We start from the raw sequence: 71,877 nt of genomic DNA, 5'->3' as shown, positions 1-71,877 counted from the left end.
TTTATCAAAGAATCAAAAAAAAAAAAAAATTTATGAAGCAACAAAACTGTTTTCAACATTGATAATAATCAGAAATGTTTAGAATGATTTCTGAAGGATCATGAGACACTGAAGACTGGAGGAATGATGCTGAAAAATTTAGCTTTACATCACAGGAATTTATATTAAAATGTAATTCTGTTTATATCCAATAAAAAAAAGTTATTTAAAATGGTAATATTTCACAAAATAAGAGTTTTTACTGTATTTAAGATCAAATAAATGCAGCCTTGGAGAGCGGAAGAAACCTCTTTTGAATGGTAGTGCAAGTTACCTAATTTTTGTTTTCTACTTAAGTGAATCTAGTTTGAAATAAGTTTATTCAAACATTTAAAATGCTGCCATTATTTACTCATACACAAGAGAATGACATTAAGCTAAGAAAACAATGACGAAATGTTTATGCATCCCTTGAAATTTTCATTTCAGTAATTAGACTTGTACTAAAGAACAAATAATTTGCCATACGAACAGCATTTCAATAACTCAAGATTTCTCACAATACATGGTATAAAATAGTTTAATACACAATGAGATGAGTTACACATAATCCGTCATAACGATACATTTGATCCAGTTCTTGTTGCTGGATATCTTTCTCAGTTGAGTGACGTACTAGCTGTTCAACGATTGATTTAAGGCCCAAAGGCATGTCTTTTTCTAGCTTACAAAGCTGCCTTTATCAACACACTTTAACATAGGCACACATTTCCATGCTTTTACTCAACACTTCTATTATTGCCAGTGACAGCACCATTCAAGCAATGCAAAACCGCTGGTGAAGGACATTTGTCCATGTGATAGATACTTCAGATGCCAATAGTAAACCATGGATTATTAATATTGTTCTGCTTTAATGCGCTGCAGAAACACTTGAGGCATAAAGCTTTGTTTCATGATTCCAGGTTTTAAAGACTTAAATTCAGAAACAGTGACATGCTGTCAATTGCCACAGAAAATGAATTTGACTTGCTACTCAGTGTGTGATAATGTACAATAGAGGTAAATGTGGCGCTGCTATTGGAGAAATGTTAAAATACACTGTTTCATAAAGTAGTACACAACCGTTCAAAAGTTTGGGGTCAGCCAGATTTTTTTTTTTTTAAAGGAAATTAATACTTTTATCCAATAAGGATGCATTCAATTAATCAAAAGTGTAAAGATTTATATTTCAAATGTTATTTTGAACTTTCTATTCATCAAAGAATTCTGAAAAATATCACAAAAAGTATAAAGCAACACAGCTGTTTTCAACACTGATAATCAGAAATATTTCTTGAGCAGTAAATCAGCATATTAGTATGATTTCTGAAGATCATGTGACACTGAAGACTGGAGTAATGATGCTGAAAATTCAGCTTTGATCACAGCAATAAATTACATTTTAAAATAGAAAATTTTAAACGGTAATACAATTTTTTACTGATTTTTTTGATCACATAAATGCAGCCTTGGTGATCTTTGCATGATATAGTAACCTCTTCCCACAAAACACAATTCACTACTGCAAAAAAATAACATTTTTAAACATAAGAATAAATATGAGCTTTTTAGAAGGCACATTTCTGATTTGAATGTTTTGCCCCATACACCTCCATATCAATATATTACTGTAAATACAATGTCTGACTGTTGTTACAAAATGAGGGACAAGTTAAAATTATTTTCTGTGATAACTGACAGCATGTCATGAAGGATGTCAACAGAAATCTAATTCTGAATACTTCATATTCCTTTAAATTCTCATTATTTCTGTGTGCCAAAAAAAAAAAAAACAGGCTTTTGTGCAATTTCAAAAGTTTTAAACATAATTCAACATATAATGCCACCATCCTTTTCAGACAATCTCTGCCCTGGGCGTAGCAACTAAAAATTAAAATCCCTATTTTCTTCTTCAGGCACATAATTCAATTTGAATTAAAACAGATATGTATCTTATCTACTGAAGGCATCTTCTCTTTAAACGTCATCAGAATAATGTCTGAAATCTATTTGTCTGCTTCATCTACTTACAGTAACTTGTCGTTTGCAATAGTCTAACTATATAACAAAATAGGCACATAAAACTCCCTCACAGTATCTTTGGGTGAAGGTGAGGGCCACATTCTATCAGTAACTCTAAACGGCCCCGTCCCCCATGTTCCCTTTGTGAGCTCTTGTCTCATCTGCTTGCAGACGTAGTGCTGTGGAAGTGGCCATGAAAGGGAGTGTAAATGTGGCAGGTTAGCGGTTAGTGGAGCGTTGTGTTCGTTACATGTGCTGTAATGCCTCCTGGGCCTGTTCTGTGTCCACGTCCTCTTTCCCCGCCCACGAGCCGAAGCCATCACCCATCTGCGGCATCCTCCTCTGAGAGCCTCGGGTTTTGTCGCGGGAAAAGAAGCTAAACCTGTGAACATAACACAGGGCGTCAGCACAACTGGTTTGCATTGATGCATGAATGTGTCTGTAAATTATGTTTAATAAAACTAGAATATTTCAGAAATGTTTTTTGGAGTTGTTGTGTTGTGTTTATGTTGCTTTTAAGCACTCAAGAACTTGATGTAATTTTCTATTGATAAAAAAAGCACAGCCGGTTTATGGCTACACTGCATGAATAAATCATATTTCACACCAAAATCAAAGTAACAAAAACAAGAATTCTATAAAAAAAAAAAATTTGCATTATTTTCATATTTTCATGTAATGCAAAAAAAAAGGTCTGGAATTTTTTTTCTTCATATAAAATATTTTTTTTCTATTATAAAATCAGATTGGATTAAAAAGAAATCAATAACAAAAAAAGTATTGTTATGATTTTTTGCATTATGTCCATGACAAACAGTTTTCTACTCATATTTACACTACATCTGGACATTTTTTTCTTTGTATATAATCAAAATTAAAAATGGCATAAATAAAATAAGTTCAACACTGTACAAAAATGTACAGTATTTATATAAATTTATAAATATTAGTGCTGTCAAATGATTAATCGCATCCAAAATAAGTTTTTATGTAATATATGCATGTACTATATATATATGTATGTACAGTATTTATATAAATATTAGTGCTGTCAAATGATTAAATACACAAACATTATGTGCATATAAATACAAAAACATTTACATGCATATATATATTTTATATGTATAATGAAAAAATAATAATACAAAATAAAACAAAAGGTTATATAGAAACTGAATTCTTAAATACATGCATGTGTCTGTGTGTGTGTGTATATATATATATATATATATATATATATATATATATATATATATAATATATATATATATATATATATGTACACACGCATATATTACATCAAAAAAAAATTTATATAAATATATATATAAATAATAAATATATATATATAAATTTCTTTAAATTTTGGCATGAAATATGAGCTACGCATTTCAACCTACTGTACCATAACATCATCCCTACAGTCTCACTACGATCTTTCCAGATATAAATTTACAAAAAGCATCTCACAAATGTTTGCTGTGTATTTGTGCTCTTTCTTGAAATATTTCAGCTCATACAAGCAGTGATAATCAAGCGTTTAATCTCCCTACGCCTCTATAAAGCACTCTTTTAGTTGCCAATATACAGAGACAATGTTATATAGTAGTTACAGCACAGCACTAGTGTTAGAGGAGTGAGCGGGACTTTGATTCTGACTGGCTGATTCTAACGATCCTCCTGCTGATTGGTCGCACAGATAGCCCCACAATCAGCCAATCAGAATGTGCTCTCTATGATCAGTGGCTCTAATGAGGGGGGGGTGTGAGATGAGGGGGCCATGCAGCTCCATCACATGCAGGGAGGATAAAGTGTTAAAACAGCAAAGAACACAGAGGTGAACCACCAAAAGGTCGTACAAGGGAAATAAGTCGTCTGATTGGCTGTAAAGTGGGGTCATCTGGAATCAACCCAGCCGCCACCATCGGCATAATGGCTGTGAAGATCCTGTTACAAAGAGGCACAGATATGGAGAGTTGAGCAAAGAGAAGATACACTCAGAACCACCTGAAGTGTCATTCTGCTTCATCTGCTCAAATCCTAGTCTTCAGCATTTCAGATCCATATGGCAGCATTAATGATGGTCATGCCTTAAGATTTTAGTAAAACAAGGGTATATGGATGCCAACATGTGTCATAACATGTCATAAAACTCTAAATGTGTCTGTCAAGCTGCAGTTTAGTGAATGTGTAACCGTTTTTTAATGGTCTTGTGATTCTTCAGCTCAAACAGCATGTCATGGGTTCAGTTCCCAGGGAAATGCATGAGCTGATAAAATGCATACTTTGACTGCAATGCAAGTCGCTTTGAATAAATGCAACAATTTGTAAACATTTCTAAATCAGAAATCAATGTTAACATTCTTGGGCATCGTATTTGTGCTCCTAACGCAAAGGCTGTTCCAAACACGAGGGAACAAAATGATGCTGGTTTATAAGACTGGTGTTTGTAATATAAGTGTGTGCAGGTGTGTGTACACGTTTGGCTCTTGTGGCAGTACGCACAGTCGTTTTATCCCCGACTCGGGCTGAAAGTTGGAGCGTGAGCTTGGCCGAAATGTAGGAGACGGGTCTGGCAGTGGTGGGCCGGTTTCCTCCTCCTGTTCGTCACTGTAAATGTGATTAAAAAATAAGTTAGCAATACACATACACACAATCACAATGCTGACTTTATTTCACGGAATTCTGAGTTTAAATTCTTGCAAACCATGGAATTAAAAAAAAAATAAAAAATTGAAATAAAAAAAGTAATTAAGCCTTTTTTTTTCAATTCTGACTTTTTTTTCTTTCTCATAATTCAGACTTATCTCCTAAAAATTTTGATCACATTTCTTATGTTTTCCCTTCAGAATTCCAAGGGGAAAAAAAGCCGGAACTGAGAGAAAAAGTTTTTTTTTTTTTTATTCCATGGCTTAAAGTTTAAGATCAAGACAGCTGACCTTTTGTAATACGCAATTTCTTCTTGTAGCATGAAGACCTTAGCTTTCAGCTCATTGCGCTCATGCAGGACGTCACGCAGCTCTTGCAGGGTAAATCGTGGGCGGTTGGGGTCTTTCAGATCATTAGAGGACATGTCATCATCACACAGCACCTCCTGGAGGATCAGAGAACACTTCCAGTCACGTACAGAACACTAGCTTCTACACAGAGCAGCTAGCTGCTGAGGAGGTTTAAACTAGAGACACACAAACAGCTTCATTATCAGAGCATCCTCAAAACGACACAAATATCACCTGATTTCACTGCTGTTAATGTAGAACAAAAATCACACCAGAAAACACAATTCAGTTTTTTCCATAGATTTACAGTTGTTCTCTTTCAGGAACTGATTTGAACAAAATAGCTGCTGGTTCCTGTTTCAATGGGAAATATGTGCACTGACATTATCACTGGCCTTAGAGTTGGCTCTGATTTTACAACGTAAATGAATAACAGTATATGATTGGAGCTGTATTTTACAGTAGATATCATATGATCATCAAGTTAACATTTGACATGGTTTGCATTCAGTACAAACACTTGAACACATGCAGGCTTTCACAATGAGTGTAAAGGACTAAAGCTGTTCGTGCACTACTCTTACGGTCTGTTGTACGCTGGTACAGAACCAGTCGCACACTCTGTGGGGTTGCTGTTGCCCTAGTGTGACGCAGATACGGGTCAGGTGTTAGTTTACACTCCATGCTATCCTTAGAAGCTGCCGCTGCAGGGTTACCCATAAAAATGCAGCATCTTCGTCATCCTTCTCTTCCTCACCATCATCTGTCAGAGCGTCTGGGGCCCCGGTGCGGGGAATGAAATGGAGGGGACCTTCCTCTATCTCCAGGCCCCCAGCGAGGAGCTCAGAAGCTAAATCCTGACCCCAGGAAGGGGCCGTTTTAGACAACTGTGGTCACAAACATGTGGATTGCAAATTGCAACCAACATTAAACGGGAGTGTTTATTTGAGTAAATAAAACAACTGAATAAAATGGCACAAAATCAAAGTTATAAAAACACAATCAGCATAATTTTCGGCAAGGAGTTTCTTCTTTAAAAAAACAATGCAATGTTTTTCATGCTACATGAAATTATGGCAAAAAAATTACTACTATCATTATTCATGATTTTTTTTTTTTTTTTTTTTGCTGTTAAGTGATTCATCTTAAATTTTGAATTTGATTCAATTATCCTCTTAATGTATACACTACCGTTCAAAAGTTTGGGGATGGTAAGATTTTTTTGTTTGTTTTTGAAAAACATCTCACCAAGGCTGCATTTATTTGATCAAAAGTACAGGAAAAACAGTTATATTGTGAAATATTATTAACATTTAAAATAAATGTTTTCTTTATGAATATATTGTAAAATGTAATTTATTTCTGTGATCAAAGCTGTATTTTCAGCATCATTACTCCAGTCTTCAGTGTCACATGATCTTCAGAAATCATTATAATATGCTGATTTGCTGCTCAAGAAACTTTCTTATAACTATCAGTGTTAAAAAAACCATTGTGCCGCTTAATTTGCATCCTTGCTGAATAAAAGTATTAAGTTATTTAAAAAAAAAAACTTTTGAAAGGTAGTGTAAATAAATATAGTGCACTCAAACTGCAAAGCCACTAGGCCAACGCTCACATTTGATATTTCATATTAAGGTGATAAGTTTTGATATAATTAAGTTAAATCAAACAAAGACTAATACAAATAGTTTTGAACAAATGTACCATGCCATTGGTCTTTACTGACAAATAAGCCATTTAAATATCAGACGAAGTAAATGTGTGCACTGCACTGAACTTAACAACATTAAACATATTCAATTAGTCCCAAAAGTTCACAAATTAACTGGAAGCCTCAATTCGTACACGTTTGCAACGTGCATACAAAACCATATACACTGTGCACTGATTTTTATTCTCATCCTAGTTTCCTTTGTGAGACTGTGACTCATTGATGTTTCATTCTGACTCATTATGGACACCATGTGAAGATCCTGACACTTACTTCCTTTAAATAGAAATAGAAATGACCGAATGCTGCAGTTGAACACTGAGGTGTCTCAATGCATTGGAATCAAGTAAAGATGCAATGGAAATTTTCAGTTCATAACCCATTTAGCAGAGAGTTCATGAGCTGCTAAACGTGTGCAAAACCGACTCAATCACTGCAGCACCCATCGACACTGATGTACCTGTGCAGGGGAAGGTGGTCCTACAGGCTCCTCCGTCTCAGTGCTGGACTTGCCCTGCTCTTTAAGGCGCTCCTTAAGACGGGCCACTTCCTGTCGCAGGTTACCCAGCTCCTGCTGCCGCGCCTGACCAGACGCCTCCAGCTCCACCTTCTGCTGGATCAGCGCTTTACCCTGGGACTCCACCACAGTGATCTTATGCCTCAGGTCATGGTTGATCTTCATCAGCCGGTTCAACTGCTGCTGGAGCTAGTGACACATTAAACATCCACAATATGATGAATTTCAGAGTGAAACGATACATTATGCACTTGTTGTTATCAGTTTCCTTGAATTAACAGCAGTGCACTGACTGCTGCTAACAGTCGAATTCACTCAGCAAGAACATGGCTCTTTACCGCTTCAACGTCCTCGTTTTTGAGCGTCAGCTCACGGTCTTTGGCACGGATCTCATCTCGCTGTTTATCTACAACTTCCTTCAGCTTCTTCATCACCTGCCGTTCCCTCTCGGTCATGCCTGGCATCACAAATAACATCAAAAATCAGCACAAGCAACCTCATTTATCACATAAAGAACCAACATTCAAGGAAATATCAAAACTATAACGCATGTTTAATTAATAACATTGGCATTTTTGATCACTAGTTCACTAGTTGCAGGGAGTTTCACGGTGGTGTTTTGTTTTGCATGGATCAGGTCACTGGAAATAAGGACAGACGCAAGACGTCTGCCAGACGCTGTAAGCAAATCATTTCCTGACTGAGCGCCCCTGTTGCTGCTCCTAAAATAGATGTGTGTCCGTGCAGAGAATCTGACACACTTCACGTTTGTCATGACCTAGAAATATAATGGGTCGCATACCTTAAAGGAATATTTAGAGTCAAATACAATTTTTTTTTTTAATTCCTCCCTCACACTTGCACTGCATATATACTAATATGCAAATATATATATATATATATATATATATAATATTAATATGTTTAGCAGTTGACATAAAATATTAAAATAATTAATGTATTGAACATTTTATATATATATGTGTGTGTGTGTGTGTGTGTGTGTGTGGTGTGTGTGTGTGAGTGTGAGTATAGTATATATATATATATATATATATATATATATATATATATATATATATATATATATATATATATATATATATATATATATATATATATATATATATATATATATATATATATAGACACACACACACACTCAGTGTCAGTTCCTAAATGGCTGAAAGAATGTGTAAGAATTCCTATGGGCATGATCACAAATTTTTGATTTGTATCTGGAACAGGCATGCTGGGAAAGCTTACTACTACCTAGTGCATACTGTGCAGTACATAAAAATGGTAAGCGAAACAAACAGTAGCTATTCATAGTATGCTACGTTGTTGTCACATGACCTCAGTATGGTGCATGTGAGTGACGTCCAATTATCACCGTATTTCTGCTGGTTTTATGAAAGTCATTTGAAGTCTTTTTAAGACCAATTAAATAAAATTCTCCATGACTTTTTAATACATTTTAACAAAAAGTAGCTTAAGTAGTATATTGAAATAACTTTTACTTACCTTCTGATGAAATTACAAAAAGTTGGAGTTGTTTTGTTTTCCAGTACAAAAGTTGAAAGATTCTTAAATCAAGATTCATTTACATGAGAAGCAAAATGACATCAGATAGGAAGTCTTGTTTACTGTGAAACTGATCAAAATCAAACTGATCAAAGAGAGTTTATGGGCTCGGAGAAATCTACTTCATTCAAAGGGAAGAACAAGTCATACTTCACTGACAGACCTTTGTTCTTATTTGAAACATAAACTAACTTAATTTTGACTTTATATCTTCATTTTGCATCTTAAGCGAATGTATCTTGATTTAAGGATGTTTAGATACTTGTACTGGAAAACAAGACAAAAATACTGAGGAAGACATGAGTTTTTGGCAATGCATGCAACATTAAATTCCATAACATTATGATTTAAGACCTTTTAAAGCCTTCATTTGTGAAAGAGTGAATTAAGACTTTTTAAGACCTGCCGAAACCCTGTATTGTCTCTGAAATTATATTGTTATTTTGTGTTTTTAAAACAATTTTGTGTAGATATATTATTTTGGCTGTCAAATAAAGTTGTATTCCATCACGTTGGAAATGGAAGGTCAAGTGAAGCGCAGTGCATTGTGGGATATAGCATTCCAGAGAGTGTAAGCTCTGGTTTTCCAAACACTACCTTCCTGTTTCTGTATATCCTCTTCCGTCATTGGACACTCTTTGACAGACAGGTTGCTGAGCAGTGTTTTGTTCTCCTCCTGCAGCTGTGCGATCTGGGACAGCAGATCCTGGGCTTCTCCTCTCCACACATCCTCCACCAGCTCCAGCTCCTGTTCACAACCACACACACTCTTCAGAAGCGGCTCATAAAATATACATGAGTGTATATCTAACCCCTGACCTTCACTGGAGTTACGTAACGTCTGAAACAATCAGCAAAAACACACAAAGCAGGACCATATTAAAATCTTCAGAGTAGGACACAGACAAAAGCTGTATTCACAGCTCTGTTTATGTGAGACTCTTATGTGCTACAATACCATGGGCATGTACTACAGTGATACAGTATTATTTTATTCGTAAATCAAATATAGTATATGTAAATATAGTAAACATCAAGGTACCAAAGTATTAGCACTGTAACATCTGACCCCACATTGTATTATAGTACTGTACTACTACCAAAAATATATTTGACATCAGCCTCATGAGATTTAGATTTGTTGCATATCTGCTCACTGTCCCAATGGACATGATGTTACGTGATGATGGACTGTGGTTATGATTACATCATTTCCTGTCCCAAACAGGAACTTAGAAATCCCCTTGCATGCACTGCTTTGTTCTGAAACACCACTGGCAAACAGCTTCAGCCGCATAAAATAATGAACATATGTTCATGCACAGTAAACGTAGAAACAAAAAGCAGAATACATTCAGACTTATATTGTTAGAAAAGATTTCTATTTTGAATAAATGCTGTTCTTGTAATGACTTTATTCATCAAACAATCCTGAAAAAAGTATCACAGGCTCTAAAAAAAAAAAAAAAAATTTAAGCAGCAAAAAGTTTACAACATTTAAAATAAATCAACATATTAGAATGACTTCTGAAGGATCATGTGACACTGAAGTCTGGAGTAATGGCTGATGAAAAATAAGCATAAATCAGAAAAATAAGCATAAATCACAGGAATAAATTACATTTTAAACTAAATTAATATAGAAAACAGTTATTTTGTTTAATATTATTGTTTTTACTGTATTTTTTTTTTGATGAAATAAATGCAGCCTTGATAAGCATAAGAGATTTCTTTCACAAACATCCCAAACTTTTGAACAGCAGTGTATATATACTGTATATAATAGCAGTCAAGCTATTATTTTTAATCTAATTAATTACATAAATAATTAAAATGTAATATATATAAACTTTAATTTTATATATATATATATATATATATATATATATATATATATATATATATATATATATACATATATATACACATACATATATATACATATATACATATACATACATATATACAGACATTTTATTTATACACTTTAATATATTTATTACTGAACACATTTATAGTTTTATATATAACAATAACATCTACATTATATATATATATATATATATATATATATATATATATATATATTATTATATATATCTTAAAATAGTTTAATTGAACACGAATTAATGTATACTTTTATACGTAAAATACTTGTGCACAAATGTTGTGACGTCACAGACAAGTGGCGCACACTTTACAGTCACCTGTCTGTTTAATTCTGACTACCAGTGTCAATAAAACAGAGTTACATGAACGAGCTGGTTATTTAGATCAGCTAAATAGATATTCTAGTCTATAAAAGCACCTTTTTGTGTTTCCTGTCCTTCTCCAGCCGGTCCATCCGCTCCAGTCGGAGCCGGTCCAGCTCCAGGCGCAGCTCCTCGGTCTCTGGACTGATGCTGTTGCGGCTCACCAGCACCTCCAGGATCTCCAGAACCCGGACCACTTTGGGCATGAGGCGGGACAGAGCCTCGCATCCGTACTGATCGATAATGCGCTCGAACTCCTGACCCACCACCGCGGCGATGTCGTACACGTCCATCACGGTCAGATCCGCCACGTTCTTCTCCAGCGCCGAACCGAAATCCTCCATGACCGTCTCTGCGCGTCCCTGAAGTTCGTCTCCTTCCAAACTTTCTCAGTCCCTTTCAATAGCCAAACAGATCCCCAACACCCTCTAAAAGCCTTCTGATGAAACACCGTCAAGGATAAAAGCCATTTCGGGATATTTTTAGGCCGTATTGGACCGAAATAAGAGTTGTCCCATTGCGGTTCGGGTTCCCTGCCCTTATTTATTCCACAGAGCGGCGCTTCATGTACAGCGCATGCGCACAGCGGCGGCCGAGGAGGGCGCTGTGGAATCACTGTCCGTCATAACATATCCACCTGAGAACCAGAAAAAAGTTTTGTGAATTGTGTTGGTTTTATGTCATTACATTGGTTGGAGGATAAGAAACAAATGGAGAAAAAAATTATTTTATTAATATTTTATTCTATGCTCATGGTAGAGGACGCCAGGACTGAGTTGTTCAAAAACTAAAAATAAAAAATTAACATGAAAGGGCATGTATAGGCAAAAACAATGTTTTTTTTTTTTTTTCCATTCACCAATCAGTTTTTAGAGCTATTCTTAACCAAACTTTGTGCAAAGATGGTTCTCAAATATGTTATGAAAATTATAACAAGAATGATTTTATATAGTACTGTACTTTATGGAATATATGAAATATCCATAAATTGGTATTCCCACTCTATACAATGGATCTATACGTTGCATCTAATTTGCATATTAATGTGTTCTTGGTGCAACCATAATGAAAAAAAAAATGAAAAAAAGAAGTATTATAATGTGAGTAATAACTTTGCAACATTTTCATGAGAGTCTCTCAAATTTTTAATAATTCAGTTCAATTCAAGTTTATTTGTATAGCGCTTTTTACGATACAAATCATTACAAAGCAACTTTACAGGAAATTAAGTTTCTACAATATTTAGTAGTAGCTTATCAGTGATGACTGTCAGTTCATGTGCATATAGCAGAAATGTTCAGAAAAATCAATAAAAGACGTAAAACAAACAGACGATTCACACACTATTAACAGCAATTATGCAATCAAACTTATAGCAAAATGTGGTAGTTCTGTATGTTGTCTCTGGGTTAGCATCATCTGAGGTCCTCTGAGGGGTTGGCATCATCTCTTCTCAGGTGTTCTGGATCCAGACTGGAGCTTGTGTAAATCCTAGTTACCACGGGATGTAAATCCAGAAGAAACAGAGAAACAAATAGAAACATAATTAGCGTAGCTGCTGTTCCAGCCAAGTAAAATTAATTAGTTTAACCCAAGCTAAAGAATAATAATGCACATTTGATCAGATATAACTGCAGACCAAAATTATGAGATGCATTATTTGAATGCTTGGCCAAAGAGGTGTGTTTTTAATCTAGATTTAAACAGAGGAAGTGTGTTTGAACCCCGAACATTATCAGGAAGGCTATTCCAGAGTTTGGGAGCCAAATGCGAAAAAGCTCTGCCTCCTTTAGTGGACTTTGCTATCCTAGGTACTATCAAAAGTCCAGCATTTTGTGACCTTAGGGAGCGTGATGGGTTGTAGCGTGGTAGAAGGCTGGTTAGGTACGCAGGAGCTAAGCCATTAAGGGCCTTATAAGTAAGTAATAATATTTTGTAACTGATACGGAACTTAATAGGTAGCCAGTGCAAAGACTGTAAAATTGGGGTAATATGATCATATTTTCTTGACCTGGTAAGGACTCTAGCCGCTGCATTTTTGGACTACCTGTAGCTTGTTTATTGAGGATGCAGGACAACCGCCTTAGCAGTGCATTACAATAGTCCAGTCTAGAGTTCATGAATGCATGAACTAGCTTTTCTGCATCAGAAACAGGTAACATGTTTCGTAGCTTGGGAATGTTTCTAAGATGGAAGAATGCTGTTTTTTGTAACATGGGAAATATGATTTTCAAAAGACAAGTTACTGTCTAATATAACACCCAGATTTTTTACAGTAGAGGAAGTAACAGTACATCCGTCTAATTGCAAATTGTAATCTACGAGATTCTGTGTAATGTTTTCTGGTCCAATAAGTAATATCTCTGTCTTATCTGAATTTAATAGGAGAAAATTATTTGGTCATCCAATCTTTTACATTTTTAACACACTCTGTTATCTTAGATAATTTAGAAGTTTCACCTGGTCTCGTTGAGATATATAGTTGAGTATCATCAGCATAACAGTGGAAACTAATCCCGTATTTTCTAATGATATTACCAAGGGGGAACATGTATATTGAAAATAGCAGAGGACCTAGGACAAATCCTTGTGGCACTCCATATTTTACTGGAATATTGAATATTAATAGGAATATTGATCTATAATTTCTTTCCCTGTTGACTTGTTGTGTCTCCCCAAAATGCCTGATTAACATGATGTTTGTCCCGGTGTCCTCTACAAAAGACATGTATGAAAATTATGCCCGGTTTCGTAGCAAAAAGATGTTTATTTATGACAAACAATTTGAAAATTAGCCCGATTTAAATGATAATTACAAAACATTATCATATTTCCCTTTGAGTGCTAAATTTGATCATTCTGTCAATATCAGTCATATTTAAAGACCAAGGACCCTCTGTTTATGATCAAACCTCCACACATACTGAAATTGACATCTCTTTAAAAGCCCTGAATATGCTCTGAACAGGACATGCAGACTTAGGGTCAGAGAAATTCACTAAAATATAAGGTCTTCTACAGAGGACAAAAGTCTATGCCTTTATATCAATGTTTACCACAGTTATTGGGTGGTTAACTGTGGTTATAAGATAGTAAACACAAGTAAAACCATGGATATATTTTCATTACCATTATTAAATCAAAGAATAAAGCGGTTGTTGACAGAACATGTCTAACAGTGACAGTTCGACACATTATACTTCATGTAAAACTATTAAGAGCATTATATAGTAGTTTATAATTAATTATTTTTTAGTTAAGTTCAGTTAGTTTTACCATTTTCTTATAAACAAGATTTCATGGAGTATTTTGAATGGATTTCCAACATGTTTTTAAATTGTTGTTGTATCTGTAAAAATACAGATGTTTAAAAAAAAACAACACACACATACATAACTTTCACAACATAATTAATCTTTTTTTTTTTTAATTTACTTCAGTCTGCATTCACAACTTCAAGTACATTTACTTAAAATTGTAAAAGGTGTTAAAAGATCCCAAATAAACTACCAGCCATCAATTGATGGTGCTAATTTACAAAAAAAGGAAATTGATTCAGCCTGGTTCTTAAAAATGAAAAGAAGAAAAAAAAGCAATTGCATGATTAAATATTTCATTGTAGTAGTTCACTAAATGATAATATAAATTAAAAGACAATTTCAAATAATTCACACTATACTGTATTGTCAAAGCATGCAGGTGGATACAGAGACTCATGATAAAAGTATGAAAACATGCTGTGCTTCTGAATAATGTTCATTATTATCTGATGGTTTCTTCTTCATACATCCAGGGCTCAGACTCCTTTCACCTAAACTGTGGGAGATAAAAGAAAAGAAGAACATACTTAGTATCTAAATTTCATTATAAAGGCAATATTGTCACTGGAGATACAGTTACAGAGGCCCAAAACGAATAGTGTCTCTGAATACTTACTGCGTTCTTGAGGATGCTGCCTGATTTATCAAAGATTGAGGTTCGTTTAGAGCTGGTTTTGGCGGGTTCAGGTGCAGGGGGCTCCAGTCTGGGCGGGTCCAGTCGAAGTGGTTCGAATCTGGGCGGGTCTAATGTGAACATGTCCAGACTGGGCAGTTCCATTGAGGGCGGGTCAGGAAAAACAGTAGGCAGTGAACTGTCAAAACTATTGACTGCGCTCTCCGGAGGCGAGTCCGTGGAGATTCCTTCTATTTCGTAGTGCTTTTTCCGGAGTCCTCCCAATCGTATACGCTCATTCGCCAGCTGCTTCTCCAACTCTAACACTTTCACCTGTCAGCCAACATGAGGACTTGATTTAATCCTTTGAGAGTTGATTAGATTGTGTGTGAAAGTGTTTTTACACCTAAAACTCTACCATTTTTCACTTACCTGGGAATCCATCTCTTCTGTTTTGAGCTTTATAAGAGACATGCTGGAAAAGTCCATAGAGTCTGCAGAGAAAAAAAAAAAAGGGGGACACACTTAAATGAATAGTTGACCCAAAAATAAAAATCTGATAAAAATGTACTCAGCCGCAGGCCATCCAAAATGTAGACGAGTTTGTTTCTTCATCAGAACAGATTCTGAAAAATTTTGCATTACATCACTTGAGGTGTTTTATCTATAAACCGTCACTTCTGGCCGAAAGATTACTCCATAATACATAAAAATGATTCTTCCAGTGAAAAGTCTATCCCTTGTTGTCCTCTCACATCAGAATCCACTGACGTATGTTTTGGCTTGTAAACAGTGCTTTATCTGTGCATATTTCTCTCCTGATTCAGACGAGAAGTCTTTTTCACTGGAGGAAGCAACAGTTTAAAATTTAAAAATGTGTTTATTATGAAAAATCTTTGCACTTCACAAAACATTAATTGATGTACTGGAGCAGTGTGGATTACTTGTGGATTATTGTGATGCTTTTATCAGCTGTTTGGACTCTCATTCTGACGGCACCCATTCACTGCAGAGGATCCACTGGTGAGCAAGTGATGGAATGATACATTTCTCCAAATATGATGAAGAAATAAACTCATCTACATATGGTCTGAGGTTGAGTGCATTTTCAGCTAGTTTGAATTTTTGGGTGAACTATTCCTTTAATGTGCATTGTGGTGTTGTTGCGGTGATAGCAATCTTCAGTGTATTTCATGCTTTTAGCATTTGTGTCCATGACACTCACTCTTGTTCTCAATCTGCATTTGTCCTGATTTAGTAGATGACACCACAACAGCGGCCATGTCATTCACGTGTCGGGATGCTTGCTGTAAAGTTTGGAGTTTCCTGTTGCCTCGATCTGCCTTTACCTGTTAAATGAAGGATTGATGTGTTAGAATCAACAGATCTGATTTTACTAAACACACTTTTATTGGTCTTGAGTATTTTACCTTTGAAGCAGCAACAAGTTGTGCTGTACTGGCTGCGATCTCATGAGAGCAGACGATCAGCTCTTCATATTTGCCTCTGTCAGTCACGACTTTGTCAGCAGATTCACTTTGTGAGATAATAAATCACAGTTACACGGATTGACCCCAATAAATCCAGGTTAATGCTTGAAATATTCTGCACACTCACAGCATCTGCGTTGCACCCCATCCTACAGCCTTTGACGCTGAGATGAGACCCTCTGTCCAACATGAATTTTTAGCATAGAAGTCCTTGACAGAACCGGCGCCCTGACAGAATTGAGCAATAAACACACAAAACCCTGCATTTGAGATTGAAAGATTTATGAAAACTATCTAAAATTTCCATTGTTACCAAATCATACCCGGCCACTTTCCACAATGTCTCTCTGCAGATCAGTAGCGGATGTCACCAGCATGTGTATAGCCTATGGACAAGATGACAAAAGTGATGAAAAATGTCTTTTATCTTGATATACGCTACTTTATACACTATTTAAAAGTTTGGGGTCTGTAAGATTGTTTAATGTTTTTGAATGTCCTGCTCACCAAGGCTGTTTTTGTAAAAAAATTTGTTTAAGTTGCTTTGATGAATAGAAACGTTAAAAAAACAGCCTTTATTTGAAATCTTTTGTAACATTATAAATGTCTTCACTGTCACTTTTTCAAAACTGTATGCATTTTAAATGGTAGTGTATTTAAAACATATTCATATCTGTGAATCTAAACATACCTTCATTAAATCTGAACACGAGCCAATGATGCTGTAATAGAACAAAATTAGATATTTAAATACATAACGCATAAACTACAAATTGTGTGCATTATTTAAAAAACTATATCCCAAACTAACCTTTGGTTAACTTCCAGCTTCACTCCAGATGAATCTCTTCTTGCCTGGCTCAATATTTCCTGTATTACATAAGAAAAAAACCATTAAGTCATAGCAAATGAGTCTTGAGTTCAATCAAGAATCATTAACACAGTGTAACTTACATCCATTCTCAGCACAGCATCTTCAATGGCAGTGGAAGTCGCAGTCATTTCCTTATCCACCATATCAGCCAGCTCTTCCTTCTGCACGTCTGCTCCCCTGGGCCTCAGGTCCTGCGAGAGACCAGGAGAAGTTCACTTATTACGTCACACAAACACAGATCAAGTCTGAAGATGCCATCTCTGGTCCACCGCACCTGTCCTTGGTTGAGGATACGCTGGACCACAAAGCGGACAGCAGTAGGGTCAGCTCTCGGGAGCGTGGCCTTCAACTTCAACTCTTTCAGATACTGGAGGCAGTGAGTGGCACAATCCCGACAGTTATCTGTCAAACCTATGCAGAAATCAACCTAAAATCATCAGATTGCTGGAAGAAAAGGGCTTGTAGTAGTTTAAGGTGTTCAAGATGGTTTTAGGAACATGGTAGATGATTTTCTGCTGGTTTGAGATGGTAAACCAGCTCTAACTAGCTTGATCAAAGTGCTCTACCAGGTTGCAACCAGGTCTACAGTTGACAGCCCAGTTCATCAGCCATCTAAGGACTATAGATGAGAAGTCTGGACCTGCTAAAAACCATGCAAAACCAGCTGGATTTTCTAATGCAAATCATCAGCACAAAGTACAAAATTTGAATAACTTTAAAGACTGTGTTAATTTTCTAATGCAATCATCTGTATATATTTTGTAATGCAAAACTTGAATGACTTCAAAGACTGTGGTAATTTGCAACTTTTATTTTTTTTAAAGAAATTATAAATTATATCTAGACCACCTTGGACCATCTAAGGAACATAAATGAGCAGCTTGAACAACCTAAAAAACCATGCAAAACCATCTGGTGTTAGCTGAATCTCTAATGCAAATCGTTGGTACAAAATGTATTAATCAAAACCTTGAATAACATTTAATACTGTGTTAATTTGCAAAGAAATTATTAATTAGAAATTAATTTTTTAAAGAAATTATAAATTATACTTTTCTTGGACCATCTAAAGGTAAAAAAAGCACCTTGGACCATCTTAAAAACCATGCATGCAAAGCCATCTGATATTAGGTGAATTTTCCTAATGCATATTATCGGTATAGATTTTTTTAATACAAAACCTTTAAAGACTGTGGTAATGCAGCTTATTTTTAAGAATTTATATCTAGACCAGCCACTAAACCAGATTGGACTATCTAAAGGCCAAAAAATATCAATCTGGACCATCTAAAAACCATACTAATCTAATAATGTGTCTTATTAGCTGGACTTCTAAAGCAAAACATTTGTGCAGATTTTGTAATACAAAATCTTGAATCACTTTAAAGACTTTTAATGCATAAAAATATCAATATAGTATAGTAATGTGTCTTAGTTTGATTTTGATTGTTAGTGTTTTTATATGCTTAAGAAATGTGCATGTGTGCTTTTTTAATAATAAAGAATTTCTCTCACGGTCTGCTTGGTCCGTAGGTGCCGAGTGTGCAGTTCCTGCTCCGTTAACAATAGTGTCAGAGATGAGATGGGAGAACTGGGTTACCGACCTCAACAGACCACTGGCATCTAGACGAGGAGGAAGAGATTACATCACACTAACACCTGAACCTGTGCCTTACTGATTAGAACGAATGAAACCTTACCATCCATATTCCTCAAATAGACCACATGACTCTGCTGCATCTTATCAATGGACGCCAACGTCAGCTCAGCCCGATTAATCAAATAATCTGCAAACAGAGATTAGAGATATGTAGACTAAAAGAAGTGATGAGGATATTAAGAGGAGTGAGGAGAAGGAGGAGGAGTAAGGACAGACCTGGGGTGCTGATGCAGCGCACGTGTAGCGGATCGTCTACTTTGGCCACGGCGTCCAGCACCATGCCTTCAGCCTCCACCACAGCGCACTGCAACAGACTGAACTGCTCGTCCTGCAGCTTCTGCAGCAACACTCCTGAGTCCTGGCTTAACTGTACAGAGAAAACACACAACAAAAGCACCAGCTAAGACCCTCAAAATACTACTACAGTCGATACACCTGGCCTACATCCCAATGTGCATTCTGTTCATCCAATTCAGGATTAAAGCGTCTCCCAAATCATAGTACTTTGAAAATGTATCATATATCATATTTCAGATTTATATCAGCATCACAAATCATAGTACTTGCCCACAATCCCTAGTTTTTCTGACCTTGGCCTGCATTTGGCTCTGCAGCACTGTCATCTCTCTCTGACTCCTGTCTCTCTCCTGCAGCAGCGTGGCCTGGTGGAGCTGGGCGGCCTGACGCAGGTTAGTGATCTCGGCCTCCTGTTCCTTCACTGAACGGAGAAGAACCTCCTTCTGCGCCTGCAGACCCACTAACACACTGCTCAGCTGGTCTCCTGTCTAAAACACACATACAAACACAAATAATGTTTAGTTTTGAAGGTGTAGTGCTGGTCCAGACACACTAGATCATAAACAGGTCTTGACAAAGAGATTACATCCTTTGTTCTTAGTATACATTTGCTAGGCTGTGTTGTGTGTTATGTATTTGCGGAAAATAAAAATAAAAAAGATTACAGACTGGAATGATTTCTGAAGGATCATGTGACACTGTAGACTGGAGTAATGATGCTGAAAATACAGCTTTCCATCACAGGAATTAATTACATTTTATGATATATTACAAAGGAAACCAGTTCTTTTAAATTGTAATAATATTTTGTAATTTTAATGTTTTTACTGTATTTCTGGTCAAATAAATGTATTTTGACAAGTACTGTATATTATATTATATTATTATATTTCAGTACTATATAAGCTGTCAGATCACTCTCTAAATATTGTATCAGCATCTGATTTTGTAAAAAATTATATTAGTCACCCACTAATATGTTCAACTAGTGTCTGCATTCTTGTGTACAGTATATTGGTAGTTAACATGAAATTCTTTGGGAAATAGTCGTGGCCTATTGGTTAGAGATTTGGACTTGTAACCCAAAGGTCACAGGTTCGAGTCAGGTACAGGCAGGGGAGTGTTATGGGGGGTGTTTAGCTTAGTGTCACGGGAGCGTTAATGGCTGTTGACTTGTGTGTGTTTTTTGTGTTAGGTACTCACTCTTGTGTGTTTGCACTTGTATGGGTTAAATGCAGGACAGAAATTCCGAGTATGGGACACAATTATGCATTGGGTCACATTATGCATCAATTGGACAAATGTAAACTGCTTGCATTTGTTTGTAACAAGGTCTAAAATAAATACTCACAGTTTCTTTACTGTTTAGAGCACTCTGAGCACGCAGTAGCTCCGCTCGCTTCTCCTCCAGCTCACGTCTTAGTTTCTGCGTCTCCAGCTGCAGCTCCTGTTCCCGACACCACTGACAACAAACACACTCATTCAGACCTCATGCTGTTTTGTTTCAAATTCTGAGAGCAAAAAACTGCATATAGGTTAACATTAATGGGACTGGGAAGTTGCACTGACTTTTTCCTGCAGCTGGTTGTGCAGCGCTGTCATCTCTCTCTGATGTCGCTCTCTCTCCTGCTGTAGCATGGTCTGGTGGAGCTGGGCGGCCTGACGCAGGCTAGCAATCTCAGCTTCCTGATCTTTCACTGTACGAAGTAGTGTCTCTTTTTCTGCCTGAAGACCCACCAACACACTGCTCAACTCATCTCCGGCCTAAACACACACACACAGATCAGAGACACATTACAGTCTCTATTAGGATGTTTTAATGCATTCAGTTGTTGATCTAGAAATCTGGAGCCATTTATGCACATGGACAGAGGTCTTACCTTCTCCTTGCTCTGCAAAGCATTATGGACTTGGGATATTTCAGCCCTCTCAGTCGCTAGCTCTTGCTTTAAACGTTCAATTTCTGCTCTCTGTGCCTCCAGCTGAAAATTACAGTTCAGTTCAGGTAATGACTGAGGTGGATATTTCACCAAGGCCAAATAAATCAGCAGATATTTTTGAGATTATGATGGATAAGTATGATGGACAGTCTTCTACCTGATTATCAATGGATAATGTACAATTTCTGTTGTTTTTAAATAATTATGAGGAAATGCACCACTGTTCAAAAGTTTGGAGTCAGTAAGATTTTTTTTCTTTTATTCAGAAAGGATTAATTAATTTGGTCAAAAGTGACATTAAAGACATTTATAATGCTACAAAAGCTGTTCTTTTGAACCTTCTATTTATCTAAGAATCATAAAAAATATGTATCACTGTTTCAACAAAAATATGAAGCAGCACAACTGCTTTCAGTTATCTGATAAAAATGTGAAATGTTTCTTGAGCAGAATGATTTCTGAAGGATCATGTGACACTGAATTAATGGCGGCTGAAAATTCAGCTTTGCATCGCAGAAATAAATATTTTAAAATACATTCAAACTGAAAACAGTTGTTTTCAGTTGTAATCATATTTTACAATATTACTGTATTTTTAATCAAATAAATTGCCACTGGTGAGCTTAAGAGACTTCTTTCAAAAACATTAAAAAAAATCTTACTGACCCCTAAGTTTTGAATGGTAGTGTATGTGTAAAATAAAAACGAATTATTTTTAGCAATTATATGCACAACTCATTTAGTCTACATTTAGCTATCAAAACACACACACACACACACACATACACACATACATACATATATATATATTTTTTTTTTTTTTTTTTTATATAATACAATTTAAATATAATAGCATAGTGGTGGTGTCAGACTCAAAATCTCAAGAATTACTGGAATCATAAACATAAATGTGTGTAGTGTGACCTTGGAGCTTTGGTCCTGTTTCAGTTGCTCCACCTCTACTGCCATCTGCTGTTTGTTTGTGAGCAGCTCCTCCTGCGCCTGCTGAGTGCTGCTGAGCTGCTTCACCATCTCTGCATTCTGACACACAGAAAATCATGATCATTAACAATAAAAATTCCCATATAAAAAGACATTTCACCATCTTAAATTTATCTAGGACGAATGCATATACTTTTTACTCCAGAACTCCTTCTGGCAGCATATTTGTGGACTATTCTTCACATTAGGCCATAACACAAATATGAGGAAGAAAATCATAATGTGTCAAAGTCTAGTTTTACTGGAGGATCACATATCTTATAACTGATGCTGTGAGTGACAACGTTCCAGCCACTGTTTGTTAATAAAATGTGAGATAACAGCAAAATAGTCTTTACCTTCCGCATGAGATCAGCATGTTTGCTAACCAGCTCGGCGTGCTTCTCTTTGAGTCGAGAGAAATGTATCTGAGCAGTCTGAGCTCTGCCTAGAAAACACGAGAGCAAGAGGTTTTCATACACACTACCGTTCAAAAGTTTGGGGTCGATGTTCACCAAGTTTGATCAAAATATTATTACATTTTAAAATATAGATTTTCTATTTAAATGTATTTTAGAATGTGTTTTATTCCTGTGATCAAAGCTGAATTTCCAGCATCATTTCTCCAGTCTTCAGTGTCACATGATCCTTCAGAAATCATTCTAATATGCTGCTCAAAAAACATTCCTGATTATTAATACTGTTGAAAACAGTTGTGCTGCTTAATATTTTTGTGGAAACAGTGATACATTTTTGTTCAGGATCCTTGTATGAAAGTTCAAAAGCATAACATTTATTTAAAATAAAAAATATTTTTGTATCATTAATGTTTTTACTGGCACATTTAATCAATTTCATGCATCCTTGCTGGATAAAAATATATTTATTCCAACCAAACAAAGTAGTGTATGTGTTGTGTATGTGTGTCTGGGGTCAGAGGTCACTCACTCCCCGCGTCCTCGACCGTGGCCTGTATGCTGGCAGCGACTGCCGTCTGTGCTCTGAGGTTCTCCACCTCCATGCGCAGACACTCGTTCTCCACCAGAGCCATCTGCTTGTGTGTCCGCTGGTCCTCAAGCTCAGATTCCAGTGTATTGACCTGAGATTGGAGCTGGACCACGACGCGCTGAGCCTGCAGACACACGGATGATAAGAATCAGTCACAGGAGAAGAAAACACTTCTTCAAGACAGATGTAAATAGAGACAAATGTCTAACCTCCACTTTTATGAGCTCCAGCTCTGGTTTCACCACTTCAAGTTCCTTCCTCAGAGTATCAGCCTCAGTCTCTCTGTGTGAGAGTTAGTATTATAGAGATAGTTTTATATTATAGTATATATTATATACTATATTATAGTATTATAGAGTTAGGCTGCATTTACACTGCAGGTCTTGATGCCCAAATCTGATTTTCTGACTATATCCGATTTTTTTGACGAGCTGCTTACATCATCTTTTAAAAGTGACCCGTATCCGATTTTTGCATTTACACTATACACTGCTGAAGGACTACCAAACGTAGACGTTCTGACTCGGAAAAGGAAGTAAAACAGCACGAAATACAATGGATGCAGATGCAAATAAAATTATACAGTGTTTTGCTTTCCATAAATTGAAAGTCACACAAAAAAAAAATCAGCAAAACATTGGTCTCGTACGGCGGAGAAAAAAGTGCTTAAACCGTGCCCTCCCCATATCTCGTGAAATGTCCTTCAAACATGGATTTACTAACAACCCTGCATTTTTTGCCTGCACTGTCTCTTCGCCCCACTTAAAAGACATGAAACCTCCGCATTGCTCCACTGTGTCTATCCTTCGTCCTCTATCACGCCTATAATAAGTCATGTGATCTCAGTTGGTGGCGTCCACCTGAGTTGACGTCACTTTTTTAATGACTACGACTTGCATTTACTGGGAATTCCGATTTGTCTGCTTACATGGCACAGTGCAGCAAATGCACGTATCCGATTCATATCCGATTTATTCTACCACATTTTTGAATGAGGCCTGAATCCGATCTGAGAAAATCGGAAATCCATGCGTTTTTTTCCTGCTTACACGTTCACCGGTCATATCCGATCTGTGCCACGTGAGAGGAAAAAATCGGAATTGGGTCACTTGAACCATGCAGTGTAAATGGGGCCTTAGTTAGTATAGATAACATGAAAAGAAATATCAAACATTTGAACATGCTGCCTACTATTATCCACAAATTTAGTATAAATGTCATCTAAACTATGAAATGACGCATCTTTGTTTACAGTACACAACTAATTTAAGCATCAGATTAAAAGGTTTTAACGATCATAACATATATAATTCCAGTCAAGTGCATCCAAATGTTTGATTGACTTCTATCTTTGTCTAAGATTTTTCTCCTAAAACTCCCTTTGACATAAATGATGTTTAAATCATGATTATTATCATAAACTTAAACTAAAGCCAAAACGTATTTTAGAAGAAAATCTAAATAAATACAAATTGATAAAAAATGAATTATGAAAACAACAAAAATGATAGAAAAAAAACTAAAACTAAGGTGAAAAAGAAGAAATAAAAACAAAATCTAATTCAAAATACTTTAAAAAAAAAAAAAATTTAGTGACACTAAAATAATACTGGTTGACATTCAGATCACTTGATTTTGGAAGAAGCTGAGAAATTATTGAGTTCATATTGAGATCTCTTCTGAGACATCTGTGAAATACTACAGTCTTATCTCAGGAGAAGCATCGGAGAAGAAAGCATTTACACTAAAGTCTGCATTTACTCTCCATTTAGTCTCATTGTTGTCAAGGAAAAACTGATGTGTTAAATAGATCTAATTTGTCAACTTTCTTTCATAAAGCAGTGTGTGTGTTACCTTTGCTCTGGAATGTCATTTGGAGGGTCAAACTGGTTGTATCCGTAATACTGTTGAACCAAATAATCAAATTGTCACAAATGTGGAAAAGCACTTAGTAAGACTTTCTCTGAGCCAGTCTACAAAGTTTGACCAATCCAGGATGTGTTTACCATCTGATAGTTTCCTTCACCGAAATCGAGCTGCGTGTCCGTTTCATCAAAGTCAGGGAATGTCTCATTCTGAACGACCACGGGCTTCACATAATCAGCGAATGAAGCCGCACGCAGGAAATTTGGAGGCTCCTATATGTATAATGTGCATTTGTTCAACATTTTATCCAATATGTGAATTATTGTTTCTTTTATAACATTTTGTAAAAGAGTTTAACATGATCCAAAATTCAATGAAATATGGATGTGACGATCTTACATCGGGAAGATCAGGGATCTGAATGATCGATTTGAAAAACTCCATCCCTCTCGCTCGCTCGAAAAACTGCGTCAAACTGTGGAGGACAAAGACAGATCAAAAACAACTCAACGCAGCAGAAATTTCATGATTTTGCTAATTGAAATGAATAAAAGCATCTGCCAAATAATGTAAATGCACTGTAAATAAATGCCACCTTTCTGAACTTCCTATTCCTCAAAGAATCCTAAAATAAATGTATCACAGTTTCCATGAAAATATTAAGCAGCTAGGCTGTTTTAACAATGATAATAATAAGAAATGTTTCTTGAGAATTAAATCAGCATATTAGAATGATTTCTGAAGGATCATGTGACCCTGAAGACTGGATTAATGACACTAAAAAATTCAGCTTTGCATCACAGGAATAAATTAGATTTTAAAGTGCATAGTTCAAAGTTCAAATAGAAAACATTGCTTTTAAATTGTAACAATATGTCAATCAATATTTCTATTTTTACTGTATTTTTAATCAAATAAATGCAAACTTGGTGAGCATAAGACACTTCTTTCAAAACCCCAAATGATTCTGAACTATAGTGTACTTTACATCTGTAGTTTATAATAATATTATTATTTATTTATTTATTTATTTTATTTGTTTTATAAATCAACGTCGTTATGATTAGGCTGATACTGGAAGCTGATAATATCAGGGTCTTTTTCACAGGAATCATTTTAGGCCTGGTTTCACGGACAGGGTTTATATTAAGCCAGGATTAGGTCATAGTTCAATTAGGACATTTAAGACATTTTAATAAACATGCCTTAGAAAATAAACATTACTGTTGTGCATCTTGACACAAAAAAGGGCACTGCGGATTTTAAGATCAATCAGTGCAAGATGAAACAGCTCAGACTTACATCTTAGTCTGGGACTAAAGGCTTAAGCCTTGTCTGTGAAATCGGGGGTTAAAATACTCAACATTTGACCAACATTTCATCTGTACATTATAATGTTTTGATGCCTGAATTTACTTGTAAATTTCTAGATTGGAGTTTTGGCATGAAGGATGTTTATTTCAATAAATACATGAATAAATATATTTTGGTCAGTGGCAATAACAAAAACAAGTGTCTGCTTTTGCTATTGGACAAAATTTCCATATCGGTGCATTTTTACACAATACTGCAGACCACTGTTACCTGTTGAACTGCTCACGGAATCGTTCCCTGTGTCCTAACAGAGCATCCAACGGTATTCCTGTGACACAGATGCACAGCGCTGATGAGCTCAATGAAAAAGATGCATAAAAATTAAAGAAACAGCATACAAACAGCAAGACTCACGGCTGTGTAGCTTGAACAAGAGCTTGACCAGGAAATGGTAGAGTGGACCGCAGTCTTGGACGACGAGAACCAGCGGTGCCAGACGGCACTTACCCACTGGAGTTGTAGAGCTGGTGGAGCTGGACTCCATCTGCCGGAAAACTGCATATAAAAAGTAAAAAATATATATATTTTACACACATTACCATCTCTTATGCTCACCAGGACTGCATTTATTTGATCAAAAATACAGTAAAAACTGAAATATTATTATTATTTTAAATAACTGTTTTCTATTGTAATATATTTCATTCCTGCTGCTCAAGAAACATTTCTGTTTATTATAAATGTTGAAAACAGTTGTGCTGCTTCATATTTTTAATGCAATCCATAAAGCATTTTTTCAGGATTGTTTGACGTGTGGAAAGTTAAAAGAAAAACAGCATTTGAAATGGAATCTTTTGTAACATTATAAATGTCTTTATTGTCACTTTTGATCAATTTAATGTGTAACCGATAAATCAAGCATTAAAAGCATTTATTCAGCTTAGATTAAAAACAAATACATTGTTTACCTGTTTCTTGCAGCTTTAGAGCTGCTTCCATGTACTCCAGAACCTCACTAGTCATGTCAAACCTGTATAATCAACAAGTATTAATTAATTTTCATTAACAGATTATTCAAGCTCTCTAAAATCATTTGCAATGTACTTACACTTTGTTGATATCAATAGCGATGGCTTTGTCAAGAACTTGTTCAGGAGTTTCAAGGTTTGGTGGGATTTCCAGATGCTGTGGTGGAAACAAGATAATTACAAACACACACACACACACACACACACACAAACACACACACACACACACATATATATATATACTCAAATGTAATCGAAGGAACTATTAAACTTACCTTTAAATGGAAATCAATTTTAATACACAGCAGCTTGGCATACAGTGCAACAATATGTCCATATCTATCATGCAGATTCCCCTAAAACACAGCAAACACATACAAAGTTTAAATTGAAAGATTCACATGAAAGATTAATGTGATGATGTAAATGACTTGCTCAACAGAAAAACACTGGATCATTTCGACACTCACCCATAACGTTCCCATCTGTCTAATGCTTGCGGTGTGACCTCTGCTGTCTCGTAAGGTCTACAAGAAAGACATTGAACTATATTTGTAGGGTCATTTTAGACAAATAAAGTCAAATGAAAATCATTTTCATCAGATGATGTTGTGGTAGATGAGACCTACGTTAGGATGGCCGTCTCGAAGCAGTTTGTGCACCACGTGGCAGAACTTCCAGCTGAGGATGGCGTTACTGGACAGCGGCAGACTCACGGCGTGAGACCAGAACGTGACGGCACCGCCTTCCTTATGTGTGCCTAAAATTATATCTGTGCAAAAGTTAAGGACAATGTACTACTCCAGGTGATATATAGCAAAGATGATACACAGCATTAGCTGTATAGCAAATTTCAAATACCTGATTTTTTTTATTGTGTCTCAAAATGCAATTATGATATCACCAAGCTCTTTATATAATGTTGGAAACATATAACTAACTTTATCCATATACATACAGTACACTCACATAAAGCTATATACAATATAGCAAATCTCAATTGCTTGAGTGTTTCTATTGCTAAACTATATTACCTCCCAGCTAAATGTGACTATAAGGCATGAATATATTATAAACATTAACATTTTTTTTTGTAAAGTTGCTTTGAAACAGTGTGCATTGTGAAAAACACTACACAACTAAAACACAACCTGTTACTGTAAAACATGAGCATCTGTGTGTAAGCTCACTACAACACACAGATAAATATGAACATGATTATGCACATAAGAAATGCTGTATTAAACCAATAGTGAAGGATACTGCGTCCATATTTCTCTTTGACAGGGGCCTCTGCGCTGGTGATGGATTTGGTGATGCTTTGAAGCTGTAAAGCAGATGAAATGGAGATTTGATATAACATCATTGATTTAACACAATAAATGATACACACATATAATGTAAATGAATAAGACACAGCTGTATGGCACATGTCCAAAAAAAAAAAAAAAAGTTATGGTATTAAAATGAATGTTATAGCAGGCCCACAAAAAACAAAACAAAGCAAACAAACATGTTTTATATACATTATATTACCGTGGCACACGTCAAAAAACAAGCCATTACAATGGCACATGTCGAAAAAAACAAGGTATGCAAATCAAACTGTGTATTAAAACATAATGGCTATTATTTTTAGGCGACACGTGACGTATAATAATTTAAATCACGCGAGGGTTCGAAGTGATCGAATATGAGGATTTAAAAGCGTCAGGTGTTCTGTCATATATTACCTTATTTTATCATTGAAAGAAAAAGGACAACACCAAACAAAGATTGTTGGTTAAAGTATCCCTAATATCACGTACTTTCCAATAAAATAAAATAAAAAGGCGGCCACTAAGAATCAAATACTTGTTCAATGAAGTAAATATGTAAATCTCACCTGAAGTTTGACGAATTGCTCCTTTTCCGCAGCTAAAGCCTTCTCAGATTTATCAGTTTTCTCGTTTTTCTTCGATTCGGTTTTCTTTGAGGCCATGTTTAACTCCTTCCTCAGACAAAACCAGATGTACAAATGATCGATCGAGTGAGTCCCGTCACACACACACACACACACACACACACACACACACACACACACACACACACACACACACACACACGAGATCTACCTGTCACGTCATCGAGTCACACACAGGTGAGTTTCCTCACGCGCGCACCATCAACAGCGTTTACTCAATCTCAAACTCTCTTTCAGTCAAAATAAAATAAACTTAACATTTTTACAAAATCTGCAAAAAAAAATAAATAAATTCCAACTACTACTTATTTTTATTATTTATTTATTTTTATAAAAAAAATATATATACATAAATTAACACTAAAATGAGGACGTCAATCAAAACCACCAATTAAAAGAAAATCGCTAATGACAGCATGTAAAGACCTTTATTGTTCTTTTAAATGTCCTGAGATTAGGCAAATATACTAGGATTCAGTGGCTCTTGATAAGGCTGATGGCTGCATTTCGGATGTAAAACATGATGATCCAGACAAGAGTCACATCACAGTTCATTAACTTTGAAACCAAACAGGTTAGATGACAGTGAAACTGGAATGACAAAAAACAAGCAGCACCATTGTGTCCTCTTGTGGGACAGGTTTAACACCTGAAGAAAGAAGCTTATACATAACACCAGTCTTTACATCGGTCAGAGGTAGTGCTGTAGTGCTTCTGTAGGATTAATTACTAATGCTTATTTTTGTACACATATCATAAAAATAGGTTTTGATAAAAATAAAAACAGAATTACAGAATCTAAAAAAATAAATAAAATAAATTACTTGTTATCTACACAAAACTCCTCTTTGGTTGCAAAAAAGTAATTTATTTTTTCAAAGCAGTGAGAGAAGATGGCAGTAAACAGGGATTCGCTGCTTCTCATCACTTTATGGACCATGTTACTTGCTTCCTTGTTGCAAGCGTGGGCTGCTTTCGATCTGGGAGTCACTTTGCTTTAGGACAATAAGAAGAAAATGCCATTTAGTTGCAGTTTCACCTTGAAGCATCATTTGTGCTATGCATTAAACTATTATGCAAATGAGTTTTGTGATGTAATAAGTACCCCGCGTGTTTGGCTATGGGTGGAGGTTTGGGAGGGGCTGCCGTTGCCATGGTTACTTTGGAGGTGACGACCACTATCACAGTCCGCTGGGCTCTGAGGTTTCGTTGGGCTGACAGATTTCTTGGTAGAACTTTCCAAACCTGCCACCATTTCCTGAGACTCAGCCAGCAGACGCTGTAACCGTGTTGTGGATGAGCTGTACCCCTCCTGTGTGAGATGCAAACATACATGCAATAAAGTTAGAGGTTGATAACACGCAGGGGTTAAATTGGGCAAGGGCCCTGAAAATGGCACGTGTGCACCCACCTCCCACCCCACATAACAGCTCCCAATTTACCCCCCTCCCCCCCCCCATAACACCTTCATTCAAATATGCATAAAACAGGCATGTGATCAGCTTTGGACAAAAAAGAATGTTTTTCACCCCTTTCAATAGAACTATATATATATATATAAAAAAATAATAATAATAATAACTAAAAACTTTTATTTTGTTATTATTTAAATTATACTAATTAAATAAATAACTACATATTACTATTTCAACAATACTATTGAGATAATACAGTAAAAATTGTATTTAATAATAATAATAATAAAACACTACTTGCTATTTTATTATTATTGAAGTTATAAAAAATTAAATAAAAAAGAAATATTACTATTGCAATGATACTATTGTATTGTACAAAATAAGTCTTTAAAAATAATAATAATATTATTATTATTATTAAAACACTGTTTATTTGATTATTTCATTATAAAAAGGAAATTAATAAAGATACATTACTAATGAAATTTTACTGTACAAATTGAGTATTTAATTATAATAAGAATTAAAGTGCTATTTTTATTATTATTTAAATTATAAAAAATAAATCAACAGACAAATATTTCAATATTGCAATATTACAATTGTACTGTACAAATGAGTATTTAATATAATCATCATCCTCATCATTAGTTTGCAGAAAATAAAAATGCTATTAATTTTATTTTTATGCAATTTGTTTTTGGAAATGCTGCAATTTACACAATTCACAAGGGGCATACTTTTCAGGTAGGAAAATACAGAAAACTGTATAAATAGAAAAAAAATCACATCCCAGATACAAATACATGTAAGTGTTGAGCTACCTCAATGCCGTGGTGAGCTACATCATTGGCACAGAGTTCAATGCTTAGCGTAGAATCAGGTAAACAGACAGAGCTCCGCCTACTTCTGTGAGAGGGGGCGGGGCAATCCAGATGAAGAAGGCTCAGATCTGCTGCACTAGTTAATGAAGAGAAAAAGCCATGGTTATCATCAGGCCAACAAAATTAGCATTGTTTTTTGAATGCGCAATCTTAACATATGCCTACATAAAAAATGCAATATTAAGTGCAATGGGTTTTATCATGGTAGAACATATAGTAAACTGACCTCTCCTTTTTTTTTAATTTATTTAAAATTGATAAATACTTAAAAAAATATAATTGAATGCAATGTACTGTAAGTCACTTTGGATAAAAGCATATGCCACATGCATAAATACAAAAGCTTCTTATCTAAATAAGGGGGGAAAACTGCTTTCTGATTCGTTGAGGTTTTTATACAAACCTATAATTAAAACCTAACTCACACAATGTTTTAATAAAGCTAGAGAATCCTACCAAGAGAATCTTGGACTGATATCCACATCGACTACACAGACAGGAGTTCCTGTCTCTGAATCATAGTCAAAGACAGCCATTAAATCCACGTCAGCTCTAATGTCAGAATACACTGCCTGACTCTGTGGATCTTCTGATGGGCTGTCACCATTATCACAGCAGAGAGACTGGGATGACGGCTCAACACAGTTGTTCGCTCTTTCCTTCATTTCCATCTTGGGCGACTCTTGTTCATTGATGTCACACTGGCTAGTTGCATAGCCGTTCGTAATGTTGTCGCCTGAGCAACTTTCCTCTACGGCTGACTGTTCTGCGACTTCATGGTTTGTTGCACTCAAAGCTGCGCCAAAGTCATGCTCAGAGTCAGTCTGCGTTTCCACTTCAACACAAAGATGCTGTGTTAAACCCGATGGGGCATTTCTGCTTGTGCTGTGGCACAGGGTGGATATTAGCCCTGTTTCTAGTTCTGTCCCTTCTTGATGATCACTGTATTGTAGCAAATGACTGTCTCCTAAACCAGAATCAGCCCTACGAACACAACAACACTCATAACTCAAGACGTCACCTAAAACCGATTCTTAAATACAGTTTAAATAAATAGAGTTATGTAATTTAGATTAAATAACTGAAATAAGTTAAGTACTAAAAATACTAACTGGCAATGAATACTAACTAAAACTGAAATAAAAATAAATTAAATCGACATAATAATATAAAAATAACTGAAAATATTAAAAATAAAAGCTAATTTAAAATAAACATTTCTACCTGGAAATGAATAAAAACTAAAGCTAAAGCTGAAATAACAATATATTAAACCCAAATAGTAATATTTAAAAAAAAAATAGACATAACTACTTTAACAAAATGTTTACAATATTACTAAAAACACTAAATAAATTACAAAAAATAAACTAAAATGAAAATGAAAACTGAATAAAAACAAATTCAAAATACTAACTGGAAATGAACAAAAACTAAAACTGAAATAAAAATGTGTTAAACTTAAATAGTAATTTTTTAAAAAGATGATGTCAGAAGTACTATAACAAAATTTCTATATATAATAATATTACTAAAAATTTAATTATTAAAATAAAAGCTAATTATTTATATTGATGATAAATTATATATATTGATAAATAATTGTAATAGTAAAATATAATTGTTATGGTAAGATGTAAATGGTCTGGACAGAAGTAAATCCGGTGGCTGAAATAAGCAATTTGTTTTTTGTAGATGTCCACCTCTCTCGTGACCACCCTCATGATGTCGGAGTGACTCTCTGGCGCTCTCCAAGTTCAACTTCAGCAGCTGGAGCTCATTCTGTTGGTTTTTTCACACACCTGTAAAAATATTATTATTTTATCATAACTATCATTAATTTTTTATTTTGTGATTTGTTGTTGTGAAGATAATAATAAATAATAAGATATTTTATGATGTAAGTACAGTAATGTGGACCATAGAGAAATCATAAGTGCTTAAAATAAGAAAATGATTCATATATTAATATTTTAAAAAAGCAAAAAGGTTAAAGCAGGGTAATCATCGTTAACTAAAACCATAAAATAAATGTTTTTTACTTGAAATAAAATAAACCCAAGGCAATTTCTCATTTTCTTAAAATACTAAAATAACTCAAATAAAAATAAAACTACATAGACACATTAAAAAAAAATCCAAAAATAAATAAATATACACAACAAAATTATTTTAAAAATGAAATTAAAATCAGCTTTAATTAAAATGAAACTGAAAACTGTAAATATAAAAAACTACAATGGCATCTCAATAATACTAAAGTAACACTGGGTTATAGCCTGTGGAGATGTTTTAGAAGAGATTACGAACATGTCATGGAAGTCATGGAAAAGGAATGCAGGAAGTCTTACAAACATGCTGAAAAACCGGAAAAACTGCTCCGGAAGAACAAATGGAAAGGAAAGAGATTTCTAAAAATGAACACTGGCTGGCGTTGGATGATGTAAAGAGAGGGAGTTCTGTAAGACAGTACCTGCCGCAGACAGAGCAGCTCAGATCCAGCTCGAGCTTGTTTTGATCGGGAAAGTTCAAGTAATTCATCCCTCCAGCTGTTATCTTCATCTGGGAAACAGACATGACAACCTCCATTAATTTAAAAAAGCATAAACACTCACAAAAAGACGATAAAATATGTTTCCTGCACCTAACAGTGTTTAAGCATCACTTCTGTTTATTATCTCTGTTTTACTGGCAGTTCTTAACAGATGCAGTCTATGCTTAGTTCTGCAGTGTTTCTGTGTCTAAAGCATGTCTGTGATGCTGTTTAGGTAGGTCACTAGTGTTTGAAACACAGCCGATATTACACTATGAAACATGCAGTAGTGGCATACTCATCATCTGAAGTTCAACAGCAGTGATGTCTCTCTTCAACAGCTGGTTTTCCTGCTTTAAGCGGATGAGCTCTTCTCTCTGGCTGTTGTTCTCAATGGTTTTCTCCTGAAGCTCGGCTGCAAAAAAAATAAACATGCATCCTGATGAATCCAGCATTCATACTACAAACATTAATACTATTAAGAAAATACTTTGTTTAAGAGTCGCAAAAAAAGAAAGTTTCAAGCCAAATAAAGTACATACTATACAGTATTTGATTTCGGACGCAACGAGAGATTGTAAAATAATACTGTCTACCTTTCAGTTGTGTGTTTTCGTGTCTGCTCTCTCTGAAACAGTGTTTGTGTTCCTCCATTTCTCGCAGCGTTTTGCTCTCACGTGTTCGCAGCTCTTCGAGAGATTTCTCTAGTTCACACAGATGACCGGACAGCTCTAAAATTTGATTGGTGGCCTCAATCACATCTTTATCCTGATAAAGAAAAACAAGCACTTACATTAATGTGTCTGAATAAACAGGATGTAATATAATGGATGTGCGCATGAGTGTGAGTCACTACCTTCAGTTTAAGCATGGAGCTGAGCTCCTCCTCGCGCACCTGCAGCTGCCCCAGCTGTGATGACAGCATCATGACCGTCGAGTCCAGACTCTGGTTCCTCTCCTATGAATAAACAAAATATATTATACATTATAATAAAACTTATGGAGTATATCTAGAGAGTGGACAAGAAAAAATGTGGGAAGATATGGATATGGGCCAGATTGGACTTCACCTCCAAGTCCTGCTCATGTCTGGAGGTGTTCATCTGTCTGCGGCTCAGCTCGTGTAGCTGCTGTTGAGAGCTGTTGAGCTCTCTGTACACGTCTTTCTCTCTCGTTTCTGCCACCTTCGTCCGCTTACTGAGAGCTCTGATCACCTCGTTACGCTGCTCCAGCTCGTCTAAGGAAACATGAGCAGTAAAATACAATTATTATTACCATTCAAAAGTTTGGGATCAGTAAGACTTTTATAATACTTTTAATCAGCATGGATGAATGAAATTAAATGTTAACGTTCACAAAAATATTAGCACAACTGTTTTCAATATTGTTAATAATAAGAAATGTTTCTTGAGCAGCAAATCAGCATATTAGAATGATTTCTGAAGGATCATGTGACACTGAAGACTGGAGTAATGATGCTGGAAATCTGAATTTTTGAAAAAGATATATTGCATTTTATAATAATTTACATTTAGTTTTAAGTTATTTGAAATTATAAAGTTTTTATTGTGTTATTATAAAGTTTTTAATGTATTAAAAAAAATGCAGGTTTGTTTAGTTGCTTTTAGATTCAAGGAAAACTGAATTTCCTGCCTCTTTGAATCAGAAAAGTTCACAGCTCGAAATGATCCAGTCCACTTTTTAAAACGTATTCATTTATTGAAGCTGCAAACTTAGAAAATTAGCAATGTTATGAAATTACAGGAGTACACTTGAAGTGTTTACATTTAAGGGGGAATACAGAATTCTTAAAGGTATAGTAGCAAAAACAACCTAATTCTAAGGGACAGAAGAAAAAAGAATGGAAATTGGTCATTTAAAACTAAATTATATTGCTTTGGTGTAGGATTATCAGGGAACTTCATTCTGGAGAATTTGAATTAGCTTTTGGATACTGCTGAATTAGCTTTTATTTATGTGTTTTTGCTTCAACTTAAACGTAATTCAGTTAGTTTTTCATGTTTTGCTTTATTTCAGCTTTATTCAATGAACAAAAACACTTTTAATAGTTTTAGTTTCATTTTAGTTCTCACCCTCCAGTCGGGCACATCTCTGTTCCAGGATCAGTACTCTCTGACGGTCCTGTTCCCAGGATAGCAGCTGCTTGTGATGGGCTGCTGCCATAGTATTGAGCTCCTGGTCACGGTCCTTTAGTTCTGCTATGAGAAGCTGCAGCTCCAGACGCTGCCTCTGGATAGTGGAGACCTCCAATCCATTAACTGGGGTTGTAACATCACAAAAATGGGCCAATACTTAGTTTACAAGAACACAAACTCATCCAAGAGTTACCACGGCATTCACAGTTTTAAAGGAATAGTTAAACCAAAAATTAAAATTTGCTGAAGATGTTTATTACAAACACACAGCTTTTCACTTCACAAGAAATGAATTGATGGACTGGAGTGGTGTGGATTATTGTGATGTTTTTATCAGCTGTTTGGACTCTCATTCTGACAGCACCCATTCACTGCAGAGGATCCATTGGTGAGCAAGTGATGTGAAGGAATGGGTTCCTGGATCCACCATGGCCTTCATAAAATATATTAATTATCATTTTGCATGATTATTGATCAAGTTATTAATCGTATTTAACCTCATAGATTGTTAGTGATTGAATACAATTATTATTTACCACATACTAGTAATAGTCACTAAGATGAACCATGTTCTTGGAACGTGTTTTTCTCTTGTTCATGAGAAGCTTCTTCCTTTGCTAACTCCATTTTACTCCTCCCAGGTTAAAGATCCTTGTGTATATATATACATATATATATATATATATATATATCATAGAAGGCAGCAGGGCCTCTCGTCTACCTGATCAACGTGTACTCAGAACATTTAGGTTGTTTTCCATGTCTGTATATTAAAGAATAAAGCTGAATATGGTCCGAGCTTCTCACCGTTCTCTCTCTGAGAAGCTGCACTAATTGTCTGTGTTTGTAAAACTAAACACCTGAAAAGATTCAGGGCCGAGCCAGTCAACCTTGAAGTAGGTAAGTGTTTTCTGCATATGTGTGTTGGTATATGTCTGTGCAGAGCTCGTCTCCAGGGAGATGTGGAGACAGCACCTGAGGAGTAAGTATTCATGTGGAGATCTGTCGTCACTCGGGTGACCTGTTACATCTGACAGGAGATATGTTTTCAACTAGACGTCCATGTGGGGAGATTTTCTAAGTTTGTCAATGTTTCAGCCAATCAGAATCCTTCCTACCTATGCTTTGACATAATTAGTGACCTCTGTTAGAGTATAATTGGTGGTGTCTTGAGCATGTACGCAGAGCGGACTACGAACTCCTAGTGAGTGTTGAAGCTGACTTCTGCTGATGAAACTGCAAACTATTTTCTTCGATTGACTTAATCTCTGAGACCTGGTCTTCATTCATCATACCTGGCCCTTGGGTTTAACTGTAAATTCCCCTACAGATGCAATGCTAAATTTCTCCAAATCTGTTCCCATGAAGAAAAAACTCATCTACATCTTGGATGGTCTAAGAGTAATTATCAGCAAAGTTTCATTTTTGGTTGAACTATTCCTTTAAAATAAATTACATTTCAGAAAACTATTCCATACAGGAATTATACAGAATTATAACAGATTTTGTAAATCAATTCAAGCTATTTGAAACATGTCTTACCTGAAAATCCTGCATTAATGAGAAAGAGGACATTGGTTTTGAGAGCTCATGCAGACTCAGCGCTGCAGGTCTGGTTCTGTCTTCATCTCTGAGTTTGGTGGAAGAAACATCTGGGGTCTCATTAGCAGCAAAAACATTCTGAAGGACCAAGTATTATAAAATCAGAATCAAATCTTTTATTCACCGGTTCATGTAAAGCTGAATTTGAAATATAACTGTTTAATCTAAAAACAAGGTTACAAACAGAAATGCAAAACAATACACTTTTAAAGTGTATTAAAGTGTATTCTGCTAAATGCATAAATTTAAATTTAAATTAGTATTCAATATGTTTAAAGAGAAAATGCAAGATTTACGATAAAAGTGTGTGTGTGTGTGTGTGTGTGTGTGTGTGTGTGTTTTAGTTATTTTTAAGGATTATTTTTATAAGATTAGATATAATAGTTCTAGCCACTACTCATCTTCATTACATATATTTTCCATATTTTAGGACCATCATAAACTCATCGTAAATATGAAGTAACACAAATGAATGGAATAATTCAGTGCCTAAAAATGTCTACCAAATAAATACTACCATATTATACAAAAAAATTATAAAAATAAAACACTGACCAACCTTTTTTACAGGAGTGCTGTGCCAGGGTTCCACTGGAGATCCTGTAAATTAATGCAACGAATAATCATCGTGTTTTAAATTTGAGGTGTTTCTAATATTTATTCGTGCATTATGTTCATCACCTTTTGATATCGAAAAACTTCCAGGAGTTTTAGAGTTCCATCTTTCCTTGAATCCCTCCATCTCATCTCACAAATGTCTGGACTAGCAGACAAGACTTCATATTACATCTAACTTCACTTTAAATGAACAAAACAGCAGCGTCTACATCATAGCGATGCACAATATCAATATCTTGTTTTGATTTTTTTTAGCCTGATTATGACACACAGTTTAGTTTGTTTTTAAAGATGCGTTATTTAAATGTAAACAAGACACTCGGGGTTAAAACAACAACAACAAATGCAATATAAACACCCTAAATCCTAATCCAAATTATTATTAAATTAAAAAAACAATAATATTTTAAATTCAGAATCATTGTGAAATGTATGTGACAAGAAGCGGGTGATTATTTTCGGAATTCTCAAACTGCGTGTTGTGATCCGCGCTTGCCGGGCTGTCCAACGCGATGCCTGGTTTAAAAGATTCGTTCAAAAATCACTTTATTCATATTCGTTTCATTAACATACATCAAACGTTTTATATTAAACCATCTTACATAAATTCAAATTGTAAATTCGATATTACTTGGAAATCTTTCATCGTGAAGTAAGTGCGTAATAAGGCAACGGCGTAAACACCGATCGTGCTTTGCATCAGAGAGGCGTTGTGAGGACCCACAGCCAAATCAGACAGTGAAGGTGTGCTGAGCAATAGAGGAACTCTTTCACCCTTTAAGTAACATCCGCACGAGTTAATGTAATAATGATCAAGGTGTTACTCAAAAGCAAGTTATACTGAGATTATATCGACGGGGTATGTATGAGCTGGAGCGCGTGGCTGCTGCTGGACAGCTGTGATTAGCAGTGCCGGCTAATGAATGGGTGCTCACTGGAGTGGATGCATGATCATTGTGCGGAGCTCCTAGATTCAAGTCACTGTCAGTGACTCTAAAAGACGTTTAAACTATATTTGAATGCATTTATAGTGTAATAAGAAGAACCTTTATTTCAGACGCATTACATCTTATCTTAGTGTGTGGTTAGTATCTGTAAAGCATCACTAGGGTGTAGCTGGCACTTGATAATTTATGTGTTTACATGCATCTTTTTTGATTTTATGAACCAAAACAGCACGTTTTGAGAGTCTAGTTAATTTAAAACGATTATTAAAATGTCCCCAAGGTTGATAAATAGTGCAGACGTGACATGTGGAAGGTCTCTCCTGTCAGATGGGCCTTTTGAATTTGAATGGATAGATCTTTGGTCATGACTTTTAACTTTCAATACAACAATTTATGCCTGATGTATGGTTAGCTATTATAGATTTTGAGTATAACCGTTTTCAGACAGACCATATACCTGTATGCTTTATGAAGGCACCATATTTGTTTTGCAGTTCTTGCAAACTAAACATTTTAGTGTAAGTTTGTGTGATTAATATGTGTTGTAAATGCTGATTTTTTTCTTGCACAATTCAAGTGTTGGTCTCTGTGCATCAGCTGGTTGTGTTATGTTGTCAGTCTAAAATAACCCATCTGTATGATTTGTGTAGATTCGTGTAATATGGCTACTACTGAGAATACAGAGTTGGGTTCACCAGAAAATAAAGTGAATCGTGCCGACCCAGATGCAAAATACCCACTAAAGGTTCTCTATTGTGGAGGTGAGGAATAAAAATAAAATGCAAATGTTAACTCTAATGTGTCAATTAAATGTTATTGTCTTTATGGTTATTTTGGTTCGCAGTCATTAATACTAAGATTTCTTTCTTCTTTTACTTACAGTGTGTTCTCTGCCAATAGAGGTGAGTACATCACATATTAAAAGTATATATAATCACCCAAAAATTAAAATTTGCTGAAAATTTACTAACCCTCAGGGCATCCAAGATGTAGATGAGTTTGTTTCTTTATCTGAATTTAGCATTCCTTCACTTGTTCGCCAATGGATGCTCTTCAGTGAATGGGTGCCGTCAGAACATCTGATAAAAACATCACAATAATCCACACCACTCCAGTCCACCAATTATTGTCTTGAGAAGTGAAAAACTGTGTGTTTTGAAACCTTTGCTTCTAGCTAAGTCCATACTCCATAATAATGCTTCCTGCATTGGAAAAAGTAATCTAGTCTGAATCAGGAGAGAAATATGCAAAGATCAAAAACAGATCAAAAACAAAAACAGTCCTAAACATTTACATTTAATCATTTAGCAGACGCTTTTATCCAAAGCGTCTTACAAATGAGAACAATAGAAGCAATCAGATCAACAAGAAAACAACAACAATATACAAGTGCTATGACAAGTCTCAGTCAGTCTAGTACAGAACACGTAGCCAGGGTTTTTTTTTTTTTTTTTTTTTTTTTTAAATATGATAGACAAGAAAAAAAAAAGGTAAGTACTAGTATTAGTTGGTTAAGTGCAGGCGAAAAAGATGAGTCTTTAGGTGTTTTTTAAAAATGAGTAAAGACTCAGCTGTTCGATAGAAACGTATGACATGTCAAAGGATTTTGATGTAAGAGGGCAGTGGATCGACTTTTTCACTTTCTTCACAATTTCCAGCAAATTTATATTTCTGGGTGATGTATTCCTTAAATGATTACATATTCTGTCGGTAGAAAGTGGATAAATATGAATTAAAATGTTTCTGCTAGTACTGTGAGTACATGCCTGAGCTGGCCAAATGCAAACAGTGGCTTGAGAAGAATTTTCCTGATGTGTTTGCTAAACTGACTCTTGGTAAGTCAATTTTCTTTCACAGCAACTTTGAAGACGTCAATATCTCATACTTTTTCTTGCATTTTTGCTTGTTTATCATTTTATTTGTGCCTCTGTAGCTTTGACTCTTGCAGGATTGTTTGATCTCTGAGTGTCTTTTTCATATTTGACACTGAGACGAGCAGAATATTTGGTCTGCATCATTGACATGCACTGCTGTATCAGTTTGTCAGTAGTTTTCTCACTGATGTCACTGCTGTTGTGTAAGTACAGCACCCAAGCAGGAAACTACCGGAGGAGGAGGAGGAGGAGGAGGAGGTGGCGGTGGAGAGGTGCACCCTGCAGGAGAGGAAGAGGAGAAGAAGAAACAGAAGAGAGGTTAAACATTTTTCTTTTATATGTAACATCTCTAAACCACATCCAAAACTTTTTCTGAATGTCTTAAAGGGAAAGTTCACTGATTTTCAACCAGCTTTGTAGTGTTACAACGTCGTTAGTATAAACAAATGAACAACATGTATTATTTTTTTCATGTTACCTGCACCAAGATTTGCTCCCTGTTTATTCATCAGCAGATGACATAAAACGCATAATCCAGCAAACTTGACAGTGCCAGGGCTTTTGTGAAAACTACAGATAGTACTTCCCCCCCCCCCCCCTTTTTTTTTTTATCTCCGCTTATGGTTAATCTGATCAAGCCCAGTGCATTATGGGAGATAAAGTTTTCCAACCTTTTTTTCACCACAGCTCTTTTTTTCTCTTTTGCTTATCAAGGTTTTTTTTTTTTTTTTTTTTTTTTTAATAAATGTGTTTCTACAACTTTTTATTAAAACCTATCTTATAATTAGTAAATGATCCCTTTAACTGTCCAATTAATTAAGACATTAAAATTAAGTTAAAGCTAAAGAGAAGTGTATTTTAGTTTTATGTCTTTGATTATTAATATGATCTTCATTTACAGGCTACTTTAATTTCTTGAATTTTTATATCAAGATCAATATCAGTTATTTTAGTATTATTCATATATTAATATAGTATTTATTAATATTTTCAGTTAGCCTTTATTTTTATATTTTCAGATTCAATTTCAGTTTTATTAATTTTTATTCATTTTTAGTTTTAATATATATTTTTTCAGTTTCAGTCATTTTAGTATTTCAACTTAAACCTTCTGCTTAAACCAATTTTTTAAATGTAAATTGTTTCATTTTTTTAATTTTCAAAGTTTAAGTTTTTCATCAAATATATATATATATTTTTTAGTAGCTTTAGTTTGTTACCAACAAACAACACTTGTCTACTTTTTGAGTTTGTCTGCCTATAAACCTATAATAGAATATTATTTTTACCCCCTTTGCAGGTGGAAGAGGTCAAATCAAACAGAAGAAGAAGACCGTCCCGCAAAAAGTCACAATAGCAAAAATCCCACGAGCTAAAAAGAAATACGTCACAAGGGTGTGTGGCCTGGCCACTTTCGGTAAGGCTGTGATTGTAGTCACAAGACTGATGTCTGTCATCTGTATTTTCACCCTGTGGTAACTTTGCTGTCATTTTGTGGTCCACATCAGACATTGATCTCAAAGAGGCTCAGAGGTTCTTTGCTCAGAAATTCTCTTGCGGTGCCTCAGTGACAGCAGAAGACGAAATCATCATTCAGGGAGACTTTACAGATGACATCATGGACGTCATCCAGGAAAAGTGGCCCGAGGTAAGCGAACATCCCAGATTCAGCTGCAAAACCTGACCAGAAGAACCTTTTCAAAGCCGTTTTTGACATATTCTCTAACCCTACAGGTGGATGACGACAGCATCGACGATCTTGGAGAGGTCAAAAAGTGAAGGCCAATATGCACTTTTACTGAAACGGATGCGACATGACACAGCAAACCTGGCCAAATGTACACATTGACATAAAGCCCTTTTATATCTATTTTATTTACTGTATAGAATTTCCGTGGACTTTGCTTCATCCCTGGGGTTTTTCAGTTCTTGATAGATGCTTTGTCTCTTGGTTGCCAAAGGTCTGGAATGATGTGACTTAAAAGCATTTCACACATGCAAACAATAGACTAATAAATTTCAGTCTCATTCAACACACATTTGTTGTGTATTGTTTCTTTTATCACTGCCTCCAATGCAACACTGTGGCTTTTACTTTGATGATTTACAAATGCATTTTGAAAGGGTAATATCTCAAAGAGCAAATCATTTACTCACCCTCATATCGTTATATCCAAACCCATATCTCTTTATTTCTTCTGCAAAACACAAAAAGATAATTTAATGAATATCCATTTGGGTGAATTTAGTACAACGTCAGTGAAATTTTGTCTTACAATTTTGAATTACTTTAAATTCTCAATAAGAACCAAAAATTGTCAGCAGAAATATCCATGCGGCTCTAAGTGCTCCAATCAGCTTTGGTGAAAGTCAACCTACTGACACCATACTACAATAAAATCCCTCTCCCGTGCTTCAGTCCTTACTCCATTCCAGTAGGTTCTGGAAATGCATCTTTTATGCTTGCTGTCTGCCATTAAAATGCCAGAAAAAAAAAAAATTCTACAAAAATATATCTATTCAAAAGTTAAAATGCATCCATAATCAAAGTTCTAACGCACACAAAATCTGCACATATAGCTCTTCTTCTCCTCCAATGCTATTAGCTGAAGGTTGTGTACAGCAGTAGTTTTAAGACTCCTGCTGATTTGATTCATCCCCACACTCCTGCTCTGTCTGACGGACTCTCAAGTCCTCTGGTACCAATTTATTACATTTATTCACTATGTGCTCCATTGGGAGCAGGTCTTTCAGCGCAGTGGCCCCTAGATGCTGGAGCTCTCCCCCCTGCATCTCCATGAAATGTCCTACCTTCCCACCTTCCCAAGATAACAAGAAGCATTTGTTTATAAAGATACTGAAATGTTCTTATTAAAGATTTTGCCTAATTTTATTATACATGTTTCTTCTGCCTGTGTCCTCGGATCTCTAATATATCTGTCATTTACTTTCCGTTCTAGATGTTGTGAAGCTTACTTGGGTTTGTTAAAGGAATTGTATGTATGTACATTATCATTATTATTATTAAATTAAGTACATTTAATTTTTTTTTTTAATCAAACCAGATATGAGAGATCAATTAAATTTTAAATTAAACCAGATATGAGAGATCAGTTGGGGTCAGTTGTATATCAATCTATTCTGTCCACTGCTTTTACCTACAAAATCAAAAGAACAAAATCTATATTTTGCAGGAATAAAAATAAGATAATTTTATTTGCACTGACACGTTCATGACAATAATGTCAGTAATGGCCCCCCACAAATTCAGTAGCATATTATAACGTGAAAAAAAATCTTGTCCTCATTAGTATAAAACATTAAAAAAAAAAATATTTAAACATAAATCTAAAAAATATATTGCAGGGGAAAAGGTAAAGGTACATTTGTAAAGAATAATTGTGTAAATCATGATAGTATTTGTTAATTTAATATCAGCTTGTTTTATACAATTTAAAAATGATGCTTTTCCATTAAAGAATTTGAACTATCTCTTATTAATCATAAAAGTATTTTTCCTTTTAAGCAGAATATGATGATTTTGGATTAAAATATAACCTGAATATTTCTTTCTATCACATTAGGAACAAAACATGCAAAATCATGTTCAACAAAAACAAAAAGTTCTCTGTTAATTGTATTGTTCACTTTTTCATTGTTTGCTCGTATGCCCAGGTGTAAAGTATCCTTCCTGTAATCACTTTAATGGTGCTTTTGGAGAGTCCCAAGTTGCAGAGCAATGTGATTATTTAATTCATAGGAGGCACAAATGCCTCCTGAGACCATTTACCCATCACACCTGGGGTTTTTTGTTGTCCATGTGCATGCTTAGAGCTACACCGTATGCATTTGAGCAAACATCTTAAGAACACGTCTCTTAGGAATCACTGCCATACGAGTCGAAACAGTAAAAAGATCTGAAGTTCTCTGACTTTTGTCTAGTTTCACAGCAGCACCATAATCATGAACAACTCCTCAATGTGCTGCACTTACGAAACGCCCATGCTGGACCAATACCTTCCCCCTGTAATGTTCACGGAGTTCATAATGGGCCTTATGGGGAACGTTCTCGTCCTCTCAATGTTTTTCTTCCACAGGGACACCTGGAAGCCCAATTCTATTTATCTTGCCCATCTGGCTCTGGCGGACTCATTGGTCCTTTTCTGCCTTCCTTTCAGGGCCGACTACTACCGCAGGGGCAAGGACTGGGTCTACGGAGACGCTTTCTGCCGTATTTTGCTGTTTCTTTTGGCCACCAACAGAGCCGGCGGTATATTCTTCCTCACCGCCGTCGCCGTGGACCGATACCTGAAGATTGTCCACCCTCTCAAACGCATCAACTGAATGGGTCTGACCTATGCCATGCGGGTCTCTGTTGGCCTGTGGGGTCTCATCATAGCCATGACTGTCTACCTTCTAACAGACGAACATTTCTACTATCTAAACAACCACACACAGTGTGAGAGCTTCAACATCTGCTTTGGGAATAATTCACGGTTCAACTGGCACAACGTATTCTACGTTATCCAGTTCTTTGTGCCCACGGCCATTGTAATCTATTGCACCACCTGCATAACGTGGCAGTTGAAGAGTAAGACAGTGGACAAACAGGGCAAAATCAAAAGAGCCGTGCAGTTTATATTAGCAGTGGCTGCGGTTTTCATTATATGTTTCTTCCCGAGCAACATCTCCCGTATCGCCATGTACGTCCTGAAACTCTGGTATAACGAGTGCCACTATTTCCGTGAGGCAAATGACGCATTTAAAACCAGTGTCTGCTTTACCTACTTCAACAGCGTGCTCAATCCCATCGTCTATTACTTCTCAAGCCCTGCATTCAGCGGATCTTTCAGGAAAATCTACATGAGACTTCTAGGAAAGAAAATTGAGGAATAATTATAATTATGTGACAATATTCAGATAGACACTGGCCCTGTCCCAAATGCTATCCTAAGCCCTTGCAGTTCCTCAAAGATACCATATTTTGATAACTCAAGTGTGTTTGGCAAAAGTGCATTCAAAACGGGGCACTGGTGAACACATTACTGAAGCCTAAACTGACTGAATTGGATGCTTTACAGTCTCAGAGGCTTAATAGACATTCGTACACAACAGCCATCACAAAAAAGTGCATATAAAAGGTGTCATTTGGGACAGGGCCACAAAGTGGGATATTTATTAATTTAAATGTAAAGGATTCCTGCTAATATATATTCATGTAAATGTATTAACAAACAACATTATACATTACATATTTAGTGATATTATGTGCTTATATTTAAACCATTGTTGAGTTTTATTTAAACTTATTTTTTGCTGTCTGCTTGGAATACTAATTTGCTACTGGTTCTTTAACGATCCATAAATCTGATTAGTATTTTTTTGTATGTGTATTTCTGTATTCGTATTTTGGTATTAGTCTTTTTAATGCAGCAAATATTTATATTAATCTCCCTGAGATTATGACTAAATAAAGACATATTCTGCTGCATGGACAAAATAAATCAATAAAGCATTTCATAAATTTCTTTAGTCCTTTCGGCTTTCCTGTGTGATTATTTTATTCGATGGACTTCTGTAATGTTTTAAACCTTTGGCATGAATGACATTGGTTTTAAAGATGTGTCTTTGTCATCTTTTTTTTTAAATTACATATAGCTATAAATATCTGTTTTATTTTTTTTTTTTAGCATTATTAAGATTGTTTTTAAGGTTGTTTATCATGTGCAGACTTAAAATTACTGTATATGTTGTACAATAATGAAATTTCACATACTGTTCTGATCTCATGAAGATCATGAAGGCTCCTATGCACCCTTGATGTATATCAACAAGGTTTTTTTGCAGTTTAAATGTATGTGTCTTCCCACTAAAATCCAGAAGAGGGAGTGTCAGAGACAGATTCTGAGCTTTGAAATGATGAGAGCAGGTGGATCCTATGGTAATTATAGTTATGCCATTATCAATAGAGTTTCAGAGAAAAACTGAACAAAAGTACATAGGGAAATATAGAGAATACAATCCTGATTCCAAATCTTGATGTAAATGTTTAACCTGCACTTAATTTTCTACATCTTTTTGTTCTTCTGCTCTGAACCTGCAGTGCTGCTTACATTTTTGCATATGCATTTTTTGATATTGTACCTATTTTTTGGATCCATCTTGATTTATTGGTGAAATTATATAATTTGTTTTGCATATAGCGATTACTATTAAATATAGTATTTTCTTTTCTTCTTAAAAATGCACTTGCAAAAATGCCGTTTGAGTTACTTATTATTTTGTATGGGAAATTAAAAATGTATATGGTCTAAAGAAAATACGCACATACTCACTCCTATATAATTCTGTTTTTCTTTTCTTACATGAGAACAGCAGCCAGCTTGATAGACAGGCAGCGGAGAACAGCTGTAGCATGAGCCTGACATCAGAAGCTACTGCTGCTGCTCACACTGATGGAAACAAGTGGAAGAGAGAACAGACGCCATCCCCTTACATAGGGATGAAAAACATGAAGAGATCACATATGATTATTAAATCCATAAGAGGCACAAATCCCCCTTGAGGCCATTTACCAACCACACCTGGGTTTGTTGTCCATGTAGATCCTTACAGCTACAGCCTTTGCGTGTGAGCAAACCAGTGATGTTATAAGAGTGGATTTGGATTTGTGGGGTGAGCAACAAAAGTCAATGTGTAAAGAAATATTTATATTTTTATAGGACAGTCGAGTGAGAGCATGAGAGGGGAAACACTGTCACAATGAAAACTGCAATGCAACGCGGTGCTTGAATATATGGGCATCACTTAAAAACAGTGTTTTAATTAAGTCTATTAAAAGCATGAAATTTGTTGTTTTAAAGGGGTTTCCTTTCTCTTTGGAGTGTTACAAGCTCTTGATGAATAAAGAAGATCTGTAAAGACTAAAGTCTCAAACCCAAAGAGATATTCTTTATCAAAGTTGAGTCAACCACACCCCCCTAAAACGGCTCGTTCTAACACGCCCCCACATCTCTACGTCACTATGATTTGCATAACGCGGCCCAAATGTTCACGCAAAGAAAGAAGGTGTTACGTTTATTCTCTCTGTTGACGCTGCTGCCATGTTGTGGAGTCGCTGTGTGTTTTGTTGAAGTGAAACTTTATTTGGCCTTCCAAAAGAGGACATGACTAGAAATCAGTGGTTAAGTTGTATTTCAACACTTTTCCAGAACAGTTCAACTCAAACATTCAGATGTGTGCAGCACATTTTATGGAGGATGAGGACGGTTTCCTGAACCAGTACTCTGCAATGCGTCTGTGGCACAACGGCTGTTTCTATAAAGTTGGGCAGTTCAATCTTTGCAAGGACAGTCTGGCGCTTCTGAATCTTGCACTGTAAGTACATTTTTTATATTTAAATAATTTGCCAATGATGATTCAAATGCGAGTTTTGAGCAGTGTAGAGTAGGCTTGTTGTTTCTCCGATCACAAATGCAGACATGGTTTTATGTTTACGCAGCACGATACGCAACGCAATGCGTGAAAAGACGGTATAAGTCATTATAATCAGTAATTATGTCCCCACTGGATGCAACAAATGCCTCGTTTGTTTTGTCTCATCTAGTGATGTCCGGATCGCAAACAAATCTTTTTTATTTAACCGGAAATTCTTAGTGAACCGGTCGAACCAGTTCACCAAATCTATCTAAATGGTTTGTTACGGTTCGCGTCTCCAGTACGCACTAATCCACAAATTACTTAAGTTATTCGGTTTATAAACGTGCCTTACACTCCCTCTGGCGCAAAATAAACCAATATCCTGAGTTATTCAGTTACTCCTAACAGTACATTGACTGAACTGCTAAAAGAAAGCGATGATGGGATGTGCACGAGCAGAGCAGCTGGACTGAGTCTCGACCTGCTGGGAGACCGCATAGTATGTTAAGTGGCGTAACATTTCCGTCACACGCTTGAGGCATTTGGCCAATCACAATGCACTGAATAGCTGGCCAATCAGAGCACACCTCGCTTTTCAGACCGATGAGCTTTGTAAAAATCTACACGTTTCAGAAAGCGGGGCATAGAGGAAAGACTATAATGTACATTAAGTGGAAAATAATGTGTTTTTTAACCTTAATCTGCATAAACATATTGCATAACACCAAATACACAAAATAATGTATATTTTAGCAGCATCATATGACCACTTTAATAAAGTTGCGTATATAAATTAATTCTATTTGGTTGACATATATGGTTGTTAGTATATAAATTAATTCTATTTGGAAAACATCATATAGATATTATTAACATATATTACAATTAAAAGTTAATTTTACTGTGGGGATTTAATATATTACAGTTTATATCTTCTTCTACCCAAATAATGTACACATATGAAAGTAATATATCATCTTATAGGTAAAATGGCCTAGCGACGCCCATGCCTATATGACAATATCACTCTTGATAAAGAGCAATATATGTCACATATTACTTTTCCGTATGGGATATCATTGTTATCAAAAACTATGCCTCGGCTGGTGTTACTTTAATTCAGTTAACAGTGTCTTTGAGCCTACATGCCTCGGCTGGTGTTACTTTAATTCAGTTAACAGTGTCTTTGAGCCTACACATGACATTTCATAATTTGTATCAACTGATGTTTTACAGTAAAAGCTATTTGCCCTTTGGTATAAAGGTATTACTAGGGGTTTTACTTAAAAGTAAAGATTTTAGTAATGTAAAATAATGAATCTAAGCACTATTTTAGTTAAGTAATTAGTAATCTGTAATGGATTTCTGAGCAACTCACCCAACTCAGAATCTAATGCAGAAGACAACCTCAGAAAACATGAAGCAAAACTTCCAGCACTGACAACCTAACAAAATAAAACATATTAATTAGATGTTACAATTAAATATTCCTGCTGCAAGGTTTCTTCACCTGTTTTCAACAGAAGAAAATAAAGAAAAACTACAGATAGCAAAAAAACACATTTCTGCTACATGAGTGCATGTGAGGCCAAAACTACAATAATACATAGAACGCAATTAAAGTAAATTAAAACAAGAAAGAAAAAAAACACTAACACATCTAGTCATGCTTTAACAAAAATAGGTGTTTAAGTTACATTGGTAGGTTTTAAAATAAGTGCACAGAAAACTTGCACTGTTTGAATGAAAAGGTTCTGTGCCAGTGGCTTCTGTTCCCAAATGGCCCCATTTGCCCCATTTCCTGATGGTTCAAGTCCCGACTCATGTGGCACTCGGATGGATTGAACGTGTAAGCAGGAAAAAACCGCATGGATTCCGATTTTTATCGGATTGCCTCTTAAGCATACTATGCCTCTTCTAAGCTTATGACTTAAATAGCCAATAATAAATTAGAAAGAAATTATAAAAGCCAATCTAAGCTAAAACTTTAATTTGAGTGATTTTCAATCTGAAGCAAACATCTTAAAGAGTTAGTTCACCCCAAAATGAAAATTCTGTCATTAATTACTCACCCTCATGTCGTTCCAAACCCGTAAGACCTTCGTTCACCTTCGGAACAAAAATGAAGATATTTTTGATGGAATCTGAGAGCTCTCTGACCCTCCCATCGACAGCAAAGCAACTGTTATATTCCCAGGTCCAGAAATGTTAACTAACCCTTTAAGACCAAGTCTTGGGGGGATCATTGGCATATTTAGTACTGAGACGAAACAATAAAGATCATAAATTCTCAGACTCTCTCAGCATCAGAATCATGGAAAACTCCTCAAAGTGCTGCGCTTTCGAAGCTCCCATCTTGGATGAAGTCCTACCTCCTATACTATTGATCTCAAAGTGCTGCGCTTTCGAAGCTCCCATCTTGGATGAAGTCCTACCTCCTATACTATTGATGGAATTCATTTTTGGCCTCATGATGTGTTCCCGGGGATCCTACCCCCCCTGTGGGCTTCGTAACGCAATGCTCTACCACTTGAGCCTGTGGGGCTTTCATCATCATAGCCCCTCTCAACCACATCTACTGAATGGGTCTTACCTATGAACATGGGGTTCTTCTACCTCCTAACAGAACATTTCTACTATTGAAACAACCGCACGCAGTGTGAGAGCTTCAACATATGTTTGGGAGCAATCAATGCATTGTCTGACTGGCATAATGCATTCTATGTTATCCAGTTCTTTGTTCCCACCAACATTGTTATATATTGCACGGCTTGCATTACGTGGCAACTGAAAAGTAAGACAGTGGACACACAGGGCAAAATTAGGCAAAAGATGTGTGGTTTTTATTTTAGGTTTTTCTATTTTTTTTTATTGTTTGTTTCTTAGCGTTGTTTGTCTTATGTATTGTGTGTTGTTGTTGAGGTGGTATAGCTGTCTGCTTTACCTACTTCAACAGCATGCTCAATCCCATCGTCTATTATTTCTCCAGCCCAGCGTTCAGTGGATCCATCAAGTAAGTCTACATGAAGCTTCAGAAAATGGAGGATGAGAATGATGAGAAGAACAATCGCAGTTCTATTACAGTATCAGCTAATGTATCTTGAGTTAATATTCACTATGTAATGTTGATATTATAGTTATACACTTTATAATTCAGAATAATGTTTATTCAGATGTAAATGATAGCTGTTAATGTATATTCATGTAAGCATCGATTTGTGACCTTCATAAACATTTAATGTGCCCAGGTGTATCTCAATAAATTAGAATGTCGTGGAAAAGTTCATTTATTTCAGTAATTCAACTCAAATTGTGAAACTTGTATATTAAATAAATTCAGTGCACACAGACTGAGGTAGTTTAAGTCTTTGGTTCTTTTAATTGTGATGATTTTGACTCACATTTAACAAAATCCCACCAATTCACTATCTCAACAAATTAGAATATGGAGACATGGCAATCAGCTAATCAACTCAAAACACCTGCAAAGGTTTCCTGAGCCTTCAAAATGGTTTCTCAGTTTGGTTCACTCTAAGCTACACAATCATGGGGAAGACTGCTGATCTGACAGTTGTCCAGAAGACAATCACTGACACCCTTCACAAGGAGGGTAAGCCACAAACATTTATTGCCGAAGAAGCTGGCTGTTCACAGAGTGCTGTATCCAAGCATGTTAACAGAAAGTTGAGTGGAAGGAAAAAGCTGGTGGAAGAAAAGATGCACAACCAGCTGCAGCAACCAGCTGAGAGAACCAAAGCCTTATAAAGACTGTCATACAAAATCGATTCAAGAATTTGAGTGAACTTCACAAGGAATGGACTGAGGCTGGGGTCAAGGCAACCACACACAGACGTGTCAAGGAATTTGGCTACAGTTGTCGTATTCCTCCTGTTAAGACACTCCTGAACCACAGACAACATCAGAGACATCTTACCTGGGCTAAGGAGAAGAAGAACTGGACTGTTGCCCAGTGGTCCAAAGTCCTCTTTTCAGGTAAGAGCAAGTTTTGTATTTCATTTGGAAACCAAGGTCCTAGACTCTGGAGGAAGGGTGGAGAAGCTCATAGCCCAAGTTGCTTGAAGTCCAGTGTTAATTTTCCACAGTCTGTGATGATTTGGGGTGCAATGTCATCTGCTGGTGTTGGTCCTTTGTGTTTTTTGAAAACCAAAGTCACTGCACCCGTTTACTAAGAAATTTTGGAGCACTTCCTTCTGCTGACCAGCTTTTTGAAGATGCTGATTTCATTTTCCAGCAGGATTTGGCACCTGCCCACACTGCCAAAAGCACCAAAAGTTGGTTAAATGACCATGGTGTTGGTGTGCTTGATTGGCCAGCAAACTCACCAGACCTGAACCCCAGAGAGAATCTATGGGCTTTTGTCATTTCTGCAGATAATCGGTCCACTGGGACTACATCACAAAGGTAAATATTTATTTTAAATTTGTATTTATGTCTTTCAATGTGATAAATAAACATTTAGACTTAGTTTGACAGCAAAAAACCTTTATGAATACTTTGGTAAAACTCACAGCAATGTGCTCTAGGAGAGAGTGCTGGCTTTGATTGAGTGTGCGGTGAGCTGGTGACAGGAGATGTCACTGGCGATGGAGGCGTGGGGCTGATTGCTGGAGGGGTTGGAGATGATGGTGCAGATGCTGCAGACACTGATGCTTGTGAATAGGCAGCAGGTGTCCGTTCAGTGTCAAAGGTGGGGACAGTGATGTCCTGAAACTCCTCAAGTTCAGCATAACCTTCATCCACCTCTATACCAACCTCAGTGGTCTCTGACTCTTCAATGGCCAACTTATAGTCCTGCAGAACTTTACCAGTTTGCTGGTAAAAATATTCCACTCCAATAAGCTCACCTTTAAAATAGTAAAACATTGACAATTAGATAATATACCACAATATTATATTATAACTCAGTGGTTAAATGGTGTGTTTATACTTGATTGAAGTTGTCACCAAAAACAAAAAATAGTTATCTACCAGTGTACTTTCTTGGCCCAACATAGGGGATTATTTTCATGCCCATAAGCTCCTCTGCAAGAGTACTGACAGCATGACGCAGAAGATGATTGTAGGAATGTGGCTGCTGCTCATCAGTTGTTGCTACCACAGCCCGGTCCTCATTCCACCTTGCAAGTCCATCCAAAAGATACGCCTGAAAGATGGTGTCACTTGCCAGCGTGCCTGTAAATTCAAAAAAATAAAAAAAAATACAGCACAAAAATTTCATATAAATACACAAACTGTTCTTGCAATTCTCATAATTATTTCAATATAAATCAAATCTTATTTTAATAATTCAGTTAAATCATTTATTAACCTGGGATGAATCTGTTAAGGTGCATGTAAAATGATGAAAAAGCCTTGGATGATGATTTGCCGTCAGCTTCTAGCTCTGCATGCTTCATCTTCAGGGCCATCAGGTCGACCAGGACCCACATGAAAATACAGTGGCTGAGGCCACTCATAAATGTGGCATACAACTGGTGAGAGTCGGTGGTGCAACCCACAGCAAACCTCCGCATGAAGTCCCATATATCTAACTGGATAGTCATTTCCTCCCACTCTTCAAACATCCTCCTCAGAAGAGTGTTGCCACAGCAGTCTCTGTCGACATACAGTACTTCGGGAGGAGCCACCCCGGCCAGCCTGTATTAATGGTGGGAATCACCAGAGGCCTCACGATACGATATCATCATGATACTTGTGTCACGATATAATATTTTTGTGATTTTAAATTTATTGCGATATTCTGCAATATTACATTTTTCCAACTTCAAATTATGTCCCCAAAGGAAAACTTTGCAACATCGGTTTTACCTAAAATGAAACATTTCTCAGTTTGTTTATCTCACTTCAATTTTATTGCTGCAGTGCAAAATGGGATTGTCAAGCAGACAAACTGACCAACACTTTCATAAGAACCTGTCATAAATGTTGTATGCACCTGGCAAACTCAACTATTTGTATTACAGTCTAGACTAGTCCACCTTAATTAAATGTAAACAGGTATGTACTGCTGTGCTACTACAGGTATTTTGAACAATGCAACTTGAAATTGTACTAAAAAGTTTTGTAGACCCTTCAGCAATTTGGGCATTTAAAAGTAAATTACAGTTAAGTTTAAAATAAATTAAACAGTCTTACATTAAAATAAAAATGTTACATTTATATTAAACATAACATGTACTCTTAAAGTAAACAATGTGCTACAACAGGTATACTATGCACTGCTGTGCTACTACAGGTATTTTGAACAGTGCAACTTGAAATTGTACTAAAATGTTGTGCAGACTCTTCAAGGCATTTGAAAGTAAATTACTGTTAAATTTAAATAAAATAAAAGTTAAATAAAACGTAGTCTTACATCTTACATCTTACATCCCTGACATCTTACATGTCAGGGATGCCCACACAAGGCCCAAAACGCCATTATGGTAAATATGGGACACTTCTCTCTACCCAGTAATCAGTCCTTCAAACTTCCCCTTACCTTAAAAACTGAAGAACTGTCTGTGTCGTTAACAGCAATGATCGCCTCTGGAGTCGCATCCTTGCTGTCTCATTCATGAGGTCAGGAAATATAACATACCCATTCAACCATATAACCCACCCATCAAGATTAAAGCCATCAATGACACTGCAATTGGAACTGGAATAATTCATCAAACCAAGACACTTCCTATTATAATAACAATAAATTATGAATAATTACATACAAATAACACTAATCCAAACCCCCTGGGTGCCGGTCAGAGCACCAATAATGAGGAGGCAGGTGATTAGCTTTCAATGTTGTATTAGTAGAGAAAAGGAAGGCCCACAGATGTACAATCAAAGGCGTAGATAGTTTTGTGGTCAGTGACTAACACCCTGATATTAAATCTGCAACAATCTCCACAAATAAACTGGAAGCATCATCCTTGCAGCTGATGGCTTGGACAGATCACACGAACACACCAAACAGCGGCAGCTCATCAAACTACACTGCCCCCTAACGTCGTACTATAACAATTCCGGTTTCATAATAAGAGTCCCTCTTACAGGAGCCTTTAATACAGAGCCGCCCCCAAAGAGTCGGAGCTTCTTTGCTTCCATGAAAGGCGACTTAACTAGTCAGTGTTGGGGCATTAAGTCCATCCTTTGGTAAGGCCGGCAAGATGACCAGGCGAGCTACCGGTCGGGTATAAACTTGACCCTTTATCAACACATCAGCTGATCTGATATGACCATCTGGGCTTTGGTGAGTCTTGATCACTTGTCCTACAGGCCATGAGCTTCGGGGTAGTTGGGGGTCTACAATCACAACAAATGTCTGTTCCTTTAGGCTGGGAGGAGAGGTTTGCCATTTCTGCCGGGTTTGGAGGCTAGGGAGGTAGTCCCGTATGAACCTGGACCAGAATCGGTCCGCTAGGACCTGAGAATGTCTCCAGTGCAGGCGACTTAATACCTCTGATTCTGGATAAACGACTTGCGGCAGAGATCCATCAGGCCGCCCCATGAGGAGACTATTTGGAGTTACTGGGTCAGCATCTGCCACATCTGACGACACGTATCCTAAGGGTTTTGAATTAAGGATGGCCTCCACTTCCAGCAAGACCGTCATTAAGACTTCCTCTGGTACTGACTGTGCACCCAAAACTGTGTATAAGGCAGATTTAACCGATCTCACTTCCCTCTCCCAAACTCCACCAAAATGAGGGGCCGCTGGAGGATTAAAGCGGAAGTGGATCCTCTGGCGGGCAAGATGACCCTGTACATCAGGAACCAAAGCAGCATAAGCTTCCCGTAACTCCCTTTCACCCCCGCGGAAGTTCGTACCTCGATCTGACCATAATTCTGCTGGCGTTCCTCTCCTTGCAACAAACCTTCTTAAAGCCATGAGGAATGAGTCGGTACTCAGGCTAGGGAGTAGGTCTAAATGGACAGCTCTAGTGGTCAGACATTTAAAGAGAATGCCCCAGCGCTTCTCTATACGTCTTCCAATTTTGACTAACAGGGGGCCAAAGCAGTCCATTCCGCAAGAATAGAAGGCCGGTTTGTATAGCTGAAGGCGCGCCACCGGTAGATCCGACATCTTAGGGATTGTTGGTTGGGCCCTCCAACGTTGACATTCTGGGCAGTCACGTTGAAACCGGCGGACAGCTTCGCGACCTCGGAGAATCCAATAGTATCTCCGTATTTCCCCGAACAACCGTTCCGATCCAGGATGATGCAACTGGTCATCATAATGTTGAATAATCAAACGAGTGACAGGGTGGTTAGGATCCAGAACCAGAGGATGTAAAATGGAGTCCTCAATGCCTGCAGTTCTCCGCAAACGACCTCCCACCCTTATCAGATCACTGGACGGATCCATTTCAGGGGCTAGGGTAACTAATCGACTCCCGGACTTAACTGTCTTCCCAGTCTCTAACAGTTTATAATCCTCAGGGAAAGATTCCTGCTGAACCTGTTTGAGGATATGGGAACTCAGCCTGGCGGTAATCTTCAGCCTCTGGAGAAGTCCCTGGAGCCAAATTGACCCGAAGTTCTTGAGCAGTGACATCCAATAGTTCTTGCCAGGTGTTGTAATTCCATCCATTAATCTTACCAGATGAGAGCGGAAAGGTACTGATCCCACAGAAGGTAGATTTCCGTAATTCAACCTGGTCTTCCCTGGTTTCAGTCTTAGGGATTACTGGCCATTCCTTGGGATCTTGGAGGAGGAAAGGGGGTCCTTGAGACCATCGGTTTGGCACAGCAAGGTATTGGAGAGGTCTTCCCTTCGTGAGGTCATCAGCGGTGTTGTCTGCAGAACTTACATGATGCCAGGAACACTTCTCCGTCAGCTCCTGGATCTCAGCGATTCTGTTCCCCACAAAGACTCTATAACGGCAGGAGTCAGAATTCAACCACTGGAGGACCGTAGTAGAGTCTGTCCACAGGGAAATAGATTTGATTGGTAGGGTTAACTCTGTCTCCAGTAGTTTAGCCAGCTGTGCCGCAACTAGACTACCACAGAGTTCCAGTCTTGGAATGGAGTGAGCTCGTTTAGGAGTGACACGAGAGCGTGCTATAATGAAGGACAGGTAGGTCCGACCATCCTGGTCAGTAGACCGGAGGTAGGCCACTGCTCCATATGCCTGCTCAGAGGCATCCGAGAAGATATGTACCTCATGGGTGACTCCGTCCCTCACAACTTCAGGAGGAACATAAGACGGGGAAAGGAGATGCAAGGAAGGTATTGGAGTTCGTCCTCCCATGCATTCCAGGACTGGAGGAGCTCAGGTGGTAGGTTGGGGTCATCCCATCCTCTCGGCTTGTTCCACAGCTGCTTAATAATGACTTTTGCCCGAGTGGAATAAGGTAGAAGCCATCCCAGGGGGTCGTACTGGGTAGCTAGGACCTTGTAGAGGTTCCTCAAAGTTGGAGTCTCATAGATCACAGGTCGGTGTTTGTAGGACAAAGTGTCCGTCTGCCAGTTCCAGCTAAGACCCAGTGTCGATTCAGGGATGTCAGACTTCTCCTGCGTCAACCACAACTCCACACTTGCAGCTTGTGCATGGGAAGGTAGGTGACTCAGCACAGTAGGATCATTGCAGGCCCATTGGCGAATTTCGAATCCAGCTCCGGAAAGGATATTCCGTAGTCGATCAATCAAGTCCCGAGCTTCATCTGCAGTAGGCAGGCTCTGCAGGCAGTTATCGACATAGAAACACCTCTCCACTGAGAATCTAATTGCCTCATCCGTCAGGGGGTGTTGCCGCACGTGACGCTGTAGTGCATAGGTAGCACAACAAGGACTGGATGTTGTGCCGAAGGGTAATACCTGCCACTCAAGAATTGTGGGTGCCTCATCCATCTTTAGGTCCCGCCAAAGGAAACAGAGTAGAGGACGGTCCTCAGGTATAAGGCGAACCTGATGGAACATCGCCTTAATATCCCCACTCACTGCCACAGGATGTTCTCTGAAACGGATAAGGACGCCCAACAGTGAGGCCCCAAGGGTGGGGCCTGGCAGCAGGTACTGATTAAGGCTTTGTCCTTGATACTGATAGGAGCAGTTAAAGACAAGGCGGAACTTCCCATTGTGACTAACGAGATGGTGGGGGATGTACCAGCATTCATCTGTATCAGGTATATTGTCAGTCACCTTCCTAACAGCTCCTGTCTCAATAAGTTTCCTCATCTCCTCTTTATAGACCTCAGCTTTGACAGGCTCCTTCAGCAGACGCCTCTCCACACTGCGAAGGGTAGGTAGGACTGATTCTTTAGGTGCATTCAACAAAGGCATGTCCTTTCGCCGCAGTAGGGGTGTAGCCAACCTGTTGATTCCCTCCATTTCCAGGGTGAGAGTCTTATGGTCAAGCATCTGAAGAGCCTCCTGATCCTGCTTGGATCTGGTTACCTCTTTGCCCTCCCACTGTGGAATCGTATCCAACTGCCACAGTCGTTGAACATTCTGAAGGGGAGTTCATCCTGAATTGGAGCTACGGAGGTTAGCAGACACTGCCGTGGGGTAGGAGGACAGCCCATGGAAGGTATTGGACCCTGGAGTGTCCAACCTAGGCGTGTGTGAACTGCAGCTGGTGCACCCGGGCCGCCCCATCGAACAGGCTCTGTTGGGGTTATGAGATGGGGCTGATCTGAACCGATGAGAAGTAAAGGTTGGACATCAGTGAGTGGACGGAGGGGAATACCACGCAGATGTCTGTACTTCTGTTGTAGCTGTTCTACTGGGTAAGACTGGCGTGACAGGTTAAGACGATCAGCCGTGAAGGCATGATTGATCCTATAACTGATCTGAGGTTTAAAGAGGGGAGAGACTTGGAAGGAAATAGAACAACCATGAATGACCTGAATATCATCTCTCACTGTCCGCAATGGAAGATTTTCTGGGTTACCCTGAATCCCTAAGGCCTTAACTGCAGTGGAGAGTAGAATGGTTCTCTCTGACCCATCGTCAAGAAGAGCGAAGGTGTCCAAGGATCGATCTTCATAAAGCAGATTCACTGGAACCACTTTGAGCATAACTCGTCCTTTGACAGAGGGTTTATCCAGAAAGAACCTATCTGGGGAGGAATTTGTTAGGCAGCTCTTCTCCATGTTAGCTGGATCCTCCTTTGGGGATGGACTAACATTCACCTCATGGAGAGGGCGGAGATGGGTGCCCTGGCAGATGTTGCAGGGCTTTTTAAGGTCACACTGAGCAGCATGGTGTGCCCTTGCACAGCGCCAACAACGTTGTTGTTACTGCGAATCCAAGTCCTGACCTGGTCTGAGGTAAGCTTAGCGAAGGAGGCACACTGGCTCAGGTAATGCTCAGTCTTATCACAGAAAGGACAATAACGTTTCACTTTGGCAGGCTTGGTCTGTGAAACAGGACCTTTATGATGGACGGGAGACTCAACCAGGGATTCTCCAACTCCATGTAGGATGGTCACAGTTCTCTTCCCTGAATCTGATTTTGCATGTGAACCCTTGGGCATCGGCTCAGTATCATAACTGTGGGCACCAAGTTTCGTAACGAAGCCAGTTTGAAAGATCAGTCAGATTAGGGGTTGTGCCAGGTTGGCGGAACATATGTCGACGAAACTCAGCTCTCTGCTCAGGGGTAGCTTACTCAGGAGGCGTGCGACATGGGACCCACAACTCAACTCCAGCTCACCATCACGTCCCAGAGTTCTCAATAGGCCCACTAATGACTGCACTTGGAGAGCAAACCTTTGGAAGGCTGATATATCGCCTCTCTTTATGTCAGGACTCTCAAGGACACTAGCAATCTTCCTTAAAGCTAGCTGATGTGGTTGACCAAATTTATCATGAAGTGCTGCCATCGTATCAGTGAATGGAGTTGGTGAGTTAAGATAAGCATCTGCTATCATTCTAGCCTCCTCCAGCTTAAGGTGATCCATTAAGATCTGATATTTGAAAAGTTCAGTCCCATCTGGGGGAAGCAGGTTCTCCAGAGCTATCCGGAGCCGAGCAAACTCGCCAGGATCAGACCGGCTGAACTTAGGAATCGTGGGAGAAGGTCCCCGGTATAAATATTCAGACCTAGAATGAGGTGCTACAGAACATAGGCTTGGCTCTGCCTTTGGTGCAAAGGATGGAGGATTCAAATGAGCAGGTACTGAACTGAATCGTGAAGAAACAGGCACGGTTGTGCGGTTAGCAGGTAAGGGCATGGCCGCAGATGTGAATAACTCTCGAAGCTCTTTAGGGGTTGGAGGTGGGGGGAACCCGCCAGTGTCAGGAACATAAGGCTTAGGAGGGCGTGTTTCAGTAGCCGGGAACACAAAGGAATACTTTCTATTCTCTGGCATCACTGGGTGGTAAACAGTGGCGCCCGTGTCGGAGAGTGTAAGGTCACCCACCTGGTTCATCCAGTCAACGTCAGGCTCAGGCCAGGTGGTGGGGGAAGATCCGCAAAATTTCCCTCATCCGCGAAAGGTGTGGATTCATACCGCCTCACAGGAGGACTGGATAGCTGCAATGCTGGTGGCTGTGCTGATGAGAGATTCTGGCCTCTGGTTAGACTAAGGTCAGCTCGAAGTGACTGAGCAACTTGAACTAATTCTCTGACTTCCGCACGGACTTCTCTCAGCTCCCTCAGGTCTGCTTGGAAAGCCTGATGAGTCTGAATTAGGTGTGCATGCTCATGACGCAGGTGCTCTAATTCACTGTCGTTTGCAAAGGAAATGAAACCAGCCGCTTGAGGCTAGGAGAAGGATGGCTGATGGAATTCAGCATGCTGTGGAGGCTGATAATTTGAGGCTATGATCTGTGAGCCATCAGAACAGACCAGGTCCCCACCAGGAGGAGTGGTGTAAGGCTGGAAGAATGGGGGGGTAGTCCGGTGGACAGGTGCGTCCCAGGGATGCGGGACATCATACTCAGCGACAGGTCTGACTCTGGTATACTGTACTTCATACTGCTGAAGGTGAGCTGGTGGACGAGTATGACGTTTAGGACGAGCACCACTAACAATCTCCTCATCGGGATCCATCATGTCAAAAGGGAATACTCATCCGGCTCGAAGGACCAAATTTGTTGGAGAGACTTTAGGACTGTTAGGTTCTGATCAGGTAATGGATGAGTAAACCCCCCTGGGTGCCGGTCAGAGCACCCATAATGAGGAGGCAGGTGATTAGCTTTCAATGTTGTATTAGTAGAGAAAAGGAAGGCCCACAGATGTACAATCAAAGGCGTAGATAGTTTTGTGGTCAGTGACTAACACCCTGATATTAAATCTGCAACAATCTCCACAAATAAACTGGAAGCATCATCCTTGCAGCTGATGGCTTGGACAGATCACACGAACACACCAAACAGCGGCAGCTCATCAAACTACACTGCCCCCTAACGTCGTACTATAACAATTCCGGTTTCATAATAAGAGTCCCTCTTACAGGAGCCTTTAATACACTAACCCTACAAGTCGGTTTATTTCACCAAGAGTCCATATCCCTCTATGTCATTAACTCCCCTAAGCATGAAATCATCCTAGGATTTCCATGGCTGTCCGTTCATGACCCCGTCATTTCCTGGCATCAGGGTGAGTTGACCAAGTGGTCTGTCTTTTGTGAGAGTCACTGTTTCTCCTCAGTTCCCCAACCGTGTTATACCACTAGTATTGAAAGTCCCATCAGTACCAAGGCAGTTAATATTCCCCCATGTTATGACGACCTGGCAGAAGTCTTTATTAAATCTAAGGCTACACAACTACCACCTCACCATCCTTGGGACTGTAGTATTGACTCACTCCCTAATCCCATTGGGTCGACCCTCTACGTCCCCAGCTGCAGCAGGGTTCTTCTTTGTTGAAAAAAAGGACGGAGGACTGAGGCCCTGTATTGATTATAGAGGATTGAATAACGTCACAGTAAAATTCCGCTACCCCCTGCCACTGGTTCCTTCAGCCCTGGAACAACTCCGTGAAGCAAGAATGAATATACACCAAACTCGATCTACGGAGTACATATAACTTGATTCGAATTAAGGACGGCGACGAATGGAAAACTATCTTCCTCACCACTAGGGGGCACTATGAGTATCAGGTCATGCCGTATGGACTTGCCAATGCACCAGCTGTCTTCCAGTCCTTCATTAATGAGATCTTCCGAGACTTGCTGAATCAGTATGTATTTGCCTACATTGATGACATTCTTATACAGTATACTCCAATTCAGAAGCAGAACATATTAACCACGTCAAGACCAACCTCACTCGGCTCCTGTCAACTGTACGTCAAGGCAGAGAAATGTGAGTTTCACATCAGGCAGACATCATTCCTCGGTTATCACATTAGTCATCAGAGTGTAAAGATGGACGAAGCCAAGGTCAAGGCAGTGACAGAATGGCCACAACCATCTTCCGTTAAAGAACTTTAAAGATTTCTGGGGTTTGCTAATTTCTACAGGCAATTTATTAGAAACTACAGCATGGTTGCATCACCTTTGACATCGCTCCTCAAGGGCAAGCCATCAAAACTCAAGTGGAGTGACGAGGCCACCCAAGCATACATCACTTAAAAGGTTAAGTTCACCACAGCTCCAATCCTCAAGCACCCTGACCCCAATCTGCCGTTCATTGTGGAAGTAGATGCCTCTGACTCGGGAATCAGAGCCGTGCTCTCCCAATGCCATGGTCAACCTGGTAAACTGTATCCCTGTGCATTCTTTTCAAGAAAGTTAACAGCAGCTGAACGAAACTATGATGTTGGGAATAAGGAACTCCTGTCTACGAAAGCAGCCATAGAACAATGGAGACACTGGCTCAAAGAGCAGTCCACCCGTTCCAGGTTATTACTGACCATAAAAACTTAAAAATACATTAAAGGTGCATAACGACTCGACCCACGCCAAGCTCGCTGGTCCCTCTTCTTCACCCGATTCCAATTCACAGTGACCTATTGTACAGGGAGTAAAAACAGTAAGGCAGATGCTCTCTCCAGGCAGTATGATCTTCCCGTCGACAATCTTACCCCAGAATGCATTCTTCCCCCGTCTGTAATCATTGTCCCAATTACCTGGGATATCATGGAGGAGATACAACGAGAACAGCTCCAAGAACCAGCTCCTGCCAACTGCCCACCTAACACACATTATATTCCACAAAGTCTATGTCACAGGGTAATTCAATGGCTCCACACCCCTGTAAGCTCGGGCCACCCTGGAATCTCCCTCACTCTGCACCTGCTACGCAACTCGTTCTGGTGGCCTTCAATGTCCAAAGATGTCACTACTTACGTAAAAGCCTGTCAGGTCTATGCCCAATCCAAGACCCCCAAGGAGTTACCATCTGGACTCCTTCAACCTCTGCCCATTCCACAACACCCCTGGTCTCATCTCTCCATAGACTTTGTTACTGACTTACCTCTGTCCAATGGTTTCACCGCAATCCTAGTTATCATAGATCGATTCTCTTAGTCATGCTGGTTGATCCCCTTGAAAGGACTCCCCACAGCAATGGAAACCGCACAGGCAATGCTCCACCATGTCTTCAGGAACTATGGCATCCTGGAAGATATTGTCAGTGACAGAGGCACCCAGTTCATGTCCCAAGTCTGGAGAGCATTCTGCAAGCAACTCGATATTAATGTCAGTCTCACCTCAGGTTATCACCCACATGCTAATGGTTAAGTGGAACGATTAAATCAAGAACTAGGCAGATAGTCGGAATTCCTCCCATGGGCAGAATATGCACAGAATTCGCTGACTCACTCGTCAATAGGTCTGACTCCTTTCCAGTGTGTACTTGGATATCAACCCCCTATGTTCCTGTGGTCTGGCAAACCATCATCAGTCCCCGCTGTGGATGACTGGATTCGATGTAGTGAGAGGGTGTGGGACAGTGCACATGTCCGCCTTCAAAGTGCTGTAAGAGTACAGGAACTACAGGCCAACAAGCGATGTCGACCACACCCTCCCTACCAACCAGGACAGCGGGTCTGGCTCTCTACACGGGACCTCAGGTTGCGGCTACCAAGCAGGAAGGTCAGCCCAAGGTATGTTGGTCCGTCCAAGATTCTACGAAGAATAAATGAGGTCAGTTACCAATTAGAGATTCCTGCTAACTACTGTATTTCTCCCTCCTTCCATGTGTCACTGCTTAAACCGGTCCACCTAGATGCTGACCCCAATCATGAGACTCAAGAACTGCCACTGGACGTTGATGGAGCACCAGCCTACAAGGTCAATGAATTACTGGACTTTAGAAGGAGAAGGGGTCAGCTCCAATATTTGGTGGACTGGGAGGGCTATGGACCTGAGGAGAGGTCATGGGTAGCCGCCAGCAACATTCCTCTCTCATGGAGGACTTTCATCGAACCAGACCCGATCGACCAGCGGCACAACCACAGGGACGTCCGCGCCGAGTGCCAGGAGGCACTCATAGGGAGGGGGATTCTGTAACGCCACGCCAGCAGAGGGAGCCCTCACCTGAGTACTGACTGTTCACCGCTCCTTCTGCTTCTACAATCATTTCCTGTCAGCATGTTTCTACTTTGCAAAGTATTGCCAGTTTACCTGCCTTACCAAACATTTTCCCAGTGATTATTCTGCCTGATTGGACTGATGTTTGTGTTTGACCTATTCGCTTGCCTACTCGTCTCTGCCTTTTGGATTCCCCTATTGCATGTTGAAAGATCGGACTGCCATTACGGTACTGACTTTCTGCCTGGATTAACGACTCTGTCTGTAAGATCTTTCCCTAATAAACTTCTGCAAATGGATTCTAATACTGCCTCAGCCTCCTCGTTACAGAAACACATACAATAGGTTCATTAGTTAACTACTTTAGTTAACAAACTAAGAATGAACAATAGTTCTTCAGCATTTATTAATCTTAGTTCATGTTAATTTCAACATTTACTAATTCATTATTAAAATAGTTTGTTAACTGCTTGTTAACAGTTAATGACCTCTGAATTTACATTAACTAACAATGAACAACTGTATTCTCATTAACTTACATTAAGAAAGATTAATATATACTGCAGGGCTGTACACAGACATTTTGAGGGGCAGTGGCCCAAACCAAAAAAAGGGGCACAAGGAGGGTGGGTGCTTGTTAATACAAATTATCCAGTTGTTACAAATATACAATTAAAAGAGAAGATAGCACACTCTGTAATTTCAGACTTTATTGTAGATGTTTTGATAAGAGTGGGCTCTCTCTCACTCTCTGAGCCTTCTTCTGTCTCATCTTCAATTGAAGTAGGGGAGAGTGGGGTAAGTTGACCCACCTCCTTCATCTTGGCAACTGTACACTTTTACTGTCATGTGACCATGTATTTTGGAACCACCCATCATTTCTGCCAAACGGTGAAAGGAAAAACACATGGGAATGGAAGGCACCAAGGCCGTAGCCAGGGTTTGAAAATTTGTGTGGTCGGGGTTGGAATTGTTCTATAATAACCCCATTCATTATATACACTAAACACTTTAAAAGAGACAGATATGTAGATGTTTGTGAACAATGTTTCCTCTGTTTTGGAGAAATGAGTATTGTTAAATTATATCACATTGCACCATTACTTTAGGTTAGGGGTATACAAACCCGATTCCAAAAAAGTTGGGACACTGTACAAATTGAGTAAAAAAGTAATGGAATAATTTACAAATCCCATAAACTTATATTTTATTCACAATAGAATATAGATAACATATCAAATATTGAAAGTGAGACATTTTGAAATGTCATGCCAAATATTGGCTCATTTTGGATTTCATGAGGGCTACACATTCCAAAAAAGTTGGGACAGGTAGCAATAAAAAAGTTAAATGTACATATAAGGAACAGCTGGAGGACCAATTTGCAATTTATTAGGTCAATTGGAAACATGATTGGGTATAAAAAGAGCCTCTCAGAGTGGCAGTGTCTCTCAGAAGTCAAGATGGGCAGAGGATCACCAATTCCCCCAATGCTGCGGCGAAAAATAGTGAGTGGAGCAATATCAGAAAGGAGTTTCTCAGAAAAAAAATTGCGAGTTTGAAGTTATCATCATCTACAGTGCATAATATCATCCAAAGATTCAGAGAATCTGGAACAATCTCTGTACTTAAGGGTCAAGGCCAGAAAACTATACTGGATGTCGTGATCTTCGGGCCCTTAGACGGCACTGCATCACATACAGGAATGCTACTGTAATGGAAATCACAACATGGGCTCAGGAATACTTCCAGAAAACATTGTCAGTGAACACAATCCACCATGCCATTCGCCGTTGCTGTCTAAAACTCTATAGGTCAAAAAATAAGCCATATCTACACATGATCCAGAAGCGCAGACGTTTTCTTTGGGCCAAGGCTCATTTAAAATGGACTGTGGCAAAGTGGAAAACTGTTCTGTGGTCAGACGAATCAAAATTTGAAGTTCTTTTTGGTAAACTGGGACACCATGTCACCCGGACTAAAGCAAGGACAAGGACAAAAAAGTTGTTTTCAGCGCTCAGTTCAGTAGCCTGCATCTCTGATGGTATGGGGTTGCATGAGTGCGTGTGGCATGGGCAGCTTACACATCTGGAAAGGCACCATCAATGCTGAAAGGTATCCAAGCTCTAGAACAACATATGCTCCCATCCAGACGTCGTCTTTTTCAGGGAAGACCTTGCATTTTCCAACATGACAATGCCAGACCACATACTGCATCAATTACAACATCATGGCTGCGTAGAAGAAGGATCCGGGTTCTGAAATGGCCAGCCTGCAGTCCAGATCTTTCACCCATAGAAAACATTTGGCGCATCATAAAGAGGAAGATGCGACAAAGAAGACCTAAGAAAGTTGAGCAACTAGAAACCTGTATTAGACAAGAATGGGACAACATTCCTATTCCTAAACTTGAGCAACTTGTCTCCTCAGTCCCCAGACGTTTGCAGACTGTTATAAAAAGAAGAGGGGATGCCACACAATAGTAAACATGGCCTTTTCCCAACTTTTTTCTGAGATGTGTTGATGCCATGAAATTTAAAATCAACTTATTTTTCCCTTAAAATTATACATTTCTCAGTTTAAACATTTGAAATGTCAGCTATGTTGTATTCTGAATAAAATATTGAAATTTGAAACATCCACATCATTGCATTCTGTTTTTATTCACAATTTGTACAGTGTCCCAACATTTTTGGAATTGGGTTTGTATAATTTTATCAGTTGTTTATTATTAATTCAGCAATTCATAGGCCTATTACTGTTACAGTTTTCATAAATAACCATTGCTATGTAGATGGTAATTTTGTCTACAGTCGTGGCCAAAAGTTTTGAGAATTACATAAATATTAGTTTTCAAAAAGTTTGCTGCTAAACTGCTTTTAGATCTTTGTTTCAGTTGTTTCTGTGATTGTACTGAAATATAATTACAAGCACTTCATATGTTTCAAAGGCCTTTTATCAACAATTACATGACATCTATGCAAAGAGTCAGTATTTGCAGTGTTGGCCCTTTTTTTTCAGGACCTCTGCAATTCGACTGGGCATGCTCTCAATCAACTTCTGGGCCAAATCCTGACTGATAGCAACCCATTCTTTCATAATAACTTCTTGGAGTTTGTCAGAATTAGTGGGTTTTTGTTTGTCCACCCGCCTCTTGAGGATTGACCACAAATTCTCAATGGGATTAAGATCTGGGGAGTTTCCAGGCCATGGACCCAAAATTTCAACATTCTGGTCCCCGAGCCACTTAGTTATCACTTTTGCCTTATGGCACGTTGCTCCATCGTGCTGGAAAATGCATTGTTCTTCACCAAACTGTTGTTGGAAGAAGTTGCTGTTGGAGGGTGTTTTTGGTACCATTCTTTATTCATGGCTGTGTTTTTGGGCAGAATTGTGAGTGAGCCCACTCCCTTGGATGAGAAGCAACCCCACACATGAATGGTGTCAGGATGCTTTAACTGTTGGCATGACACAGGACTGATGGTAGCGCTCACCTTTTCTTCTCCGGACAAGCCTTTTTTCCAGATGCCCCAAACAATCGGAAAGGGGCTTCATCTGAGAATATGACTTTGCCCCAGTCCTCAGCAGTCCATTCACTATACTTTCTGCAGAAGATCAATCTGTCCCTGATGTTTTTTTTGGAGAGAAGTGGCTTCTTTGCTGCCCTTCTTCACAACAGGCCATCTTCCAAAAGTCTTCACCTCACTGTGCGTGCAGATGCGCTCACACCTGCCTGCTGCCATTCCTGAGCAAGCTCTGCACTGGTGGCACTCCGATCCCGCAGCTGAATCCTCTTTAGGAGACCATCCTGGCACTTGCTGGACTTTATTGGACGCCCTGAAGCCTTCTTTACAAGAATTGAACCTCTTTCCTTGAAGTTCTTGATGAACCTATAAATTGTTGATTTCGGTGCAATCTTAGTAGCCACAATATCCTTGCCTGTGAAGCCATTTTTATGCAGCGCAATGATGGCTGCACGCGTTTCTTTGCAGGTCACCATGGTTAACAATGGAAGAACAATGATTTCAAGCATCACCCTCCTTTTAACATGCCAAGTCTGCCATTCTAACCCAATCAGCCTGACATAATGATCTCCAGCCTTGTGCTCGTCAACATTCTCACCTGAGTTAACAAGATGATTACTGAAATGATCTCAGCAGGTCCTTTAATGACAGCAATGAAATGCAGTGGAAAGGTTTTTTGGGATTAAGTTAATTTTCATGGCAAAGTAGGACTATGCAATTCATCTGATCACTCTTCATAACATTCTCGAGTATATGCAAATTGCTATTATAAAAACTTAAGCAGCAACTTTTCCAATTTCCAATATTTATGTAATTCTCAAAACTTTTGGCCATGACTGTAGTGCTCTTATGAATTGTTGGCATGACTTTGTGAAAATTTTACTACAATATGAAATAGCATAGATTTAACATATTTTTTCTACAGATCTCTGCACTAGTGTTATATGCTACTGTTTTGATAGTGTTATTAACATTTCTGACAGATAATATCAAGGTTTTTTTTTTTTTTGCATTTGCATTTGCTTTACCGAATGTGGTATCTGACAGGATATCTGACAGCAATAACATACTGTATCTGTGGGCTCTTTTGATTACTATCAGTTTAAGTTCTGGCAGTGTCGCCAGATATTGCTATGAAAACAAATAAAAATAAATAAATAAAAATATCTTTCCACCTGTAGTCACAAATGGCCAACAAACTCTCTGTTTAGTCTGTTTTTAGGAAGACTACAACTTTGGTGTTCAACATATTATTTCAGAAATGCAAACAATTAAATATTGAAATTTAAACTTAGCTATCCTATCCAAAAGGAAGTATTCCTATCATTTTAAATGATCAGAATGACAAAGTGTTCTAAAAATATGGATTTTTATAAAAAAAAAAAAAAAAAAAAAAAAAAAAAAAAGTGTTCCCATGGCTCAGTTTGCGGTTTGAGTCGGGTTCGAGTCAGTGGGTAAGATGCACCATCTGGGTGTAAAATGACCATCTGTCCGAATCTGATTCAAACCCATGTGAAATAAATAATAATTTAAAAACTAATTTAATAATTTCCTTTTACAGACAGTCATTTTTCTTTTCTTAAAGATAACTTTAACAACATAAAGTATGAGTTTAAATTACAATATTTAATTGTTTGCATTTCTGAAACAATATGTTGAACACCAAAGTTGTAGTCTTCCTAAAAACAGACTAAACAGAGAGTTTGTTGGCCATGAGTGACTACAGGTGGAGGGAAAAAAATTAAAGTATATATTTTTATTTTTTTCATAGCAATATCTGGCGACACAGCCATAACTTAAACTGATAGTAATCAAAAGAGCCCACACACATGTTACTGCTGTCAGATATCCTGTCAGATACCACATGCGGTAAAGCAAATGCAAATGAAAAAAAAAAAAAAAACCATAATGATATTTAGTAATAGTTATGTTAATAACGCTATCAAAACAGTAGCATATAACACTAATGCAGAGATCTGTAGGAAAAAATATGTTAAATCTATGCTATTTCATATTGTCATGCCAACAACATTCATAAGAGCACTAGACAAGATTATCAACTACATAGCAATGGTTATTTATGAAAACTATAACAGTAATAGGCCTATGAATTGCTGAATTAATAATAAACAACTGATAAAATTATATACCCCTAACCTAAAGTAATGGTGCAATGTGATATAATTTAACAATACTCATTCCTCCAAAACAGAGAAAACATCATTCACAAACATCTACATATCTGTCTCTTTTAAAGTGTTTAGTGTATATAATGAATGGGGTTATTATAGCACAATTCCAACCCAGACCACACAAATTTTCAAAACATGGCTACGGTCGTGGTGCCTTCCATTCCCATGTGTTTTTCCTTTCACCGTTTGGCAGAAATGATGGGTGGTTCCAAAATACATGATCACATGACAGTAAAAGTCAACTTACCCCACTCTCCCCTACTTCAGTTGAAGATGGGACAGAAGCAGGCTCAGAGAGTGAGGGAGAGCCAACTATTATCAAAACATCTACAATAAAGTGTGAAATTATTACAGAGTGTGCTATATTCTCTTTTAATTGTATATTTGTAACAACTGGATAATTTGTATTAACAAGCACCCACCCTCCTTGTGCCCCTTTTTTTGGTTTGGGCCACTGCCCCTCAAAATGTCTGTGTACGGCCCTGCCTGTGTCCATGCGTGCTTGTCTGCTTGTTCCATCAGTATTCATTCATTTTGTTATGGATGAACAAGGAATGTTTATTTGGCAGTAATTAACTTTTCCACGACATTCTAATTTATTGAGATGCACCTATATATATATATATATATATATATATATATATATACATACATATATATATATATATATATTAGGGCCGGGACTTTAACGCGTTAATTGAGATTAATTAATTACACAAAAAATAACGCGTTAATTAAGATTAATTAATTACACAAAAACATTTCCGCATTTTTAATAACTTATTTTTGCACCGCGGAACGTTTCTCACCAACTAGC

General features: G+C 37.8%; 5 protein-coding genes across 10 annotated transcripts; 2 read left to right on the top strand and 3 right to left on the bottom strand.

Annotated features, from left to right (window-relative positions):
• Positions 1–1,674: 1,674 nt before the first annotated feature.
• On the bottom strand, positions 1,675–11,697 carry LOC109058996 (Rab interacting lysosomal protein-like 1). Of its 4 annotated transcripts, XM_042765554.1 has the most exons (9): positions 11,169–11,697; positions 9,458–9,608; positions 7,615–7,733; positions 7,220–7,465; positions 5,762–5,932; positions 4,986–5,140; positions 4,552–4,656; positions 3,906–3,993; positions 1,675–2,425 (listed from the first exon to the last, which is right to left on the bottom strand). In XM_042765554.1, exons 1-9 carry the CDS (start codon positions 11,454–11,456, stop codon positions 2,420–2,422), a joined length of 1,329 nt encoding a protein of 442 aa, XP_042621488.1. In that variant the 5' UTR covers positions 11,457–11,697; the 3' UTR covers positions 1,675–2,419. The 4 variants fall into 4 exon arrangements, with proteins under 4 accessions (XP_042621488.1, XP_042621487.1, XP_018931740.2 ...); XM_042765553.1 differs by lacking the exon at positions 3,906–3,993 and having other exon boundaries at positions 11,169–11,696; XM_019076195.2 differs by lacking the exon at positions 5,762–5,932 and having other exon boundaries at positions 11,169–11,695.
• A 2,843-nt stretch (positions 11,698–14,540) lies between these two features.
• Positions 14,541–29,696, bottom strand: LOC109058992 (huntingtin-interacting protein 1-related protein-like). Of its 2 annotated transcripts, XM_042765544.1 has the most exons (35): positions 29,618–29,696; positions 29,389–29,493; positions 28,767–28,830; positions 28,133–28,275; positions 27,974–28,030; positions 27,779–27,859; positions 27,584–27,660; positions 27,444–27,505; positions 26,890–27,030; positions 26,746–26,803; positions 25,561–25,636; positions 25,302–25,433; positions 25,150–25,199; positions 23,505–23,577; positions 23,236–23,419; positions 22,647–22,735; positions 22,231–22,347; positions 21,247–21,348; positions 20,936–21,130; positions 20,718–20,828; positions 19,660–19,854; positions 19,286–19,436; positions 19,110–19,196; positions 18,925–19,032; positions 17,684–17,820; positions 17,490–17,600; positions 17,347–17,405; positions 17,227–17,257; positions 16,859–16,921; positions 16,663–16,763; positions 16,476–16,581; positions 16,271–16,394; positions 15,478–15,539; positions 15,049–15,378; positions 14,541–14,928 (listed from the first exon to the last, which is right to left on the bottom strand). In XM_042765544.1, exons 2-35 carry the CDS (start codon positions 29,482–29,484, stop codon positions 14,920–14,922), a joined length of 3,582 nt encoding a protein of 1,193 aa, XP_042621478.1. In that variant the 5' UTR covers positions 29,485–29,493; positions 29,618–29,696; the 3' UTR covers positions 14,541–14,919. The 2 variants fall into 2 exon arrangements, with proteins under 2 accessions (XP_042621478.1, XP_042621479.1); XM_042765545.1 differs by lacking the exon at positions 29,618–29,696 and having other exon boundaries at positions 29,389–29,580.
• A 617-nt stretch (positions 29,697–30,313) lies between these two features.
• On the bottom strand, positions 30,314–39,178 carry LOC109058936 (coiled-coil domain-containing protein 62-like). The gene is given in 14 exon segments (XM_042765546.1): positions 30,314–30,461; positions 30,572–30,778; positions 31,709–31,844; positions 33,472–33,559; positions 33,562–33,570; positions 34,242–34,330; positions 34,600–34,716; positions 34,898–35,069; positions 35,158–35,259; positions 35,372–35,538; positions 36,395–36,587; positions 38,000–38,137; positions 38,619–38,659; positions 38,741–39,178. Coding segments are annotated over 12 exon segments (1,191 nt in total). The 5' UTR covers positions 38,802–39,178; the 3' UTR covers positions 30,314–30,461; positions 30,572–30,778; positions 31,709–31,830.
• A 191-nt stretch (positions 39,179–39,369) lies between these two features.
• LOC109070383 (density-regulated protein-like) lies at positions 39,370–43,535 on the top strand. 2 transcript variants are annotated; one of them, XM_042765550.1, is made up of 8 exons: positions 39,370–39,421; positions 40,275–40,385; positions 40,507–40,526; positions 41,375–41,459; positions 41,712–41,816; positions 42,799–42,915; positions 43,007–43,146; positions 43,233–43,535. In XM_042765550.1, exons 2-8 carry the CDS (start codon positions 40,286–40,288, stop codon positions 43,275–43,277), a joined length of 612 nt encoding a protein of 203 aa, XP_042621484.1. In that variant the 5' UTR covers positions 39,370–39,421; positions 40,275–40,285; the 3' UTR covers positions 43,278–43,535. The 2 variants fall into 2 exon arrangements, with proteins under 2 accessions (XP_042621484.1, XP_042621483.1); XM_042765549.1 differs by having other exon boundaries at positions 39,370–39,536.
• A 1,926-nt stretch (positions 43,536–45,461) lies between these two features.
• LOC109070386 (hydroxycarboxylic acid receptor 2-like) lies at positions 45,462–46,716 on the top strand. The gene is given in 1 exon segment (XM_019086953.2): positions 45,462–46,716. A coding segment is annotated over 1 exon segment (933 nt). The 3' UTR covers positions 46,395–46,716.
• Positions 46,717–71,877: the final 25,161 nt, after the last annotated feature.

This window comes from Cyprinus carpio, chromosome A10, assembly GCF_018340385.1.
Source record: "Cyprinus carpio isolate SPL01 chromosome A10, ASM1834038v1, whole genome shotgun sequence".
Classification (NCBI taxonomy): Eukaryota; Metazoa; Chordata; class Actinopteri; order Cypriniformes; family Cyprinidae; genus Cyprinus; species Cyprinus carpio.
This window is presented reverse-complemented; position numbering and strand designations above follow the sequence as displayed.

Excerpts from the sequence above, each read along its gene's own strand:
- LOC109058996 (XM_042765553.1), bottom strand. The coding sequence starts at position 11,456 with ATGGAGGATTTCGGTTCGGCGCTGGAGAAGAACGTGGCGGATCTGACC. Across the intron at positions 7,734-9,457 it reads GGATATACAGAAACAGGAAG|GCATGACCGAGAGGGAACGG; the intron begins GTAGTGTTTGGA and ends TTGTGATGCCAG. Across the intron at positions 5,933-7,219 it reads GACCACCTTCCCCTGCACAG|TTGTCTAAAACGGCCCCTTC; the intron begins GTACATCAGTGT and ends TTGTGACCACAG.
- LOC109058992 (XM_042765544.1), bottom strand. The coding sequence starts at position 29,484 with ATGGCCTCAAAGAAAACCGAATCGAAGAAAAACGAGAAAACTGATAAA. Across the intron at positions 27,860-27,973 it reads GACAGATGGGAACGTTATGG|GGGAATCTGCATGATAGATA; the intron begins GTGAGTGTCGAA and ends GCTGTGTTTTAG. Across the intron at positions 16,582-16,662 it reads TGGGGTGCAACGCAGATGCT|TGAATCTGCTGACAAAGTCG; the intron begins GTGAGTGTGCAG and ends TATCTCACAAAG.
- LOC109070383 (XM_042765550.1), top strand. The coding sequence starts at position 40,286 with ATGGCTACTACTGAGAATACAGAGTTGGGTTCACCAGAAAATAAAGTG. Across the intron at positions 40,527-41,374 it reads TGTGTTCTCTGCCAATAGAG|TACTGTGAGTACATGCCTGA; the intron begins GTGAGTACATCA and ends TGTTTCTGCTAG. Across the intron at positions 41,817-42,798 it reads GAAGAAGAAACAGAAGAGAG|GTGGAAGAGGTCAAATCAAA; the intron begins GTTAAACATTTT and ends CCCCCTTTGCAG.